This window comes from Triticum aestivum, chromosome 7D (assembly GCF_018294505.1).
Source record: "Triticum aestivum cultivar Chinese Spring chromosome 7D, IWGSC CS RefSeq v2.1, whole genome shotgun sequence".
Classification (NCBI taxonomy): domain Eukaryota; kingdom Viridiplantae; phylum Streptophyta; class Magnoliopsida; order Poales; family Poaceae; genus Triticum; species Triticum aestivum.
Genome location: NC_057814.1, coordinates 4,081,598 through 4,153,022, shown reverse-complemented (window position 1 = coordinate 4,153,022; position 71,425 = coordinate 4,081,598). Strand labels below are relative to the sequence as shown.

The 71,425-nt window shown below is 44.5% G+C and overlaps 4 protein-coding genes and 1 long non-coding RNA gene across 6 annotated transcripts in view; 1 reads left to right on the top strand and 4 right to left on the bottom strand.

Annotated features, from left to right (window-relative positions):
• The window catches only part of LOC123166708 (glycine--tRNA ligase, chloroplastic/mitochondrial 2), a 2,840-nt gene extending 2,200 nt beyond the window's left edge, over positions 1-640 (bottom strand). Inside the window, exon 1 of the mRNA XM_044584503.1 lies at positions 570-640. Within this exon, the coding sequence (XP_044440438.1) occupies positions 570-640 (71 nt within the window). The remainder of the gene's footprint in view (positions 1-569) is intronic.
• A 13,907-nt stretch (positions 641-14,547) lies between these two features.
• Positions 14,548-17,019, bottom strand: LOC123166702 (glycine--tRNA ligase, chloroplastic/mitochondrial 2-like). Its single transcript, XM_044584498.1, has 8 exons — positions 16,777-17,019; positions 16,055-16,162; positions 15,683-15,772; positions 15,518-15,604; positions 15,271-15,345; positions 15,132-15,190; positions 14,891-14,984; positions 14,548-14,817 (listed from the first exon to the last, which is right to left on the bottom strand). The coding sequence occupies exons 1-8, from the start codon at positions 17,017-17,019 to the stop codon at positions 14,563-14,565; spliced, it is 1,011 nt and encodes a 336-aa protein (XP_044440433.1). The 3' UTR covers positions 14,548-14,562.
• Positions 17,020-22,456: 5,437 nt separating this feature from the next.
• LOC123170156 (disease resistance protein PIK5-NP-like) lies at positions 22,457-39,221 on the bottom strand. Its single transcript, XM_044587993.1, has 2 exons — positions 38,276-39,221; positions 22,457-25,641 (listed from the first exon to the last, which is right to left on the bottom strand). Exons 1-2 carry the CDS (start codon positions 39,109-39,111, stop codon positions 23,091-23,093), a joined length of 3,387 nt encoding a protein of 1,128 aa, XP_044443928.1. The 5' UTR covers positions 39,112-39,221; the 3' UTR covers positions 22,457-23,090.
• Positions 39,222-39,776: 555 nt separating this feature from the next.
• Positions 39,777-52,299, top strand: LOC123170158 (disease resistance protein Pik-2). The gene is made up of 3 exons (XM_044587994.1): positions 39,777-40,269; positions 48,344-49,438; positions 49,939-52,299. The coding sequence occupies exons 2-3, from the start codon at positions 48,441-48,443 to the stop codon at positions 52,058-52,060; spliced, it is 3,120 nt and encodes a 1,039-aa protein (XP_044443929.1). The 5' UTR covers positions 39,777-40,269; positions 48,344-48,440; the 3' UTR covers positions 52,061-52,299.
• LOC123170160 (uncharacterized) lies at positions 43,841-53,605 on the bottom strand. Of its 2 annotated transcripts, none has more exons than XR_006485060.1 (3): positions 53,406-53,605; positions 52,909-52,957; positions 43,841-44,081 (listed from the first exon to the last, which is right to left on the bottom strand). It is a non-coding gene; the product is annotated as an uncharacterized lncRNA (long non-coding RNA). The 2 variants fall into 2 exon arrangements; XR_006485061.1 differs by lacking the exon at positions 43,841-44,081 and adding an exon at positions 44,753-44,885.
• Between the last annotated feature and the right edge of the window lie 17,820 nt (positions 53,606-71,425).

Sequence of the window (71,425 nt, the reverse complement as noted above, 5' to 3'; positions counted from 1 at the left end):
AAATGTACCTCTTCTGGAAGACCATCCCTTAAAGCATATTGGCGTGCCATAATTCCAGATCTGGCATAGCCAATGCAGCTGCATCTTTGACAACTGGGATCATCCCCTCCTTTATCCCGAGAACAAGGGTCAGCCTCTCCAACAACATTTTCAGCACGTGCCATTTGTCGAGCATCATACCAAGTTTTTTCTTTTCAATGGGATGCAGATAAACTAAGAATAAGCAGAACACAAGACTGTACTTAACAATATTCTACTACCTCTAGCATGCAGATCAGCACACCTTGATATATACTTATATCAATAGATGAAGAGTGTTTCACACAATCCAAATACTAAACATGTTTCCAAAAAGGACGCGCAGCCTGCCAAGCAAAGGCTCAGATTGGTTAACCAAATCTAAACAATCATCGGATAGAAGGAATCCTTGAGCAGAAAATTCAGACTTCCAGAGGAGGCCCAGGCTGAAAGTATGATAAGCCAAACCGAGTGTGTTTGTTTCGACCATGAACAGTCCACAACAGGAATGTCGACCGTGAACTGTCCGTCCGGCATCCTGGACGGCTTACCTGCGGGCGATCCCTTCATTATGTCTATCTGGGCCTGGATTGCAAACTCTGTTGAGCTCCAGCGACTTCATCTTCGTTCCGACCTCGACTCTGACTATAGTTATCAGCGAGATTTGTGGAGGCAGAAGTCAGCAGGCAAACATGGACAATCAGAACTGAATCAACTGATGCATATATAGATACAGACTGCAATTGTGCTTCCTCTGCTTTTTGAATCCTAAATACTTGCATGTGGCTTCCTCTGCTTTTGCTCTGCTTTCTTGAGTCTGAAACTTGAGGTTTCAGGTGTCAGGTCGACCTAGAGCCCGAGAATCTTCCTCCTTCCGACCACAGCACCGATTGAGATGCTGCCTTCTCACGTTAATGGCGGCTGATAACTCTCTGTTTGTTAGCAAGGAGAATACACACTAGACTGCGTGATATTAGATACTCGATCTACGAAGCCGAATCGACTACATCAGGAAACTTAACTAGCGACAGACCCAACACTTACAGACTAAGCCGCGACGACCCCACTCAAGCTCTGGATGATATACACAGACCCAACACTTACTCTGAGCTCTGGATAAGGGTCACGTAGTACATCAACGACACTTGCTCAATTTGTATATGTTTGCATAGAACACAGTCCATGTCTGAACAAACCGTACCTTAGAACAGAGACCTACGGATGGTCTTCTTTCAGTAAGTCGAGTGGCGTGTCTCGAAGAGTGATGGCTCATGGTTGGACTCGGAGCCGTCCCACTCGAGTCTGTCCCACCACGCAATCACTGGCTTGGGAACTTCACGTGACACGGCTGGTAGCCGTCTCAGCCCCAGCAGTCCATGAGGCCGACCGTCTCCAACGCTGACGCGAACAGTCTGACTTGTGGAGATGATACAACTGGATGTGCTTTAGCTTCCTAAATGTGACACCATATGCTATATTTGTAGCATCCTTGTTGTCGTCTAGTGGGAAAATAAATATATTGGATATTACTTCTTGAGTGTGACATTATTTGGTTGTCAAGTGTCCACATTATTTACTGTCCAAGAGCCACTGATACGCGTACCTACCGGTGGCCACTCATTTATTTGCGACTGTACGCCACTGCAACTTTAGTGGGGATGAAAGATGGAGTTAGGAAAATGAAAGATGGCTTGACAGACTTTTTGTGGGGATGAAGCCTGAGTTTTTGTGGGGATGAAGCCTGACTCGTATTGATCCTATTGTGCGCATGTGTGGTGGTGTGCCATTAGCACTACTTTGCATGTTTTCAGCAATGGCAATGGTCCGAGAGCAACAAGAAAAACTAGGGGTACATTTAAGGGAACCTGATGCGCAAGATATGCTTGAGAAGCAGCTTAAGCAAAGCGGAATTCAGAACACTCCAGGGTTTGAACCGTTGGTAGAGAGTTTGCAGCTTGGCTACGATGATCTTCCTCACCATATGTTGAAGACCTGCTTGTTGTACTGCAGTATATACCCTGAGAATCACCATTTTCACATGAATGGTTTGGTCATGCGATGGGTCGCTGAAGGATTTATTTTTAGAAAGGATACAGGAAAAGGTTATTTCGAAGAGCTTTGCAACAGGGGATTTATGCTGCGTCTAGAGGGTTTATCGGACATGCCCTACTACCAAATGAACCCGATGATGCGAAATTTCCTTAGATGGAAATCGCGTGAAGATAATTTCATTACTTGCAGTTCCGACATCACATCGGCATATGCATGTCCAGTCCATCGGCTATGCATAGATGATCATCGAGATGATGACGGGCCAATAGCTCCTGTGCGACGTTTTTGAGGTGAATTGGCAAGAGTGCGACGTTGTTCGAGCGAATGGCTGTGGTGCGACACATTTGAGCGTGTAAATAGCCCAGGGCCACATGGGGTTTTAAATGTGGTTAAATTGGTCGTCAACCAAGCCCGTCCGTTTATGTTAGGACATGTGGGTCCAACTTAATTGTTTCTCAAAACAGCTGACCGTGCCCTGCCGCCCGACCGTGCCGGGCCCGCCACTCTGCCCCCCTTCTTCTCCGGTGGCGGCGGATCTTCCGTTCTTGGTGGCGGCGGCGGAGCCCTCGTTCTCAACGGCAGCGGAGCCTTCATCATAAGAAAATGGTGAGTGAATTCAAACCCTAGTCGCCCTCCCGTTCCTCTCTTGGGCCCGTAGATCTCAGCTCGTTTCCTCTGTTTTCGCTTGCGGAATCGATAGGTTGTGAGGGGAGTCCGTGGGCATACTGAGATGGAGCCGCCAGATTCAATTTCGAATAGGTAATGCGCCTCTCTCCGATCCAATTTTGCATGCAATTAGGGGGTGGCCTCGTCTGCTCTTTCTCACGGGCTCACACTGTCCGCCACTGACAGAGGGGATGCTGCCGCTCGGACCTTCGAATTGATAGTCAATTTCTTTCCATCAAAGGCAAAATTAGTTGATGGTAGCATACAGAAGATTGAGAGAGACACAATTGTTAAATGGGAGGTTGAGTTTACAGAGATTGATCCACAAGTTCTACAGAACATGGGAGAGACGGCAGTGAAGAAATGGGTGGAAAAAATTGGGGAGAATATTGTTTGGGGTCCAGAGCAAGAAGTATCACTGTTGCGGTTTGATGATTGGAAAGGAGAGTATGTGAGAATAGAAGATGGTGAACAGATTGTTGAAGAAATCGATCGGCAAAACGGCTGGACAAGCAAACGGGCTAATTTTTTTGCTGAGCTCGTTGATCTGAACATTTTTTTGAAGGTTGGATATGTGCCATCACAATTGGCTGCGCAGATGGTAGATGATGATTGGGCTACACAGAGGCCATTGATTCCCATGTGTACTGAACTTACAGTCATAGCCGAAGAGGGACAGGTGACTGGAGCTGAAACTGAAACTGCAGCAACTGTTGATTGGAATGTAGTTGAATTAGATGACCCTACTGATTTGGTCATTGCACCAATGCCTGACATTGAGATGGCCAAACTTTTTGGCATTCCAGTCGATGACAGAGATAAGCAGGAGAGGGGCGAATCTAGTTTGCCTGCTAATGCTGATGAAGAAGTAGATGGACAGTTGATGGAACAAGCTGCGGATGAAGTAGATGATGCACATGATGATGAGCTGGTGCATGTGTATGACAAAAAAAAACCTGTCATTGAAGTAGGCAAGTTGTTCCCAAGCATGAAGGAGTTTAGAATGTGTTTCAAGACTTATGCAGTGAAACATGAGTTTGATGCCAAGACTGTTTGGACTGATAGAAAGAAGTTTTATGCGAGGTGCAGAGGATTTGATGGTAGTGTGAAGCCTTGCAAGTGGTACATATCTGCTAGACTGCAACCTGATGGAAGTACTGTCAGGGTTAACCAAATCCTCAATCAACATACTTGTATTACAAGTTCACAGAGAGTATCAACCATGACATCACAACTTTGGGTTGCAGAAAAGATCACCCCAATTTTTAGCCAAAACACCAAACACTACTGCCAAGAAACTCAAAGTAGACTTGGAAAAGATGTACCCAATTAAACTGAAATATACCACAGTGTGGAAGGCAAAACAAAGGGCAATGAAAAATTTATATGGTGATTGGGCAAATACATTTAGGATGCTTTACAACTCCAAAGCAGAGGTGGAAAAGAGGTCACCTGGCAGTGTTGTGGAGATAGATATAGAGGTATCAGCCGAAGGTGAAGTCAAATTCTCCAAGTTTTTTATGGCTTTGAAGCCTTGCATCGATGGGTTCAAAGCAGGGTGCCATCCATATTTGAGCATAGACTCATCATTTTTGACAGGCAAGTGGAATGGTCAGTTGGCAGCATGCAATGCTCTAGATGGACACAACTGGATGTTTCCTATTGTTGTTGGCTTGTTTCAGTCAGAAACAGAGGCTTCATGGACATGGTTCATGATCCAGTTAAAAAGATGCCTAGGGCCAGTGTCACCTTTGGCTATACACACAGATGCATGTAAGGGGCTTGAAAATTCAGTGAAAAATGTTTTCCCACATGCTGAGCAGAGGGAGTGCTTCGGTCATTTGTGGATGAATTTGATCAAAAAAATTAGAGGAGAAGAATTTGGGCGCATGTGGCCAGCAGCAAGATCTTACACTAGACAGACACACAAATATCATCTTGATAAGATAATGGCAGCATGTGATGAGTTTGGTCCATGGCTGAACACCTACCATTCTTTGTTATGGTACAGGTCAGCATTCAACACTGCCATCAAGTGTGACCACATCAACAACAATTTGGCAGAGAGTTTCAACAACAAGGTGAAGGAGTTAAAAGATTTGCCTGTGCATGACATGGTTGACCAAATCAAGATCATGCTCATGCGGTTGTGGGAATTGAGAAGAAGGATAGGTGATTGTCTGCAAGGTGATAAGCTTCTAGCAGTGGTACAACAGGTGGTCAATAGGAGCAGATGTCTTTCACATTTGTTTGTTGAAAAATCTTCACCTTGGGGTGCTGAAGTTAGAGATAACAAAACTGGAAGGAGACATGTTGTTAACACTGAATTGCATGATTGCACTTGCCTCGAGTGGCAACACACTGGTAAACCATGTGAGCATGCCATTCTCTTCTTAGCATCCCAACCCAAGATAAACATGCACCCATATTTGCATGTATATTATTCGGTAGCAAGATTCAAAGCTGCATATGCTACTCCAATTCCAGCACTTACAGATCAGTCTCAGTGGCCTGAAGTGGACATTGAATTTTCCATGTGTCCTCCCTTGACAAAAAGAAAGGCTGGCAGGCCTAAACAGAGTAGATTCAAGGCATGGTTTGAGAAAGGTGGGAGTAGTAAGAAGGGAAAGAAAGATGGAAAGCCAAAAAGGTAACAAAAACAGATGCAAGTTGTGCCAGGAACTTGGGCACAGAGTGGGATCTGTCAAATGCCGTTACACTCCTGATAAGCCAAAGTATGTTCTTGTGTATTTGTTTGTGTTTTGATTTGGTGCTTTTTTTCAATTACTATATCTATAACATTTTCCCAATGGCCAGGAGGAAGCGAGCAAGTCACCCCCTTGTTGTTGAACAGTGTTGGCCAACAAAAAAAGCAAGAGTCAATGGCGGTAGAAAGAAGAGAAGTGTGCCTGAGCCTGAGCAGACTGAAGAAAATCTTGCTGCAGTCAACATTCAGACTGAAGAAACTGCTCTCGAGGTTGAAACTGAACCTGAATATGTCGAGGTTCAGACTGAAGAAACCCATGTTGAGGTACACACCGAAGAAACTGAAACTGCTGTCAACATTGAGACTGAAGACACTGATCACGAGGGTGTTGGCGAGGTGTTGAAAAGACCAGTGAAGAAAACCAAGATGATCAGTGAACTTGTGTGTGTAGTAGAACCAAAAACAAGAAGTGCTAAGGCGAAGAAGGGCACGCGACGTGGTAGGAAGAGGTAGAACAGAGAACAGTTTGAAAATTTGGGGCATGTAATAATATTTGTAACTTGGTGCGTACTGGTAATCACTATGTATCCCCGTATTTCTATTCAAACATGTTTGTTGGTACCTTGTCTAAACCAGCCAAATAAAATTCAAATTTAAATTCAAATTTGGGCTCAAATTTGAATTAGGGATGGGGTATTGATGTTTTAATGCTATCTAAAGTACCTCAACTGAAATATGTTTGCTTGCTGATCATTCCGAGCCCTTTTGGTAAGTTGAACTCATAGTCATGAAAAGTGTGTCTCAAATGACCTCCAAAGGTAGGATAAACGGCCTCATATTTAAGCAAGTTTTTTTGGCACCTTGTCTAAACCAGCCAAATAATTTTTCTACACATCTATTCTACCTATATAGTGTAAATCTAAAGTCTCACTATTTATTGAATTAATTTTCTATTATTTTCTTTCTTTTGAAAAAACAAGGTTTAATAGCAAATTATATATAAAACAAGTTTAAAACATGAAAATGAGAAAAGTAAGTTAAGATCTTTCTTAGTCAATCCAAAATGAAGTTTTGGTGAGGTTTTCACACTTTTTATTTTCAAAACCCCACCTACTCTCAGGTGCCCACTACTCTCTCCCTTGAACTCCATACTACATTGTTCGAGGAATGACAATTTTGTGAAGGATTTTTCGTAAAAATGTATGTAAAACATATTTATATTTTTTTCTCGTTACTATACGACATAATAAGACTATGTGCGCAAGTTTTATATTTTTTTAATTTTTTTTGAATTAGTTATGCTCAACCCTAATCAGTCAAAACCCCTCTCATAACCCCTCAAAACCCCGCACACTACCGGGTCGTCAATCGTTGTGCTAGGACGGTTGAGATCAGGCGCTAGGGTTAGCTACAGTGTGCATCGATCCACATGAGACGCGATGATTGGTTGAATCAGTGTGCATCGATCCGCATGAGACGCGCTGATTGGTTGAATCAGTGGGGTTTGGATCAGCCTCTCTCGTTGGGGCATCAGGACCGTTCATTTGAATCCAACGGCAAGAGTTGACGCGGTGCATGCACCAAGCCTACGCAGTGCCCTTTCCATCGTTGCATGCGTGCCCGTGCCTACCCGCAGCATGCATGCCCACCTGCAGAACTGCGCCCGTGCGTTGCATGCATGCCCTCGACGTAGCCCTGCTCCGCCACCCCTATCGACGCAGTAACCTGTCGCATGCCTACCATTAGAATTGATGCATCGTCGCATGAAAGCATGCGCCCGGCCACAACGCAGCAGCCCGATGAAGACAACCAAAAAGCCAATGCTGCATTGCGTGCTGTACATGGCGTGCTCCTCTTTGAGGACGCAATACTGGCATGGGGTATCGATGCCCAGTTCAAACGGCGTGCTGCCCGTTACAAGATGGGCAAATGAAGGTGTCCATTATTGTCACGTCTCCCATCGACCAAACGTTGCCCTCTAGCCAGGCCCTAGCAAGATGTGCAAATTAATGGGCTACGGCATGAATGCACGGGCGGCACACACAGAGAACCCGGGGCAGGCGTGTCCCCTTGACCCATGACGGCACAGACGCGTGCGTGAGCCCGTCCCCCTTGACCCGCGACCGGTGGCACAGAAGGATCGCAGCCCGTTTCCCATGCTCGTGTACACACTTTCATGGGGCGCCACCAAACGTCGCCCGCCCATTAATTCTACGGGGTGAAACCACGTCGCACTTGGACTATTTAAGCCGGGCACTATCGTCTTCCTCTCCCTCCTCATCCACACCCCATCCTCTGCCTCCTCTGCCCTCCTTCTTCCTTCTTCTCCATCAAATCCGATCGAGCCCTCGAGCCACCCCGCCACCATGCAGTACAATGGCCCCACCTACCGCTTCCCCCCAACCGTACCGGAAAGGCTCTACCCGGCCGGAGTGTATGTAGAGAGAACCCTTAGGGTTTGGGCGATCTCGAGGTGGAGGGGCGCAAGGGAGTTAACGGAGTTCTTCCTTGCGGCCGGCTTCCGCCACCTCCCCCGCGGCTCTCCTCGGATGTACCATCTTGAGGAGGTCAACCACAACGGCGTTGTGGTTGGGCTCCTCGCCACGTTCACTAACCCTTTCGATGTTTTCCATCTCCTCGGGCGAGCGTATTCGGTTGGTTGTGAGTTCATAGCTTTCACAACCTACAATATCTTCACCGACTTCAACGGCATCTTCCCCAACAACGGCGTTATGCACACGCTCCCGTACCCCATCAAGAACGGGGAGGAGTGAAGGGCGGCACCCGGAGGAGCAAGGTGGCCTGGAGGAGGAGGAGAAGAAGAACCCGCGTTTGGTGCCCCCCGATCTATCTAGCTTGCTATAGATCTATCGTATTAGTTTTTTTAAGTTGTAATCGTTATGCTACTATTATTAAGTTTTATTAGTACTTTAAGTTGTAAGGCTATCATGGAGTTGTAAGGCTATCGTGGAACTATGGGTTGCAATCGTTATGCTTCTATATAATCGTTATGCTATTATATATATTGTGTGTTTCGTGCTATTATTTGTGGATTGCTATGGGTTGGTCTTGCTTATTATTCGTGTATTGCTATGGGTTGCTACGGGCCCGGGTTGCTACACCCCAATCACCACACACACCATCTTCAAAATATTGGCCAAACCATGGACATGCAACTAGGAGCCCCATGCAAATCCACTATGGACATGGGTGCAACTAGGAAATGCAAACTAATTTACTTCGGGCACTTCATGCAAGCATGCAACTCATTTAGTTCATGGAACCGTAGACATGCATAAAAACAATTAACATTTAGTTTTAGTGCATCAAAAAATGATCCATCACAAAATTTAGTGCAAGAAAAAGGCCAAAATAAAAACAAGTAACATTTTATTGGGCCCCATTTTATTTGCCGAAGTTAGAGGTGGGCTGGTGCCCCTACGCGGGTGGGCTGGTCTTGGGCATGGTTATTTTCTCAAGGCCCATTTTCTCACGGCCCAACATCTATTCGGCAGCCTAGTTTTGTTTTTTACTAGAAACTGAATTTGGGTGTGTACTTTGTTAACTGAAGAACAAAAACAGAGGAAATAGAGCATGAACACTGAATAGGGCCCCTGAGAATATCATTACAATAATTCAAGCAAGTTTTGCTTCACACTAATTCAAATTCATCTAACAAATGATCTCTGGCTAACTCAAACTACTGGGCACCCCTGAAACTAGTTGACACACTAACTGAAACTCTAACAAATTCTAGCGATTGATGAACATCAAGTAAAATAAACCCATAGCAATGACACAACCATAAAATGCTCCAGCCATCATATTTGCTTGCTGCTTCAAATCGATCAGATGCTTTAGTTGCTTGCCAATTTTCTTCAATTCACACTTCAGTTCTGCACTATGCATCATCGGATCGGCTCTGTCCGCCAAATTGGGGGCTTGTTCCACGGCAAGCCGCCCCCCAAAATTGAGCTCTTGGGTTCCAGTTGATCCCTCCAATTTCAACCTTTCAACATAGTCATCGAGCCACTCAAAATGCCCACATTTCTTCAGAACCTGAAAAACAGGGGGCCGGCGGCGCATGAATCCTAGATCCACCACCCAGATCCACCGCCCTAATTCCAGGAAAAAAAGAAAGAAATCGGGAGAAATTAGACCATAGGATTGGTCAAGAACACATATCTAACCTGCCCCGGCTGTGGCTTGCTCAAGCATTTCACAAACTCGCGCCCACGGTTGCCATTTTCTTCCCTCACCAAGTCAAACGCTTTAGAGGCTCCATGCGCGGGCAATCGGGGCATCTTGTCAACGGCAGTGGACCGTACTGCGTCCATGATTGGCGGGAGGCCAAAGTTGAGCTAGACATCACTCACCGGCGGCGCGCTTCGTTGCCGGAGCAGAGGAAGAAGAAGGTGGGAAAGGAAAGGGGCAGGGCAAGCAATGGAGGGGGGCGGGGGGGGGGGTGGGCTGGCTCGGGCTCGTGGCTGGCTTGGGTCGGGGCACGCTGATGAGCACGGGCATGCTTGCGTGGATAAGTTGTGGGTCCCACCCGCATGCGAGTAACTGCTAGGGCCCGCGTGTCATAACTCGAATCGCTAACCCCTCGTGTTTTTCATTTCATGGTTAAACAGAGGCATGTCGCATTGGAGCTATTGTTTGCTTCTAAAACATCGCATCACAGCCATTCATTCCAACAACGTCGCACTCCTTCCAATTCGCATGAAAAACGTCGCACAGGAGCTATTGACCCGATGATGACGGTGCAGTGGAGGAGGCGGATCCCTTCTCTAGATTGGATTGGTCCCAGATTCGATCTCTTGTTGTTTTTGAAGGTGCTAAGAGATATGTCCCTTTTGAGAAGTTGGAACGTGTGCGGGTGTTGGATCTTCAATATCATCATCATTATCATCATCTTGAATTCGAGGCCCATGGAAATCAGCATGTGAAGGATATATGTGGTATGCTCCGTGTGAGGCACCTATTCGGCCTAGAAGGGACAGGAATCAGTGAGATACCACCAGAAATAGCAAGGCTACAGTATTTGGAGACTTTGCGGGTAAGATTCACATCGATCACAGAGTTACCCAGTGAGATTAGGGACCTACATCAATTGAAGAATCTGATTGCGAGTCGCAACGCTAAGCTGGCAAAGCTGCCCAGGGAGATAGGGGATCTGCAACAATTAAAGACTCTGGACCTGAGCTGGACGAGGCTGACGGAGCTGCCATGTGAGGTACAGAACCTCCAGAATTTGGAGAATCTGTACCTGAGTACGACCATGCTGGAAGAGCTGCCTCCGGAGATTTGGAAGTTGCAGCAGTTGAAAGCACTGGAAGTGTGTGCGGCAAGCATCACAAGGCTAGGCAATGAAATTGGGGACCTGCATGATTTAGAGACCCTGGACCTGAGTCACAACTGGGGGCTCACACAGTTGCCTCGTGAGATGTGGAAACTGCAGAATTTAAAGCGGCTGCTCTTGAATGCTACAGGGGTGGTGAAGATACCAAGGGAAATCGGAGGGCTGAAGAAGCTGGAGATTTTGAAATTAGACGGTACCATCAGTGCACTGCCTTGGGAAGCTAGTCAGCTCTCGAAATTGGAGGGAGTGCCCGAGCGCGTCCGGCAAGCCTGGAAGAAGAGTGAACTTATGTCTTGTGAGTTAGCCGGGGAGATCCTGTCCATTCGACTTGTCCGTTGGGTAGGTGATAGGGGGGGCCTAATCGTTGGGACAAAACACATGCAGATTCCACGGTGGATCAAGGATCATTTCAACAACCTTGGCTCCTTGGATATCAGGATGTGCAAATTGGAGGAGCGGGATGTCAAGATTCTGCGGGAGATGCCTAGCCTGCGTCTCCTCACGCTAAGGTTCGACGCCATCCCAAGAAAGCCCATAGCCATCAGCGGTGAAGGGTTCCAAAGCCTCAAGGAACTGTCTGTCGACTGCCGCGTGCCACGAGTTGTCACCTTCCAGGAAGGAGCGATGCCGTGGCTGAATACCCTCTGCTTCCAGTTCCAATTTTACGGTGGGCCACCTGCACCTACAAATAAAGACCCTCCGGTTATGGGTATCAAACACCTCCAGCGCCTCTCCTGGTTCAAGTTTATCTGCAACCATGAATGGTATGGAGGAGCAGCAGAGAGCATGAATGGTAATACTCTTGGCTCTTAATTTCCTTGTTTTCCATTTATTACGGCCACTAGCTAACTAATACACGTACGTACTTGTACAGTCGTCCTAATTTGCAGGTTGGCTGGCTGGTTATTTCATCAGTCGTAATTAACGACTGCCTCAATCTCTCTGCAACCATCTTCAACTATATATCGATGCATGGCTCTTCTTCTTCCTCCTCCTCAGGCTTTCTCCATCTGATGCTTAATTTCCATTGTCATATATGCAACAAAAGCTTCCAAGTTGATTTGGCCCTTCAAAGGCACCTGTATCTGTATCTGTATGCCACTTCAAAGGTGCGTCTGCCTTGCAGCGTGGAACACTTTGAATTAGGGCCCAGCCCGGTATTGTCATGTAATTTAATTGTAATCCCTTCGAAGGGAGCCAACTATTTGCTCCTCTTATCTAGTATAGTAGGTTTTATCATGCACTTGATTGCTACCAAAACTCTCTTGTTATTATTATGTATGTATAATAAATGTAACGGTTTCCGTTTTTTGTTTGTCATCGAAAGCAGAGATTATTTATAGCTAGCTAACACTCAGGCAAAGATTATATTATATATTTGGTAGGTACTCAGTAATATAAGATCGTTTAGATCACTAAGTAGCTGAGGGTGTATGTACTGGTAAGCATAAGCAGATAGAATTAATCACTCCCTCTGTAAATAAATATAAGAGTGTTTAGATCACATAACTGATAGTATCTTTTACCAAAAGATTGACCAAAATGAACTGGAACCAACAGACAGAAGGAAGGCCAGCTGCAAATGTTTCAACGTCTTGAAAGAAAAATTATACACCGACAAACAAATATCAATATCAGGGAGCACCCGCCCTATCTGCTTGAAATTGGTAAGATCTAAATGAATGCCAAATAGGTTTTTCCTAGGTACCCATCCTCCAATCAAAGAGGATCCATAATAATTATCAGCAACACAACACACTAGAAGAAAATGCATTTAATCAACTACTGTAGAATAAACAACATACTAATACAGGACCTGTTTTTACATTCTCATTCTCATTCTTCACCCAGTAATTTTCTCCCAGATGAATGACCAGTAAAAAATGTAAAAAAACTGGCTCCAACTTGAGGACACCAGCTCAAAAATGGGACGTACCCTCTAACTCGACCGCCTGCTCGCTCCAAGGCTAACTAAAACCCTGGTAAAACCGAGAGGTCGGCGGTCCCCTTGGTCAAACTCGCAACCTTTTGTAGCAGCGCCAGCCGATTGTTGCGGATCCTCTCGTCTTCCTGTTCCATGGGCCATCACCATGCAAGTTTAATTAGCAAAGGTATAGATATGTGCATACATACACTGTCAAGTGGTAAAATGAAATGAATCGTGCTAGATCTTAAAACACATAGATTTGTGTTCACCGCCATGACAAAAACATTGTTGAAGAAATCCTCCAGGGGTTGTATCAGAAGCAGGGAGGCCTCGGCAAAGGTTTGATGTCGACTCCTGCAACGGCAGTGAACAGAATAGAGTACAGGTGAGCAGCATGAACTGCAGATCTGAAACATCTCGCTTTGAGAAATGAGAATAGTAGACTTGTGTACCAGGATGGATCTTATCGGCAGCCTCCAAGTAGGCGCTCCACAAGGCCTTTTCTTCTTCTTTCTCGAATGCGCTTGCGTCGACCTGCATATTGCATCAGCAAGCTTAGTTCATGACTCAAGCTGCACTTTGAGTATGTTAAAGAAATGCGTTCGTAGGTGTCTACGTAAAAGCAGCTCATACCTCCCAAGCAGACTCAATTTGCTTCCCAAGTATAATTCGAACTGGCCTTGAATAGGCCTCGACAATTTTTGGAAAATCTTCAGTTCTTGAAAAATCTTCCATCTGCAAGTGTCCACATAGCAAAACCATCACCCAAAAACTCAGGATGCTTCAATAAATTCCAGCAAGCTAGTAAGCACATAAAACTTAAACGCAGATATTTTACACCGCATAATATGGAGTTCCAGGTTACGAATACATAGTCTTTGAAATTAAATGTAGTTTCTAATCCATGGAGTATTAAAAAAATGATCTTAAGGTTTTAGCACTATATGATTTCTTACTTCAGCTGCCGTTTGTGATGCTAGATAAGGGCAGTTTGCACGCTCCATAAGCACTGACCGGACTATTTCATAGTTAATTCCTTCATCCACCTGATACAAAATGAGGAAACAACAAGTCAGTTAAAAAAGACATGGAATTTTACCCACATACAGGTTTTATAACAATGTTTATATGTCTATCCTCAGTACATTCTAAAAGGATAAAGTACAACTATATTGTCATGACAGGTCAAGAAGATACTTACCAAAAGTTGTTCCAGTCTCCGTGTTACAAATTGTACTACCTAAGAAGTATTTGATCAGAGTTCTCATAAACCATTTATTCATGAACATACTACATAGTGGTGAATCTGAAATATATACCGACCTCATTTATGATGTCACTGTCTATTCTGATAGGCTGCACCTCTGCCACCAAGGTCAAGGCCTTCGTGAGATCAAAGTTCTTCTTGTTCTCAACCAATATTTGGACCTATATAAAATATATTATGAGAACAGTTTACATGTAATAGTATTTTCAGTTTCAACTTCCCGTACCAGTCCATAGGAGATCCTTCTCAGTCCAAATGGATCGTTCGAAGAACTTGGCTGGCATCCAGCTCCAAACAAACCCACTAAGCTGTCCAATCTGTGTAAGTAAAAAGGTCATTATCAGAATCAAGGTGCTCCAGACTTTGTCAACATTTTGTGTATTTAATTTAGCTTCCGGTTAACAACGGCAATATGTGAGGGAAGTACCTATCAGCAACCGCAAGGACTATGCCAACATCTGTTTTTGGTAAAACATCGGCAGAGAACCTTGGAAGTGTTATCTCGAATAGTGCTTCTGCAATCTTTGACATGAAAATTTGCTCAGCCAAAGTTGAGGACCAGCTTAACTTTCCCTCTTAAGAGTTGGCAACAAATGTACCTCTCCCGGAAGACCATCCCTTAAAGCATAATGGCGTGCCATAATTCCAGCAAGTGAAGTAAATTCCATAACAATGGAAGTGGCAAGATCTGACATAGCCAATGCAGCTGCATCTTTGACAAGTGGGATCATCCCCTCGTTTATCCCGAGAACAAGGGTCAACTCCGCGACAACATTTTCAACACGCGCCATTTTGTCGAGCATTGTACCAAGTTTTTCCTATTCAATGTGGTGCAGATAAAATAAGAATAAGCAGAACACAAGAATCCAAGGAAAATTCAGCACAACTCACATGAAAGAGAATGCTCTTCAGCAGGCCTCGGAATTCAGACAAATTCTTTTGTGTATCCATCTTATAAAAGAACTTGGCATCCTCATACCTTGCCCTGTATTTGTATGCCAATTCAGAATGTATATTTGTCTAAAGTTCTCTTTGCAAACAAAAAAGGCAGAGGCCAAAACTTTGGCTCTAAAATGAATATTTGCACAGTAAAATAATGATTCAGAAAATCTTCATTGGGCCTTTGCATAACCTGAGTACAGCTTCATTGCCTTTACGGACCACTTCTTCACTAATAGAACCATTAGCAACCTAACAAAAAATGCTGAATTAGAACAAAGACTAATCACTAACCAATTGTAAAGTATATAGAAGTGCAGAAATCATCTCACGGTAATAAAATATGGTAGCAGATCGCCTGTAGACTTGGAGGTTACAGGAAAATACCTCTGGTGTTTCTGCATAACCTGCAGTTGTAATTTTCATTAGAAAACATGCATATTATGAGATAATTCCTTTCAGTTGAGTAATTCTTAAAGCACAAGACATGTCATTGGACTTATCATTTTGTGAATACATCATCAGAACCAACAAAATGTAGTGTAGTTTATAGGCATCGCCGTCCAAATCTGAGCATACCGTTGTTAACACATCTTTCGGAAGTTCTAGGAAGGAATCATCATATCGTCCAAGAATGGGCACAGGCGCCTCCACAAGATTGACAACCTGCATCGTGGTTTCAAATGTTTCAGGATAACTTCCAGTTTCAACCAAAAAAATATGCAAAAATATAAAAACATCTACCTCCTGCAGCAAGCTATCAGGTGCAATGAAATCCCCATCAACTCCTTTAGCCAATGTACTAGAGTCATCCAAGATTTTTGCTCTGCGCTCCTGCAATGGAGTGTTATATAAAAATTGAGGCACAATGAAACCTGGAATACTAATTAATTAAAAGTATTAATGGAATACTCCTTTAGCCAATTGCATGTTTTCCCTGTTTTCTGTAGGCTAAACAAGTTAGCCCCAGACAGCAATATTCTCAAGTGAAACAGATTGCGCGCAAAATTATAACATTATGCTATGAAACCTACCAAATGGGCATGTGTTAATGATCTACAAAAAGAACATGAGATCTTGGACTGCGTATGAAAACCTTATATTTGCTTATCTAACCTGCATATCAATCACGATCCCAGCTTTTTCCACAGTCTGCAAATATGATTCTGCAGTTTCCACCTGAACATTGGAGACAGCAAGCACAGCTGTTAGTCTGTCACACACCTAAGAGTGAAATCCCTCTACAGAAAATAAGATACTCCAAAGAGGACACAGTTGTTGGTTCATTGGACTAGCACTTTTTTTTTTCTCAACAAAGAGGGAGATTCTGTCAAGAACATTAACTGATTAGATTTTACTGTAATTAACATGGTTTTTGTCCGCAACAAGAGCCAGGGCAGATATTATTACCCTGAAAAGGGAAATGGAACTACAGCGTTTCAATATCGATCTTGGCAATACAGTGTGGGTAACTTGATATGGTACTTGACAGTTTACACCGCAATATTTATGTCAAAATAGAAGTCAGAAATGGTTTACTTATCTTCTTCTAAAAAAGCGTATCATGACGACATCTGTGACAGTTTTCGAGAACGTCATCAGAAATCCGTCATGAATTAACAGGTTTCTTGTAGTGATTACCGCGTCGAGCCTCTGCTGTCTCGGCCGAGTCTCAAGGGTCGCGAACCTACACCACTCAACCTCCACTTCAGAGTACCATCGGTCATCGCCGATCGACGACGAGTTTGACGTTTCCATCAGACCACTGGGCTCCAGTCCTAATTACATGTCCCTCGCTTTTGCCTGCAGAAATAGGCTTCGCTTCTCTGGATACTTACACCGTAGCCCCTCAATCCAGCTCTGAGTGAAGTCTTCCAGACTCTAGCTCCAGCTTCAACATGACTCCATGGTAGATGATCAGTCCACCCCCGCGCCACGTCGACTTCAAGCTTTGTGTGTATGCTGTCTTGAATCAAGCCCCCACAATAGTCTTGTGGCGACCGCACAAGCTTTGGGCCTGCACCAAATTTTTTCACTCCCAGAAGTCGGTCACCATCAGCATCACGCTCATATGTCCTCATCGCCAATACCACCACCGCCTTCTGTACCAACCGACTCACGTTGATCTGTCATACTGTCTAGTCCGACCCAGCCAAAGATTGTCTGGCTGTACGACACGCTCAAGGTTCTCAAATCGTCTTCTGTGAATTCCGAGTAAATAGCATAAAACTACTACTTTACAGGCCAGGGTTCCAAAAAACTATCGGTTTTTGATTTTCTCAGATAACTACCAAGTGGGTGGTTGACTGTTCAAAAAACCCCAAATGACCGTTGTTTAAAAATTAAACCTATTTATGACAGGTCGGGCCTGCACCTAAACGAAACGCCTATTTGACTGTTTGTTTGACCGTCAACTGACACGTGGGTCTCACATGTCCTTGTTTCTTCATCATAATCTAATAATTTTAAAAAGGCAATCAGGCCCCTGTAAATATTTTAGAAAAGCAATCAGGTCCTGCAAACAAATTAAAAAGGCAATCGGGTCCTTCCCATGGCTGTGCTCCAGATCGAGAGGAGTGGACGCCCGCAGCCGTGCTCGCCGGCCATCAGCTGTCGTGTGGAGCTCGCCGGCAAGCATCCATGGCGCCACCACGGAGCTCCCTTCCGTCACCCTTTGTCGTACAGCGTGCGCAGCCGCAGAGCTTCCTTCCAGCGCCGCCCCGAATCTTCGTTTTGTCGCTCGTCGTCGTGCAGTGCGGGCCACTGCGGAGCTCCTTCCATCGTGCATGCCGTCGTCGCCTCCTCTAGCCGGCGAGCCGCGTCCGTAACCGCCGTGAGCTCCCCGCCACGCGGCCTCTCTCCCTTCCCTCTTCCTCGCGCTGGCTCGAGGTGGGTGGAGCAGCTCGACCAGCTCGGTCCAATGGCCCCGACTGGAGGTGGTGGCGGCGTGGCCGGCCTCGGCGCGGAGGTGGGGCTCGACGTGCTCTATCCAGTGGCGCCGATTGGAGGTGGTGGCGGCATAGCCGGCCTCGGCACGGAGGCAGGGTCGAGCTGCTCTGGCTGGTGGTGGTGGCGGCATGGCCGGCCTCAGTGCGGAAGGAGGTGACAGACGTGGCTTTTGCGCGGTGGCATGGCCGGCATGTTGCCGGCGGCCATGGTCTCTGGTGTGCTTCGGCGTAGGGAGAGAGAGGAGAATAAGAGTGCTAGAGAGGAGAAGAAAATGGGGAGAGACACTGACATGTGGGCCCCACATGTTAGTTAACGGTCAAACACACGGTCAAACAGACAGATTGTTTAGGTGCGGGCCCGACATGTCATAAACAAGTTTAATTTTTAAACAACGGTCATTTGGGGTTTTTTGAAATAGCCGACCAATCATTTGGTAGTTATCTCAGAAAAATAAAAAATCGATAGTTTTTTGAAACCCTAGCCTGTAAAGTAGTAGTTTTATGCTATTTACTCGCGAATTTTCATCCATCACATGATAATTCCATCTTAGCTGACATGATTTCCCACAACGCCTTCAAGCATCCGTGTTGTGCCAACAAATTTTCATCCTTGTCTGCCATAACCCAAGGCTTCCAGTCACGTTGAACTTCTCCGCCTCAAATCTGGTACCCCTTGACGCCATGATTCTTTGTACAACTGACCTTGTGAAAAAATTAACCGGGCTCCACCGCAAGCCCCAAGTACACAAGAAAAACCTGATGAGGTACACCCCTATGTACTAATAGCAAAATCCAACCAAACTTGGTCTTTCACATGATGTGCTCCTGGCTCAATATTCGATGCTAGCGTTGGTTTGCCAAGTCTGTGCTTTCCAATGTATACATATCAATGGATTATTCTGCCGAATCGATCTGCTTTCGCGCCTCTCTCCGTGTCGAACCCGAGGACTCGGTCCTCTCTTTTTTTCCAAACAAATCCTCGCGATGTGTTGCATGCTCTAGCGACCAGCATCCATAGCCGCGTGAACCTTCGGTGTGTGCCAGCGTGCCCTTGCTGCTAGCTGCACGCGCTAGCCTGTAGGCCGCCGCAAGCACAAGCCTCCTGTTGGGCCCCGCGCCCAACGTGGCTGCTTCTGTCACCTCATACGCGCCTCGGATTCTGCTGCATCATCCTCATTGGTGCTCCTTCGATGATGCGTGAGTAGTTTACCTCAGACCTACGGGTCCATAGTTAGTAGCTAGATGACTTCTTTTTGATGTTCAATACAATGTTCTCCTCGGAGATCTATTCGATGTAAAAAAATTTTTGTGTGTTTATTGGGATCCGATGAATTGTGAGTTTATGATCTGATCTATATATACAAAATTATTATAGCCTCGTATTTCTTCTTCGATATTTTCGTTTTGTCTGGCCAACTTGATTGATTTATCTTGCCATGGAAAGAGGTGCTTTGTAATGGGTTCGATCTTGCGGTGCTCAATCTCAGTGACAGAAAGAGACATTACACGCATGTATCATTGCTACTAAGGATAGAAAGATGGGGTCTATTCCTACATGAATAGATCTTGTCTATATTATGTCATCGTTCTTATTGCATTACTCCGTTTCTTCATGAACTACACAAATCATGTAAGAAACAGAAAACAACCTGAATGTTCAGTGTGCACTTAGTGTACAAATATTTGGAAATAGAGTGCAAAAGGAATACGTGCTCAAGAGAGTTTCTGAATGAAGCACTAAAAAAAAGGTAGATTTGGGTCTACTTCTACAAGGGGAAGCATAATTAGATCTACTTACATAGGCTATACTTTACAGCTCAACTAAAGTCGGTTGTGTTCTCAGTTCACGAAAGTTTGCCTAAACCAAATCTGCAACCATATTTTGATTCCAAGTATATGCTCCGAGCTTCTCTGATTAGTTCCTTGACTTCCTTGACAACGTGTCCGAGATGAGACCGATCGTACATAGTGCCCTGCAACGCCTTGATTAGCTCACCATAGTCAGTTTGGAGGCTCCCAGGTTGAGCTGCGTACCGCAGAGGCATGGCGTCCTTCTCTGGTGGCAAGAAGCTCAGCTTCGACTGCATCAGGATATTTATGCCCTAAATCCGAATATTTGTAGTGCTAAAGAAACAAACCTATGGACCACTTATTCCTTTTGTGCCATGTTTCCAAATATTTGTGGAGTGTGGTTAAGTACTGTTGTCACACTCAAGAAGTAATCTCCAATTTGTTTTCCCACTAGTGTGTATTCTCCAAGATGTAGTCGATCCGGCGCTGTAGATCGAGTATCTAAATATCACAAAGTCTGGTGTGTATTCTCCTTGCTTTTTTTTTAGAAATGGAGGAGGACCCCCAGTCTCTGCATCTGGACGATGCATGCAGCCACTTTATTAATTATTCACACAAGACCTTACAAAGTCATACAACAATAAGACTAAAGCCACCGTGTATTCTCCTTGCTAACGGAAAGAGATTAATCAACCGCCATTAACGTGAGAAGGCAGCATCTCCTTCCGTGCTGTGGTCGGAAGGAGGAAGATTGTTGGGCCCTAGGTCGACGTGACGCTTGAAACCTCAAGCTACCGGCAAGTATTTAGAGTCCAGAAAGCAGAGCAAAAGCAGAGGAAGCCACATGCAAGTATTCAGGGTTCAGAAAGCAGAGCAAGATCACCTTTGAGAATCACATAGTGAGATCCCCTGCAAGTGTGGTTTTTCCGGTGTGTTCGTTTCTGATGTATTGGTCAGGTCTTTGAAAGATGCTGACAGGAAGATGATTCAGCAAGGAGTACAGGTCCTGATGCCCGAAGCTTCTTGGCTTGCTTCTTCGACTTCGCCCGTGCCTGAAGCTGGTGCATGATGAGTTCTCTTCTCCATCAAAATCCTGAAGACTGGAGTTTCTGGTGACATCCTTGCTGTGATGAGTTTCTCCTCTCCCAAAAATGCTGAAGACTGGAGCTTATGGTGGCATCTTCACGCGTCTTGGGATGATGCATGTTGCTGGATTATCTTCTTGCCGTATGTTAGTTCCCTGTTTTGTGTTTGTGCCCTGCGGATCAGGTCTTTTGTGCCTCATAACTTTAGATTGGGTGGTAACAGGTTTTCGCCCTGTAGCTTAGAGTGCCGATTTCGAGCTCTTAGCAGCAGGTTTCCTGTTAGTGCCCCCGACTCGCCTCGTCTCTCTGTCCCGTTAGTCTGTTTCTACTTCTTTTCTAGGTTTCTTGTTGGAAGAAAGACTCTGTATTTCCGTTAAGAAATTAATGGAAAGGAGCGAGGCCCGGTTGGAAAAAAGAAAGAACGCAGAGCAAAGCACAATCGCAGTCTGTATCTATATATGCATTAGTTCTCATTGCCTATCTTTCTCCACTACTTGTGAGTTCTGACTTCACAAAGCTCGCTGATAACCTGAGTCTTAGTAGAGGTCCTGACGAAGATGAAGTCCCTGGAGCTCAACAGAATTTGCAATCCAGGCCCTGGGCTCGAAAGACAGACAGAATGAATTAACAGCATCATCATCAAGGGATCTCCCGCAGGTATGAAGGCCGGGATGCCCGAGGGACAGTACACGGTCAACATTCCTGTTGTGGATTGTTCAGATCCTGAACACATACATTCAGAAACAGACACATTTGATTTGGCTTATCATACTTTCTGCCTGGGCATTCGCTGGAACTCTGAATTTTCTGCTAAAAGATTCCTTCTGCGCCTTTTTTGCTTGGTACATGCGGAGAACCATTAGAGTCTGCTAATGAGCTCTTTATTTTTACAGATTAGACAGCCTAGTGTGTCTGTTTGGAGCTGGATGTCAGCCAAGTTGTTCAAACGATCCATTTGGACTGAGAAGGATCCCTTATGGACTGGTAAGGGAAGATGAAACCGCACATACGTACCATTGCATGTAAACTATTCTCATAATATATTTTATATAGGCCCAAATATTGGTTGAGAACAAGAAGAACTTTGACGTCACGAAGGCATTGACCTTGGCGGCAGACCGTGCAGCTTATAATTATAGACAGTAACGTTATAAATGAGGTCAGTATATGTTTCAGATTCATCAGTATGAGGTATGTTGATGAATACGTGGTTTTTGACAACTGAGATCAATTTATTCGTAAGCAGTACAATTTGTAACGCGGTGCTTCAAAATGTTCAACGGTGCTTACTTAAATGAGAAATGAACAAGTAACACCGGCCAGCCATACAGATATACAGATACTGATGCAGGCTCCCTAAAAAGAGATACAAATACAGGTGCACGGCCGACAAATCAACTTGGAAGCTTGCATAAGTAATACTAGTAACTTGGACGGACAAAGAAGAAACTGCATGCGCGCGTGCGTGCAACGGGAGGAAAGCCCACCATAAGTAATACTAGTACCTTGGACGGAAAACCAGAGCATTTTCCTTACAGGGATAAATCTTATGCCCACCATTTTCCGGGATATAGGATTTTCAATCAAGGAAGGAAGCAAGCAAGCCTGAAGATAATCTTTGCTTGAGGATTTGTCAGCTGTAAATAATCTTTGATTTCGATTACAAACAAACAAAGAAAGAAACAAATGGCCACATTTATTTATTTATTATTACAACATAATAATAACAACAGGAGAAGAGTTCTGGTAACAACTAATATAAGTGCGTAATACTAAAACCTAGTACTAGATGGAGTAGCAAAGCGTTGGCTCCCTTGTTGGATTATTATTATTAAGTTACATGACCCCTTCAAAGTGTTGCACTGAAAAGAAGTAACAAGTAACACCGGCCTGCCATACAAACACAGATATAGATACACAGATATACGGGTGCTCGGCCACAAACCAGACGGAGGAGGAGGGTTGTTCCTTAGTGTGGTCAAATCTTGACGACGCCCAGCATTTCCTGGGCCGAGGATACAAGAAAGATTTTCAAGCAAGGAAGCAAGCAAGCAAGCCTGAAGAAGAATATATATATACATATACATATACATATATATATATATATATATATATATATATATATATATATATGGTTGAAGATGATTGGGATGATGAAATAGCCAATTAATCAACCTGCAAATGAAGACGACGGTCGGTACAAGCAAGTGTATAAGTGCTCCGTCTGTTGTTGGTCGAGACAGGCGGATTGATCACGAGTGCACGGACGGATTAATTACCTGACTCGCTCGATGGGTCGTGTACAGTACATTTGATTTGCCGGCCTCGTCAAGGAAGAAACCCAATCACGCTGCCGGCTGCTGCTTCCAGGATCTCCTCCTCTTCCTTGTTGATCTCGCCCGTCCCTGCACTGCTGCTGGAAGCCTCCGGTGTGCTCTTCTTCTCCTCACGCTTCATCGCATTCTCAGCGCCACTCCCACTGCTGGACACATCCCGTGCCAAGCTCTCCTTCACTGGGAAATACTCAAGTCCGCGGCCAGAGACACCAAAGATGATGCCGTTGGGATGCTCCTGGGCTTCTTTCCTCACGACGTCAATGATGGCGCTCATGCACGGGCTGCTCTCTGCTGCTCCTCCATACCATTCCTCATTGCATCTGAAGGAGACAACCTCGAGGCGCCGGAGGTGCTTGATACCCATAGCCAGAGGGTCTTTATTTGCAGGTGGAGGTGGGCCACCGTAGAACTGGAAATCGAAGCAGAGACTTAACAGCCCCGGCATCGCTCCTACCTGGAAGGTGATAACTGGTGGAACGCGGCAGTCAACAAAGAGTTTGTTGAGCCTTGGGAACCCTTCACTGCTAATGGCTATGAGCTTTCTTGGGACAATTTCCAGCCTTAGCGTGAGCCACTGCAGGCTAGGCATCTCCCGTAGAATCTTGAGATCCTGCTCCTCCAGTTTGCACATCCTGATATCCAAGGAGCCAAGGTCGTTGAAGTGATCCTTGATCCACCATGGAATTCCCATGTGTTTTGTGCCAACGACTAGGCCCCCGGTATCAGCTCTGACCCTATTAACCAGTCGGACGGACAAGATCTCCCTGGCTAACACACAAGACACAAGATCACTCTTGTTCCAGGCTCGGCGGACGCACTCGGGCACTCCCTCCAATTTCGAAAGTTGGCTAGCTTCCCAGGGCATGGCACCCATGGTCGCACCTAATCTCAAAATCTCCAGCTTCTTCAGCCCTCCGATTTCCCTTGGTATCTTCGCCACCCGTGTACCTTTCAAGAGCAGCCGCTTCAAATTATGCAGTTTCCACATCTCACGAGGCAGCTGTGTGAGCCCCAAGTTGTTACTCAGGTCCAAGGTCTCCAAGTGTCGCAGGTTCCCAATTTCACTGGGTAGCCTTTTGATGCTTGCCCAGCCCACCTCCAGTGCTTTCAAATGCTGCAACTTCCCGGTCTCCGCAGGGAGCTCTACCAGCTTGGTGCCATGCAGGTTCAGATTCTCCAAATTCTGGAGCTTCCCGATCTCACGTGGCAGCTCCCTGAGCCTGTCGTTATAGCTCAGGTCCAGAGTCTCTAATTGTTGCAGACCCCCCATATCCTTGGGCAGCTCTGCCAGCTTATCGTTGCGACTCACGGCCAGAGTCTTCAACTGTTGTAGGTCCCCAATCTCACAGGGTAACTCTGTGATCCATGTAAATCTTACCTGTAATGTCTCCAGATGCTGCAGCCTTCCTATTTCCGGTGGTATCTCACTGATTCCTGTCCCTTCTAGGCCAAATAGGTGCCTCACACGGAGCAGCCCACATATATGCTTCACATGCTGATTTCCAAGGGCCTCAAATCCAAAATCCCCAAAAGGATTCCAATGAGACTTTTGGAATTCAAGATGATGATGATAATATTGAAGATCCAACACCCGCACACGTTCCAACTTCTCAAAAGGGACATATCTCTTAGCACCTTCAAAAACAACAAGAGATCGAATCTGGGACCAATCCAGTTCCAACAAGGGATCCACCACCTCCACCGCACCGTCATCAACTAGATAATCATCGATACATAGCCGATGGATTCGGCATGCATATGCCAATGTGATGTCAGAACTGCAAGTAATGAAATTATCTTCACGGGATTTCCATCTAAGGAAATTTCGCATCATCGGATTCATTTGGTAGACCCCTTCAGGGGCCCGCAACATGAACCCCCTGTTGGCAAGCTCTTTGAGGTAATCTTTTGCTACATCCTCTTTATAAGTAAATCCTTCAGCTACCCATCGCATGACTAAATCGTTCATGTGAAAAGGGTAATTCTCAGGGTATACACTGCAGTACAACAAGCAGGTCTTCAACATATGGTGAGGAAGATCATAGTAGCCAAGCTCCAAGCTCTCTACCAACGGTTCGAACCCTGGAGTGTTCTGAATTCCACTTTGCTTAACTTGCTTCTCAATCATATCTTGCACATCATGTACCTTTACACGTACCCCTAGTTGTTCTTGTTGCTGTCGGACCATTGCCATTGCTGAAAACATGCAAAGTAGTGCTAACGGGACACCACCACACATGCGCACAATAGGATGGTCACAGTCAAAACCTTCTCCAACCATGTCAGGCTTCATCCGAGCAGCCACATCTTCCTCATCAGTTGTGTAGAGGAATCTATCATGCCCGTACAACCATTTTCCATTTGAAAAATCCCATCTAGGATTCATTTTGATGTACAACTTGTTATTATCCAAATCATCTCCTGGTATAGGATCAATACGACTTGTCATGACAATTCTACTGCCCAGAGTATTTTCTGGAAAAGACTTGCTGATGATCTCCCATTCTCCACGATGCCATATGTCATCAATTATTACTAGGTACCTATACAAGTTGATTACACAAGAATAAGATAGTTAGTAGACTGCATGAGGCTCGGATGTAAATTCATTCTTGAAATGTACATGTACTAACTCATATTCTACAGCGTGTATATATAGACGTACAGGGCCAATCAATTGACTGCACGCATGTGAACTCTGCACACGTTAACTCACCCTCAGCAGTCACACGTTACATGCCAGGGCCCTTTCTTTGTACTCCCTCTGATCCAAAATAAGTGTCGCGATTTTAGTTCAAATTTGAACTAAAACCACGACACTTTTGTTGGATTGGAGCGACTAGTTGTTAGTTGAGGCTTGACCAAGACTAACGTACACCGTATGTGCCATGCTACGGAAGGGTCATCTATTTAAAGGCAATTGCAATTGCACGGTTGTGTTGTTTCAAATATACTATTCACGATTAACATTGGCATCTGTTCTCACTTTCTATCTTGCGGTCCAACCATTATATGTCCCTTGTACTCTTGCTTCCTCTCGCACACGATCAGCACACATTTACTTGCTATTCTCGAACAAAAAAAAAGCATGAAATTTTGACATGACTATCTAATACTGAGAATGATTCTAGTCCAATGCCTCTGTGTCGTCCGGTTGGGTGACTCGGAAGGCGATCCCGAGCCGGTTTAATTTCCTTCGCTCTCTCCCCAATATTAATCCGCTCACCGATGCCGGCGACAACAACAATGGCGTTAATGGCAACTGTGCCAATGCCGGTCAAAGCCCGTGCGGGACGACGGTGACAACGGGATTCTAAGCGCAGGCTCGGTGACGGAGCAAGGCGCAACAGCGGCCGTGTAGTGTGTACCTTGCAAATGTTGGCAACCATGTCTGCCTTTTGGGAGCGCAGCAGCAGCTGGACAATAGGCGGCCACCCGGGTCTTGCATGGGGCTCCCCTTCCGATCCGGCACCTCGCTAGCAACGATCGTCTAATATCCTGTGGCGGATGTTAGCTGAGGCTTTAAAGAATTGGGGAGCGAGGCTTCCTCTGGTGGCCGGCGGCTCGGGCCGTCAAGAATGACGAGTGTAGCGGTGAACTGTGGCACACCGTGCTGATGTTGGCAGCCATGTCTGCCTTCTCGCACTACAGGTAAAACATTGTACACCGAGTATATTGACGTATGCCGAGTGTAAATTATCGGGGGTACAGCATACAGGCTGTGTGCCGAGTATTAAAAATGAATAAACTTGGCAACCACCATATGCTTGGCCTTGAAGCTCTGGAACTTCGTGGGGGATGTTCTGATTTGTAGAAGGAGGTGTCACTTAAAGTTGAGTATTGACCTTCCCTCACGACACCAACTTTGCGTTGGCATGGTAGGCCCCCATGCAAAAGCGGGGGCTGGTTGCGACACTTTCTCAGGTGATATCGCCCGCTCCCTCTCTAGCGTGCCCCATGTCAGATAGACATAGCATTTCTTCGGAAGGGGCCACCCCATGTGAGTTTTATTTGTTGTTTGTGTTTGGGTAGATCATAGGACCAAGAAAACCGAAAGAGAGGCCTTGCCAAGGCCGCCGGCTTGCTGTTTGCTACCTTTTAAATTCAGAGAAATTCACAAGAGGCTAGAAATTCATGGGACCTGGCAGAGCCTTTGTGGAAATGGGTGTGATAAAAATTCGAGAGCGTTCCACAGAAGCCTTCACGAAGGCTATGCGGAAATGCGACCAACTCCTAGGAAGGATGTATCTATCGAGAGGGACGTGTCCGGTTTGTGAAGGAAGTGCGGGGCCCATTCCTCTGTTGGCCTACAAACTTTTCAACAGTTAACAGAGGCCATTCCAAGGCACATGCAAGGCCTTCGTCTTTTTCGAAGCCAGACTGCCATATTTGGGACATTTATTACATTGGTATGGTTTAGTGCCGGAAATTTGAGATCAGACCTGCGTAAACTTGCTGTCATTGAAAGAAATGGGCAAAAAATCCCAATATTTGGTCTTTGGTCCACGACTATAGGTCTTGTGAAGCCAAAGCGGGGAGGGCTCGACACCGAGGGCCAAGGCCAGGCCGCTAGTGTGCGGTTGACTACCGTTTAAATCCATGGAAATTCATGAGTGGGAGAAATTCCCCGGACCTGGCACATCGTCATATACAGCCCCTGGAGGGTGGGTAAAAATTCGAGAACGTTTTGGAGAAGCCTTGATGACGGCTATGTTGAAACAAGACCATCTCCCAAGAAGGATCTAACTATCGAGAGGGAACACGTTTGGTTTGTGAAGAGAGTGGCGCATGTTCCTCAGTTGGCCTCGAAACTTTTTCTGGAGTCAACAGCGGCCATTCCGGGGCATATGTTGATTCATCACCCTTTTCAGGATCCACCTACCATATTCGGGGCATTTATTGCATTTCTAGGGTTTTAATGCCGGAAATTGAAGATCTGACCTACGGCCACATGAAATCATAACCAGAGATGGGTTGAAAGTCTGTGCAAAGTGAGGGGAGGGCCCGACACCGGGGGCTAGCTCTAGGCCGCTGACATGTGGTTTGCTGTCGTTTAAATCCACGGAAATTTATGGGTACTTGGGGTTTGTAAGGGAGTGTGGCAAAATAAGTGAGGACAAGAGGGGAAAGAAAGAAACTAAAAGAAAAATCACAAATGAAACTGAAAAGAAAAAAATATACTTTGTGCATTACCCAAGGTAATAATAAAAATTAATGCATTGTGTAAGTTGAGTGGATTGAACCAACAGGCACAGGCCTGCTGGCGCTACTGACGATGAGTGTGCCTCCTGGCTCGTGGCGCGTGGGCATCGCCGCTGAGCTCTCCATTTTGGTTTATGTCTGGGTTTTTCATGAGGACCTTCTCCAGGATGACGGCATGAGGGAGGTCGTCGTCTTTGAGCTCCTTGGTTGAGGAGTGGTCACTCTGCCTCTCCTCAGGCTCCGAGCAATTGCCATCTCATATGTAATCTTTGGCCGCATGGTCGTCCAACAACGGGTGATGGTGTCCCGGCTAGGGGGTCTCTCACCATCTCATCTCCCAGCCTCGTGGGCCGGGCCAAGGATCCCCATGGCGGCCTATGATGTAAGAAAAGACTCCTGAAGACTTGTCACATACACCAAGATGCTAGATTCGTCTAAAATTTGTTCTCTTCGTACGTGGATGATTAGGATGTTGTAACCTTAGACCTCAGGGATATCTATATAAATCGAGGGGTCGTGCTCCTACAGGATAGACAAGAATCTCAAGGTAGATCATCTGTACTTTGTACTCCAATCCAAAGCAATAAATACAAACTAAATGTTAGGTGCTATCTCTTCGGAGATCCCGAACCTTGGTAAACCTCGTGTGCTTGTTACTATAGCGTCTAAAGGCCGTGTTTGGGACTCTCTACCTGAGATTTTCCGAATTTAGCTCCATAATTTGTAGCCCATACACACCCTCCTAAGCAGTCACCGCGATACGATGTGGATCAAGATCATCGAGCAGATCAGTGTCGGCACAACCTTCGTGCCAGGATAGATCTTCATCTTCGATAGCATCACCCTCTTCATCCACTCGACCGGCCACCTAGGCTAGGTCGAAACCTTCGCTCCATCCCGAATCTTTAGATTCGACAACATGCAGTACACCGAAGATTCCCGCGGTGAGTTGGTCTTCACAAGCTAGGTATCAAACCAGATCGAGGATCAGCATGAGACGCTTCCCCCAACCCCGATGTTGAGTCTGGCTCGGGACGAGTGTGAGAGACCCTTATTGTACCAGGCCTTGAGTCCAGACCGATGACGCCTTCCATGGCCCAGATGTCAAATCAGTCCAAAGAACGAAAACCAAAATCCATGTCAGATCAGATATTGGAGAAGTTTCCTCTGGTCCTGATGTTAGATCGGGCCTAAGAAGAGTGCGAGAAGTATCTCTTGAACGACATATTAGATCAGGTTCAGAGGTTCACAATCCGGGAATCACCAGGGAAGGTTGAATTTTTTTACCCGCCGACACCCATCTTGTTGCCAATGTTGAGGACCTAACAGAAGTGTAACGCTCCGGATTCGATGCGCCACGTGTCTTCCGTTTATTCGTCGTCATTGCCATGTCTTTTGCTTGCGTGTTGCATTTTGCCATATCATCATGTGCATTTCATCTGCATGTTTTTCAAAACTTGCATCCGTTCGGGTCCTCCCGGTTCTCTCCATTGTCCGTTCTGAGCCCAAACCACACCCGCACGCGCCCGCGGCACCTCCGAAATATTATTTTATAAGTGGCATAAAAAGGTTCTCGGATGGGTTGAAACTTGGCGTGTGGTCTTATTATAGTGTAGACAGACCGCCTGTCAAATTTCGTCGCATTCGGAGTCCGTTTGATAGCCCAACCGTTATATATACAGCCGCAATATAGTCGGTTTAAACGTCGGACGTTTTCGGTCTCCGAAAACCGTTGCTGGGCTGCACTTCCCCTCTCTTCTCTCAGTCCATGGCCTTTTATACAACCCACCTTCCAGCTCTCAGCCCACCTAGCACAACCCTATCGCCGGAGCCGTCCGATCGAGATCGAACGGCCCCGAATCAGCCTCAAAAACTTAATCCTAGCCCCTCCTTCCTATTTATAGACCCCGTCATTGCCATTTTGGGAACCCTCTAGACCTATCCCTAGCCCCTGCCTCGTTTTCCGCGCCAGACCAACCACCAGCCACCTTCCAGCCGCCGCCCCCTCCTTGGATCCGCCGCCGGCCACCTCTCCCCGCCACTTGGCGCCGTCCGAGTGCCTGCGCCGCCTCCCAGTGCCGCTCCTGCCCAACCCGCGCTCGCCACCTGTTCCCCCGCCTCCCCGCGCCGTCAGGCCCGTGCCAGGCCCGCCCGAGCGCCCCGCTCCCTCCACCGCCGCCCGGCTCCCGTCGCCTCTGCTCAACCCCGCCGCCGACCCTCGCCGGGTCGCCGGACCTTTCCGCCTCGCCGTCGACCCCCGCAGGCCAGATCCCCGCCGCCTGCGCCCGAGGCGCCCGCCTCCCTCCGCGCCGCCTGGGAGCACGGCCCCGCTCCCAGCCGCTGGAACCCTAGCGCGCGCGAGCCCGCGCCTCCGCGCGGCTTTTTCCCCGCGCGACCCCGTCGCCGTCCGGGTGCCCGGCGCCGCCACCTCGCCTCGTCGGCGACCTGCGCCGCACCTCATCCCCGCCGCCTCGTCAACCGCACCACCATCGGCGTTGACCTCGACGCCGGATCTGCACCACGTCGTCCCGCTGGACGCCATTGTCCCTCCATCCAAACGTCGCCCCGCGCGTCCCGTGAACCCCTCCGTCCTGTTTTCCTCGGGGTGAGAAAACTGCCAAGTCTTGAAAATCTTGCATTCTAGTGCTACGTTTGACCTGCTGTAACTCGATGTGTACTGCTCCGTTGTGTGCGTGTAATATGTCAAAATGTTCATCATGAGATGCTCTTAATTTTGTTCTATTGTGCCATGCTTGTTTGAGTCCATCTGGATGCACTAATCATTGTTGCAAGAGTGCTATATGATGTTAACTGCTGTCTGTTTACAGACCTTGGTGATTTGTCTTTTTCATTGCATTTTGTGTGTGCATCCTATGAGCATGAGCTCTACATGTGTTTTGAACTACATCATGCCATATTTACATAGGTGCTTGCCTTGTATTTTTGTGATATTTGTGGTGACTAGCACAAGCATGCAAAGTAGCCTCCATGATGTTGCTGATTTCTGTGACCTAGTTATTTCTGCTAAGTCTGTAGCTGTAACATTGTGATGCCATGTAAACCTGCTGCCATCATGAGTTCTATGCATAATCTGGAGATGTTCATTAAAGCTGTTTTGTTATACATGTTATGGTGTATCCATCCATGCCCTTGTTTGCATTTATAGCCTGCTGTAGCTTGTTGCAAACTTGCTCTCAAATTGCTAAATAATATTGCTGTCAGCCTGTTAACATTAAGTTCAGTTTTGCCATGTGTTTTTCTAGTGATCCATGCATCCTATGAACTTGCTATTTTCATGCTTAGCTTCATAAATATGCCATCTTACTGTTGGTTGACCTCACATGCTCTGTGGTGAGTGGTTCAAGCTCACCAACATACCTACTTATCGCGTTTTCTGCCATGTACTGTTATTTTCACTAAGCCTGTATCTGTCATATCATTTGCCATGTTTGCATGGGTGCCATCGTATCTTCTGTGACCTTTTGGCTCGTGATCAGTAAGGGACTTTTGTTCTATGCAATTAGTAGAGTCATTACATGCCTTTTTTTGCTACAATATGTTTCTGTAGCATGTTGTTTGATAGCTCCAAACTTTGCAACCTGATGTTATTTCTGCCATGTCCAGTGATTTCTGCTAAGTCTGTGAAACTGTTATTATTTGCAATCTTGCCATGTCCTTTTGAGCATGTTCTAGTGGTTTTTGGAAATAGCTCAGTGTTCATTATTTGTCATTCTTTACCTATAAATCATGTCCATGCCTTTTGTTTTCATGTTGAGGTGCTGTAGCATATTTTCATGATGCTTGCAAGATGCCTAGCTGCTGTTTTGGACAGGTTGTTGCTATATCTTGTTTGGAGTGTATGTGTTGCACCGTTGCTCCGTTTTGAGCATGCTTTATATGTAACTTGCTTAGAATTGCATGTAGTTTCACATTACCTTGTTGCATCCTTGTTTTGAGAGTGTTTGCTTGATGTTTGAATGCATTTTGCATCAATGTCATGCTTAACTTGTTTTGCTCATATCTTCTAGGTTGTAGCTCCGAATCTAATGAACTTTATATGTAACTTGACTAGAATTTCGTGTAGATCATCTTGGTGCATCTTAACTTGCTGTTTAATAACTTGAACATAAGGTTTATTCAGATCTGGACCAATTTCGAAATTTGCATATGAGGACTTACCGGAATTGTTATATATTAGTTCCGGCCTCATTTAAACTTGCTTTGATGGGTTGCTCTTGTATGCATCATCTCTTGCCATGAGTAGCTTCATGTAGCCTTGTCATGAATCATACTTGATTGAGCATCATGCCTTGTTCACGTGTGGTGTGTTTACCATGTTGTGCTCCTTCTCGATAGTTCCCGTTTCGTTGCGATCGTGAGGATTCGTTCGTCTACGCTTGGTTCGTCTTCGTGGCTTCATCTTCTTCTTGGACTCGTTCTTCTTCCTAGTGGGATTTCAGGCAAGATGACCGTCACCTTGGATCTCATTACTATAATTGCTATGCTAGATTCTTCGTTCTATCGCTATGCTGCGCTACCTACCACTTGCTTATCAAGCCTCCCAGATTGCCATGAACCTCTAACCTTTGTCACCCTTCCTAGCAAACCGTTGTTTGGCTATGTTACCGCTTTTCGCAGCCCCTCTTATAGCGTTGCTAGTTGCAGGTGAAGATGAAGTTTGTTTCATGTTGAGACATGGATTTTGTTGGGATATCATAATATCTCTTATTTAATTAATGCATCTATATACTTGGCAAAGGGTGGAAGGCTCGGCCGTATGCCTGGTGTTTTGTTCCACTCTTGCCGCCCTAGTTTCCGTCATACCGGTGTTATGTTCCTTGATTTTGCGTCCCTTACGCGGTTCGGTGATTTATGGGACACCCTTGACAGTTCGCTTTGAATAAAACTCTTCCAGCAAGGCCCAACCTTGGTTTTGCATTGGTCCTGGCGGCGGAGCCCTTCGGCCGGCGGCGTTCCGGTGCGGATCTGGACGGCGGCGGTGCGGTGGCGTTGCCCCTTGGCGGCGGTGACGGCCCATGGCGGCGGCGGTCCGCGGCGCCCGGCTGGCCTAGATCTAGGCCCTACGGGCCCGATCTGGGTCGGGGCGGGCCTGCTGGGGGGCTGCGGTGGGTTGTTCTCCGGTGGTTCTGGCGAGCTCCTCGTGACAGGGACGGTGGCTGCTGTGCCGCGACTGCTGCAGGATGGCGGCGGAGCTTCACGGGCCCGTTCAAGGCTCGGCCGGACATTTGATCTGGTGTGCCTCTACTGCTATGCCCGGTCTGCTATCGCCTAAGCCGGTGGAGGTTGTTCCCTCCCTCGTGGCTGCGGTGCTGCCGGTCCTTGTCCTTGTCTACGGGTGTCTCGTTTGGGATCCGGCTGGCCTCGCTTCGTTGGCCGTGGTGAGACGACGGCGGTGTCCTCGTGACTGTGTTGGCGCATGTTGGTGGGCGGCGGGTGCGGTGGAGCCGAAGGCTGGTCCTGGGTGGTGGGCACGAGGGGTCGGGAGAAATCCATCTCGGGTCTTGCCGGCACCGACGCGGTGACGCTTGCGGGCGCCGCCATCCTTCTTGAAGGGCGTCGGCTGACCCTCTCCTCCCACTACCCTCCGTGTACCGGGAGAAATCCTAGGATTCGTCCGGGCAGCAGCATCGTCATCGTCGCATCCCTCCGTGAAGGTGGTGCTTGGTACACGGCAACTCGGTGGCTTTGGAGCGTGGTGGTTATCTTCGGTGGGCGCAGCGGTCGCGGGGTGCCGTAGCTTTCGTTGATCCGGCATTGTTGGCATTTTTTCTCTTATTTTCTCTTGTATTTTCTTTTGGGCGTGCTTGTGTTGTTAGCCCCAGCGTTGATCGGAATGTTGTATCGGGTGGTTGCTATATCTATATAGCGGGCCGAAAGCCTATTTCTTCAACGAGGCATGAAAAAAAATGCTTAGATTACTCTCTCTTCTTCTCAATTACTTAGTCGATGTCTCATGTTTTGAGATTAGATTAACTTGTGCCTTTAGAAGTAGAACCGAAGTACAAGATTTGATCTGTATAAACTACAACAAAAAATACTAACCGTGAGACATGGTTTTGCATTGGTTATCCGTTCCTGTAGTTGAATGATTTAGTTGCATCCAAATTGCTTTCAGAATTTGCTTTATGAAAACTTCTGATTGGAATTGGATTTATTCATAGCTCGCGGCAATTTTCTTTGCTTGATTAGGATATATAGTTTATTGTGTCTCAGCATGATCTTCTTATAAGTTTACACACTGAAGGCGAACTCTCGCCCCCCCCCCCCCTCCCCCACCCACTATGTTAAAATCCTGGCTCCGTCCCTGTTTGGAAACCCAGTTTCTGTGTCAAAAGCTATGCTGGAAAATAATTTTTTATGTCAAGTTATCAATTGTGTGAGGGCCGATTTTCTGAATCACTTATTTTTACAGGGATCTTGAAAACTATAATTCAAGATCAAAGCACCCCAGGTCAGGTTACATACTTTGTTTTATGTGATGTGACTGTTGGTTATTCTGCTGTTGCTCACAACTTTCTGAATCATTTATTTTTATAGGGATCTTTGCAAAAGCTAGAAGTCCAATGCGACTTCCTGATTCAGGTATTATGCAAGTATCTGGGAACTAGTATTTGTCTTGTAGAAAAATTGGAGAAAGCTATGAATATTCCATGTTTAGCTGCTACTAGAAAAATGGGTTCTGTCCATACATCTTTTGGGTCTCTGATTATTGTGGTGTAAAATGCAGATATCTAGGTGGTTCTTGTGTAGCTTCGTGTGTTCATGAATGGATAAACACGATAGACAAATATCACTTATATGCTGGCTGTTGTCATCCTACTAGTTAAACACAGGGATGCGATGATGATGTCCTCGACATGGGGATGCGATGATGATGTCCTCGACATGGGGATGCGACGGTGATGACATTGACACGGGGCTGCGGTGGTGACGCTGCCGCCGCCGACATCAACACGGGACTATGACGATGATGATGATGACATCAACACGAGGCTATGGCGGCGGCGGTGACGGCCACATTGTTGAACTGATATATATATATATATATATATATATATATATATATATATATATATATATATATATATATATATATATATATATATATATGTATGTATGTATGGATGAATGTATGAATTGTATAACTGATTTGAATATATGGATGAATGTATAATTTTTTGGATGCATGGGGCAATTGTATAACTGATTTTTTTTTAATCTATAAATACTTAGTGGTGGCCTTGGTGGTTTTTGCTCATGCTAGTAGTGAATAGTGGTGGCGTGGGTAAATGTCCACGTCATAGCTATCTCAAATAGTGGTGACGTGGGTGAACAGTGTCACACCATTAGTATGTAAAATACCGATGGCATGACGGCCTGAATGCCATCAGTATTTTGTTAGCAATGGCGCCATATTGGTGGCGTCGACCTTCCACGCCAAGAATGTGGATTTTAAAATGCCAGCACTAGCGTTTTCTACACTAGTGCAATGTTGCACATTGTATATATGTAACTTGTGTGGACCAATATGTGTGTGTGTGTGTGTGTGTGTGTGTGTGTGTGTGTGTGTGTGTGTGTGTGTGTGTGTGTGTGTGTGTGTGTGTGTGTGTGTGTGCCCCCGCGCTTGTTGCATTAATTACATCATGCAAACTCATGCTTGTGCTAATGAACATATGTGGCTGTGTTGAATTGCAGGGTTGTCTCAGTAGGCAGACAAGAAATTTAGCACTAATATATTTTATTCCATTCATCACTCAATTAGCACTAATACATAGTTCAAAACATACATATAAAAAGATGGTAGGAATAATATTCAGTTTGAGAAATATGATGCTATTTCAGTGAAGACCTTTCGGTTGAGTGTATTAGACTATTCCTAAGGACATTTTATTGTGACAACAGAGTACCAATGGTATACTTAAACGATATGTCTGCAATGCAAAAAGCATTGACAGACATATTAAATATCTAGCTTTCTCTCTCCCATTCCCCATCTCTGTTGTGTATTCTTTCACCAATAATGTTATAAAGAATTGTGCACCAGTAATAAATTCATTATGGCTTGTACCTAAACATTGTGTTCTCTACTTCTACTCGTATTGTCAATGGTTGTATCGCAGTTGCATTTCCTTTTACTACAATATTATTCCTCATCATGCTTATGCTCATCTTAATCTATTTACCCATGTCACTTGTGATCCTAAGTTCAGTTTACAATATAAATGTTACTATTGATATTTATATAGAATATATTTTAAATTTGACTATCTATGGTTAACATATATATGGAGTTTTAAAATTATCATTCCAAATTTAATGTATAAAATATAGCTGTATACATTCTTTATCAACCTAATAAGAGTCATATAAACGTTCTCAATGTTTAATTAGTATTCTATTGATGAAATAAAAACAAAAGATTGTGTGAAAATATGATGGGCATAATAAAATATAATTAGTACTCTATCTCTACTTTTAGTGTACTTTCGGGAGGGTGGTGGGTATTTGCACGGCTAAATGCGTGACGTATTTGGTATAGCCACATTTTCATGTGCTTATACATTATCTTGTAGGTAGAATACACCAAGCTAGCAGAAGTTATTTTTAAGAAGGTCAAAATAAAATATCTAGTTATGTTGAGGGGTTGTTCTTCTTCCAATTCATGTTCATGTTCTGCTGTAATTTGCATCGAATGCATACAGACCATCATAATCCAATAAAGTATTATTTTATTTGCTTTAGAACTCTAAATTTAGCGCAATATATATGTAGAAAAAGACTCTACGTGCCCATGCATTTCCGTCTTCATCGAGTCCTTCTCCTGAAGGATATCGATTGCGTACTATCTGTCCTGCTTTCTCCTTCTAAATTGGGATTATTTTTCTTCCAATGCTTATGTATACTGAATCTGAAGCCTTTTCTTTGCAGCTTCATCTAAGCCGTTATTTTCCTGTTGTTTTAATAATATAATAGAAATAACGATTTTAAATTATTTTATCAAATTAACTTGAATATTCTAACTTTTTTGTAAATGTATTCGTCGATATTAAAAATTGAGTTTTGAAATCTATACTAAATATAAGTGGATGAAAATGAGATTTGGTTATCTGATTAATCTCAAACAGAAAATGTGTGAAAAAGTTAAACTAGTTACTGCCGCATTGTATTTACTTTTTGTCTATTAGTATTAGGTCTGATTGAGTCTAGAGTTCGGATCTTTGCATCAGATTGATAACTACCTGGAGTGAAAATTTGAAGGAAATAGGAAAAGGTGTGACAGCTCCCGGGTGCCTAGGCACCCTCCATGAACAGTAAAATAAAAAAATAGGAAAAAAATCAAAAAATCTGAAACTTTGCAATGCTAAAATATCATGTAGATGGTCAAAAAAATATGAACAGTTAATGAACTTTGCAGTGCAAGTTTTCAATCAAAGATGGTCAAACTTTGTAGGTTCTTGCAAGTTTTCATGCCAAAACATCATGTAGAGGATGGTGTACAAACGAGTTTCAGATTTCAGTGCTAAAAGTGCTCAAAACTTCAAGCACTAAAATCTTTTTTGTGTGTAGAACTCCTCGAATGGTTTTTTGTTATGAAAACTTGCAAGCACCTACAAAGTTTGATCATCTTTGATGTTGCAAAGTTTCAGTTTTTACTGCTCATAGAGGGTGCCTAGGCACCCGGGACCTGAAAATCCACTCTCTTATGAACTTTGAACAAAGTCTAATAAAAAATATATGGATTTGGGCAAAAAGAAGTTGAATTCTATATGAAGCCGGCCTCGAAACAATACAAATTTGAGAATAAAATAAATTCTGTTCCATCTATATGCAAAAACTTGACCGAATTAGTTTCTCAAATCACCTTTTCTTAATCTAAATTTGAAATCCTGGCTCTCATAGTGCACATTTCAAAAAACATTAACTAAATCAAAGTTTTTTTATAAATTTGCGCACCTTTTGTCCTCTAGGAAATTCGATATGGTGTGGATGATATCTTCCTCTGTCCTTGCTTCGGCACCAGCAAGTGGTTCAGCTCCTACTTGTCGGAGAATACTCGTGAGAACCTCCTTCATGTTGGGAGTTGGAGTGAGAGACACAAAAGCCCGGGACTGGAACTTATTTCCAATCTCCTCGTAAACAAGGCTGGCAAGGGTTGTTTTCCCCACACCGGCCATTCCAACAATGGATGCCATTTTGAGTTGCGGCTGCACCGTTGTGGTCTCTTCATCTCCTACCAGGTATCTGATGAGATCATTCCTCCATGTGTCCAGACCGACGAGCTTTGATGCATCCTTCCGGACAAATGGAGCTCGAGGAGGAGGCGGTTTGCTGGAGGCGCTGGAATTGGCGTTTCTTCTTGAAAATAAGCTGGAGATGGGTTCAGCACACTTGTTCTTCTCCCACTTCCACTTGCCGCGGCACCGGGCTGACACATCATCTACTCTTGTCCTGAAATCTTGGAAGGGGCTTGCTTGCATCTTGATCTGTATCTTCATGTGCTTGTTTCTACGACTGGGCTCCACGGTGAGGATGAAGTCGTCGATGGCATCGTGCATATCATCGGTGAGATCCAGCGCTTCCTTCTTCAACTCCTTGGATTGCGCATCAAGAGTCTCCTTCCCCCATATCGCCCAAAGGATAGAGTGCACAGACTTGAGCTTGGATTTGATGAACTTGACGTCCTTGCGAGTCCGGCGCCGAAGCTTGTACTGGCTGCCCAGCAGAGCACCCAACTTGGCTACGACGGGGCCCAAGGCCCCTGTGGCTGCGGTCACGGGAGCTCCCTCCATGGCTCAGCTAGGCAGTATGCCCTGGAGCTGAAGGAGCTGGCCTAGCTACGGCTCCTTCCTGGCCTTCTGTGTGTGTATAAGATCGGGAGCCGGCGCTGGTCCGGCGGCCGCCCTTGCAAGAACTGTGTCTTGAAAGCGGGAGGGTATATATAGTGCCACGTGCTATCTTAAACATTTAGGATTTAGCACCAAACTGACAAACCAACACAGACGATGGTTGCTTATTAACTTCTTCTTCTTGTTGTTGTTTTCCTTTTCCTTTCGAAAAAGCAAAGACAAGGAACAGGATGCTTTCATTTCCGTGAGTAAAAAGAACAAGACTATTCTTTTCTCTTTGGCAGGAGCGTACTCCAAGAATAGAGTGCCGGCGGGTGGGTGGATGCTCGATCTTACTTGGAAAACCGGCAAAGCTACTCCTACTCGGTTCTTTTCCAAAAGAATCACCCTTCCTTTTTCTTCTTTTTCTTTTGATTTCAAAGAGCCCTCTCCCTCTCTTGTAATTTTATCTCTTTATTATTATTGTCCAATAGGAGAATACTATCCTTCTGAGCTTTCTCATTTTGCTCTGCACGCCAAGGAGTAGTGCACTGATGCAATATGATGTGTGTGATTCTTAATTTGGTACAGACTCACAGAGGTGAGGAGATATGTGGCTTCCATCATCTAGAAAAATTTGTTGCCTGATAAATAATGACGAGATGATGCTATTGAAATATGTTAGTTGTACCTTGCACAACTTTCCTCGAATAACTCAATACCACGCCGTCGCTTCTTTTTCTTTTGTCTTTGGAGCGACATATATACTCCAGGAAGGCTACCAGATGCTTTCCTTCTCAGGCGACCAAAGTTCAACTTCATATGCATGCAGCAAGCAAAGCAGCATCTTGCAAACTTTACTTGTGTCCACCACCATCCTCAGTTCCCCGCCCTCTGCCCGGCATGCACATACGTATTGGAGCAGCTCTCGGTGTCTTGTTGCCACCACCAGCCCTTCCATCCCGTCTGCTGTATCCTCTGCCCCGGAGCCACCGCGTCGTCCATAGACCTCCGCCTCTGACGCCATCGACGGCGGCCATCCTGACCATGGGCTGCTAAATCGCACTCTGCAGCCATCCAGGCCACTGACTGCTAAAGCCTACTCCGCGACCAGCATCGCAGGTGCCCATCTCTGCTCCTCTCCCTTCCTGTTTCTCTCTCTATTTTAATTTTTTGAGGGGAGATAGATCGAATTAATCAGGAGCATATGTAGCCTTTTGTTTGCTTGCCAAGTTGCCAAGAAAACTAGAAACTGTGTAATTTCTAGAACTAGCAAAGTGGCCCGCTCTTCGTGCGCGGGCTAGTATTTAATAAAGTTAGTTTGAAAGAAGTAATTATTTGCTGGTCCTTTGGGCTAGTCATGAACTAGTTGTTTTTAGGATATATATATAAGAGGCATCCCTTTCATGTTTCGGGGTAATATCTGAAAGCTATGTTGGTGTTGATCTTTTTTAGTGGTACACATGCTTCAATCCATTGATTTGCCTGATGCGGACGCATTGTTGTGTTTGTGGTGTGGGGCCAGCTTGACTGGCCCATTGTGCCATATTAAAGGCTTTTAGTTTTAGTATATATATTTTTTACTATATAAGTTTCATATGCATCACACTTAAATCTAAGCATCGGTATTTGTAGCGGTAAGATAATTTTCTGTTCATACTCCCATGTACTATACATCAGCATTGATTTTGTTTTGTAGCACCAAAATTTGTACTCCCTCTGTTTTATAATATGATGCATATATATTTTTTCAAATGTCAAACTTTGCAAACTCTGACCCTGATTATTGATAAAAAATATTTACATCTATAATACCAAATTCATATAACTGGATATGTTCTGAGCTAAATTTTCATGTTGTATAGTTTTTTTATTGTACATATAGATAGTTTTCTCTATAAACTTGGTCAAACTTTGTTAAGTTTGACTTCTAAAAAATTCCACATACACTAAATTATGGAGGCGAGGGATTATAGTTCTTTCTAAACACACCTATACGTACATGCACTGTACTTTTTTTCCCATATGATGTACACGGTGACGTAATCATAGATGTCTTTTTGAAAAATTTGTAGCTGATTATTTTTCCAGGAAATCTGTAGCTGATTATTTATGTTCCTCCTATCCATAATAATTGATGTACATTTAGTATAACTTTGTACTACAGTTATACTAAGAGTGTGAATTAAGTTCAATTAGAGGGAGTATGTTTTATTATATTTGTGTTGTTTGTAGTAAAATTAATTTTCCGTGCCTGAGCTTTTAGCCCAACAGGCTGACGCATATGCACTTATGCACACAGCGTTCACACATCTCTCACCCAGTTAAAAAAATCTCTCACTCAACACTTCACAGAGAGGCTGGTCTTGCCCGATCCCCTTTGTCCCCTTTCTCTCTTTCCTTCTTTTATCATTTGATGACTCCTGAATGGAACGACACCCTGCTTTCCTTGTTTTCTCCATTGACTCTCGGATTTGTACCGCCGGCTGATGTTCAGCTACGCAAAGAGCAACGTTTGTGCTTTTGCTGATCCATCGTGGGCATGGATATTGTCTCCCATTGCCAGCTTTAATCCAGATTGAGTTCATCCTCCATATCACGCATTCATATTAGTGAAAATCGACGCCGGTCGACATGTCGTCTTCGTCCTTCATAGCGGCAGCCATCTTCCAAATGGATGTCCAACTTTTCCCCCTTTCCTGTTCATGTCAATATTTCTCTGTTTTTCTTCTTCTTTTCCTGTGTTTGTGCTGTTGAAGCTATGTAATTAAGGTAGTGAAAAATATTACGCGATCCATATTAGTTGTCACTCAAATGGATCTATCTAAAATAATTTGTTTATGCATGTTTAGCACTTTTAATATGTAATAGAAGATTAATGCAGATTTAGTACAACTAATTGAATGATGTGGCATGATATATCTCAGGTTGGAAGACAAATCAAACAATTTTATCTATAAATTAAAATGTATGTTTCTGTGGATTTTGTATTACATAAAAAAATAGCTTATACTTTGACTTTTACAAAATAATAATAAATACTATTATGCTAGAGTTATTTGCTGGAATTTTAAATTTGCATGTGACATGTTTCTACTGGAATCGGCATACACATAGCCATGATAGATATCCACATCTATTTTACATTGCCTATGCTGATCCTATTGCTGAAAAATCTAAAGATTGTACGATGTACATGCATAATTAATAGAGATGCATATGCACTCATGTGTGCATGGGGCAGCAAGAATGGTACGTGAGATGCTCATGTGCATGCATCAGGATTCAGGAGACTGTATGTCGTACATGTGCAACAGATACAGTAGTAGTACGTACCTAGCTGGGTTGTTTGTGTTAGGATAGTCAGCTAGCTAGATGTACTATTGCATCGATGAGACTGACCTGGCCCTTCAAGTGGAGAGGTGTCCTGCGCCAGGAATCTTTGGTACACAGTGCCGCCACTTCCCTGCCAGCCGGTATATAAACAGTGGCGCTGACTCGCTAAGATCCTCCTGATTGATGCTTCGTTGGTATACCTCGTCATATTTTTCTGCTGGGCGCCGCTGGCCTCATACCCTAATTTATCTCCCGTAATTGCTAGGGTGAGAGCGGCGGGTATATAAGCAGCGATGCTGACTCGCTATGCTCCTCCTGCTTGATGCTTCATTACTAGACCTCGTTGTATTTTTCTGCTGGGCGCCGCTCGCCTCATACCCTAATTGATCTCCCGTGATTGCTAGGGTCAGAGAACCAAATCTGTAGGGAAGGATGAAAATACGCAAAGGAATATAATATTTTCTTTTTAAACAATAGAGAAGGAAGATGCTAGAAAAAGGAAATTAACCTTTCGTGGGGTATGTAATGACTCGCTAAGATCCTCCTGATTGATGCTCCGTTGGTAGACCTCGTCGTATTTTTCTGCTGGCCGCCGCTGGCCTCGATCGTACCCTAATTTATCTCACGTGATTGCTAGCTAAGGCCGGTATATAAACAACGACGCTAACTTGCTATGCTCCTCCTGCTTGATGCTTGGTTGCTAGACCTCGTTGTATTTTTCTGGTGGGCGCCACTGGCATCATACCCTAATTGATGTCCCGTGATTGCTAGGGTAAGAGAACCAAATCTAAAGGGAAGGATGAAGACACGCAAAGGAATATAATATTTTCTTTTTTAACAAATAATAAGGAATATAATCTTTAGAGAAGGAAGACGCTAGAAAAAAGAAAATAACCTTTCGTGGGCTATGTAATGGCAAAGATGGGTAATTTTACTTTACTTAAATCGAACGGCTATTAATTTTATGTGTATTAAATAAATGGTTAGATTTTTGTGAGAATTTCTAGATTGTTTTCTTTTTTCTGGTTAACCCATAAACTACTTTTTATATATAATAGAATAGAATAGATTTCCTTGACATTAATTTCAATACTTTTTTGAAATGCATTAATTTCAAAACTTAGAAGATGTACTGGATGCCTAAAAAAGGACATGTTATCTAGCATCTATCATCTATCAGTGAGTAAATTTCCACCTCAAGGAGAGTACCAATTGCGATATTTCCATCTCTCTATTTCTTATTTCCCTGCAACCATCCCCATATCAGAAGTCAGAACCACCACTCCACAACAATAGGAGGAACACGTTTTAACACATCTTATTAGCGTTGATCAATAGTCACCAAGAGCCATTTCATTCTACACATTTCTTAATAACCAATTAGTGTGGATGTGCCGAGTTTAAAAAAGATTGATATAGCAAAGAATTCCATGATATAACACTGTTAGCCTCATCTGAGATGTCAAGATTTTTGTATTTTTGCCCACAGCCTCGATACATTTTAGTAATCGTAAAAAGCAGTTAAATGGGACAAATACATCATATCGAAGTCACTGGAAAGTCCATCTTTGCCACCTCCCCCAAGTCTTAACAGATCTCTGAAAATAGTGGTATATGCAACACACTGTTAAAGTCAGAGGTATATGTGCAGGTACATTAACGGACATATAACTGAAGTACTTATCTAAGATAGCACATAGATAGCATGTAATGGGGCATACTATCTCACTGGGATTAGAAACTTACGTCATTCATCAGCATCACCTACTAATTTTAATATGATTTATTACACAAGTTGTTAATTTAATTGCACAAAGGGAAGGGTATGAGAAAACAACATAATACAGAAGGGCAACGGTTCATAAAGCATTACTGTAATTGCTAGATTATAGCTATAAGATAGGAACCATCCCTTTGGAACCATGATAATCTTTTTCAAAATTCATCTAAGAATAGATGCTATTTCTATAAAAAAAATATTCTCTTACTCTGGTATACCTACAGAATACATATGCACGTTAGCCAGGTAAGAATCTGCACGAGTCTCTACGACAAAATCCATGTCAATGCATCAGTGCACGACCTCAATTTGAAAAGAAATGGAAACATACATACAAAAGAAAGAGATATAAACAACATAACTGATACTAAAAGTAAATCTGACACTGGTAATGGGCAATGGTCAAATTCTATTTGAGAGTTGGGATGCCTATTTTCTTGTCCTCCTTGATGAGACCCTCATTACAAAGTATAACCGATGGTGTATGTATGTTGAAATTATACACCGTAACTCTCTATGATCAAGAGTATGATATATATTAACAAATCTGCAGTACATCCTCTTTTATTTCTTAGGAAACAATTGTCAAGGAATAACAGCCAGTCCACAATCTCATCAATACCTAAAAAATACCCAGAAGTAAGGAAACAATCTGTCAGGTGTCTCGGTTAAGATGGAGTTAAATTAAGCATAGATATAGAGATTATGTAGGGAGTTTATTATTAATCACTGTATACCAATCTAAATGGGCAGTACAAAATTAGAATTAAAAAATCGAGGGAAAAGGACATCCCTGAAATCACACATTTCATACCAAGCAAATGTAATAATGAAGACACGCAATGGACGGGAAATCAAGGATACCATTCTGGAATTTTCCTCCTTACAGATTTATTTTATGGACATGCAAAAGGATTTTTATTCGCATCCATTTAACAAAACAAATCTTCGTGTTTCTTATAAAGTTGTCGTTCTTGTATGCTACAGGCTGAGTAAACAAAGTAGAAACCAAAATGTAATTCGACAAATTTATCATTGCGCATCTAACATTAACTGAATGAACATAGCTAACTTTGTTGGTAACGGCATTATGACGTTACTATCATCTTCAACTAATAGGAAACAGCAAACTGCAAAGTTTTACTGGGCATGAACGCATATAACAAATAGAGCGTAGTGGGAACAATCGCATATGTTGAAATTAGAGGCCCTCCTCCAACCCTAGGTGCCCCCGCGTCGCCCCGCGGGCGACTCGGGCGGCGACCCCGCCGCCGCTCGGCTAGCCCCCCTTCTCCACCCTCCTCACCCCCGCTGCCGCCGGACGGCGCCGCCAGGGCAAAGTCCCTGGTGGTTATCAGCGGCGGCGGGTGCTCGCGCCTCGCCTGGGCCCGGCGCCCGCTCCCTTTCCCCTCGATCGCGGCTCGCGTCCCGGCGTCCATCCTACACCGCCGCCGGTGGGATCCGGCTTGCCTGCATCCTCGCCGCACCTCATCCCGGTTCGCGGGGTGCTGCTGCCGGCGTGCGGCGTCGCCTGCCAAATCCCCTGCTCTGGGTACACCCCCGGCGGTTGCCCTCCCGGATGCTGCTCCTCCGGTGGCTGGCGGCCAGGTCGGGTAGCCCTCGTACCGGATCTGGTGCGTGCTGGCGCTCTGCTGCCTTTCGATGCAGATCCGTTGCTCAGCCATGGTTGCTCCTGCCTTTCTGCAGAGCACCCAAGGTGGCTGTCCGGAGCGGCCGGTGGTGTCAGTGCCCCGCTGCGTGGGCTGGCTGGTGGCTGGCCCTTGGCTCTGGCAAGTTCGATTTGGGGGCTTGGCGTGGCATGGTGGGGTGAACGGTGGCCCTCTTGATGTGAAAGTCTTTCCATCACCGTCTGGTGGTTGATTCCCTTGCCGGCGTGCTGCTGATGGTGGTGCAAGGATGCGAGCACTTGGATGCCAGAGTGGCGGCCCTGGAAGGTGGACTGCACCTTTGTCTTTGCGGCAGGCGGCGTTGCAGTGATGGTGGCTTCTCTCTATGGCTGTGTGGATGGCGTGGAGTGGGGCGGCAGGGGATCCTGATGATGGCGGTGCTTCGGCAGTGACATCTGATCGCAATGTGGAGGCTTGATTTGGTGTTGGCGGGCTTGTTGACTAGGACACCTCGATGTGGCGTGGGTGAGGCTTCAGGCGAAAGCTCAGTGCTTCGGCGCCGGCGACACGATGCCTGTGGGTGTCGTGTCCCTCTTGGGGGCGTCGTCGAGATCCCTTTTTCCTGCGCTTGGGCTCAGGGTGAAAAATTTAGACCGTTCCTTCGGTCTCGACGGCAGCGGCGCATTGCGTCGTCACCCTCCTGGGGGTGTCGTCGTGGAGCTCAGGTTCTATCCTGTCGTGACACGTCGTCATCGGTGGCAAGCTCGGATCCCGGCTGGAAGTTCCTTCGCCTCTGGTGTGGGGTGGTCTCGCTGCATCCTATGTTTTATACGTGACTTCATTGGCATCGTTCTCGGTCCTTGGTGTCTGCTGGCAGGATCGGCACTCCACGGCCCGGAGTGAGAGGGCAGGGGGCTCTCTCTAGCGACAACTTGGTGTGTGCGTTGCAATGGATGTCCGGTGGTTTCTTCTGGAGGTGTGCGGTTCCTCGTCTAGTCAGCAGTCTGGAGTGCTTCTTGTTGTGGTGTGGCTACTCCTATTTGTATGTTTATCTTTGATGATCTGCTTTGTAAGACGGTTCCCTCGTCACTTTGAATCGGTTCGGTCGTATTGCTTTATATATAAAGCGGGGCGAAAGCTTTTTCCGGTATAACAGATAGAAAATGCAGTAGTTGTATATTAGCACCTTTAATGCATGTGGGTATCAAACAAATATTGATAGTAAGAGATCCCTTAGAATTCATGGCATAGGCATCATGGGTGTAAACAACCTTTATAGGTGATAGAATTGCACTGCAGTTGGGACAACCTGGTTGATCAGTATACAAACAAGGCAATTAACAGAATAAATTCAATGATAACAACTACTAAGCAAAAAAAAGAGATTATTATCTCCTCAACTCATATTTACAAAGTAATATTGGGTAAGGTTCATTCAGTCATGTGTACATTATGAAGAACTGCAAACTGAATATATTGGTTGGAAGATGAAGACCTTTCTTGCTTTCACATACATGGAAACTATCTCAATTTTCATTATATTCAGCCTGTAGATTGCACTATGGTACTTCCCACTTCCCAGACCATTGCAGCCAAGTGACGACTGCAGGGCCTCTTCTCAACGCCCTTGCTGTCAGTTATCGCCCTTCCCACCTACGCAGGGCGGACAACGATGCCAATGGATGGCAAGGTGAGACGCCAGGAGTAGTGGGGATGGCCTAGAGAGAGGCGAGAGTAGGACGACTAGACAGATTCAGGTTCAGCAAAGTTTTGCACGCGACTAAGGGGCGCTGGATCATGAGCTGCACGGGACTGAGCTTTGGCAAATAGAGCATTGGCTCAGTGGTTGGGCATGCAGTTGTGCAGCCTGACCACCCGGGTTCAGTTCCCATTAGTGACAGGTGATGCACGGGGGGTTTTCTCCCATTTTATTGAGGACCAAGATTGGTGCATGCTGAGACCACCCATTAAGATAAAAAAATTGATACTCATCAAAAATATTCTTGAGGATCAGGCTCGATGAGTGGTGAGACTACACATCAAGATAATCCAAGTGCTCATAATAAAATGGCTGTATGCATCTCTAGTTGGTTCAAAGGCCGGGAGAAGTGACATTCTCTCCCAATTTTATGGTTGTGGTGCACCATATGATGCAGAGGCCGGGGTCATCCCCTTTCCGAAGAGAAAACCGGACTGAGCTTCATGTGATGTCCGCAGTGTGGCTATCTCTGATTATGAACATCTGACGGTCATCTTTCCTTAGTTTGACAGCCTGATGTGTTTGCTTTATTGTAGAATTTTCTTTATTTACCTTCGTATTGTTCTTTTAATATATAATAGATAGATAGGTACATTGTTTCATGTTCTGCCTATATATCTAGGTCTAGCCTTTTTCAAGATTATTTTGCCACCACCACTGATGACGTCCTTTACGATATTTTTCCTTTAATAGATCAACAACTGCTGAGATAGCAGTGGAGGTGAACTGTCTTTGGACTTGCAACAGGAGGCGACAGATTGTGGTAGTGAAGAGCACACAAAAGGAGGAGATGGAGTTTGTAGTGAGTGCTTCGGAAGCCACCATGAGGTCTCTCCTAGGCAAGTTGGGCAGCCTCCTTGCCCAAGAGTACACTCTGATCCGTGGCGTCCGCGGTGACATCCAATACATCAGTGATGAGCTCGCCAGCATGCAGGCTTTTCTTGGCGACCTCGGCTCTGCCCTGGACAACCACGATCGCCGGCTCAAGAACTGGATGAGGCAGATCCGTGACATGGCATACGACATGGAAGACTGCATCGATGACTTTGCTCATCGCCTCCCTCGGGACTCCCTCAGCGACGTAAGATGTTCCTTCCTGGTGATGGCAGTCTACGAGGTGTGGACATTCAGGCCTCGCCGCGACATTGCTTCCAAGATTGCCGAGCTCAAGGTCCGAGCACAATACATTGCTGAGAGGCGCAACAGATATGGAGTGGACAACCCAAACACAAGAACAAGCTCCCAAGACGGAGCAACCCATGCTATTACGTATGGCATTGCTGAGCATTTGGCAGCGAGCCGTCAGCTCATCCGCACAGAGGACCCCGTGGGAGTGAAGATGGACATGGAGAAGCTCCGAGGTTGGCTAACCAAACATGATAAAGGCTCTCATCGAGCTGTTGTGTCCTTGCTTGGATTTGGTGGTGTGGGAAAGACAACCATTGCCATGGCACTGTACCGAGATTTCAGGAATGAATTTGATTGCCGGGCGTCAGTCACGGTGTCTCAGAACTTCGATGAAGATGAAATCCTCCGGGATGTTCTTGGGCAAATCAAACCAGCAAACAGTCAAATCAAGCCAAAGGAGGAGGGGCAGGAGGGCAACAACATAGGGAAGTTAAAGAAGAAAAACCTACTGGTAGACCTGAAAAGCTCAGTGAAGCAAGTTGTGCCACTGCTCTCTGGTGACAGGCCGCAAAGCAATGATGGCAGCATGCAGAGTAAGATAGAAACAATGAATCGTGACCAACTTATCGAAGAACTCAAAAAACGCCTTCTTGGAAGGAGGTACCTCAAAATCATTTATTTTGTTTTTTTTTCTAAATTACGTGTACCAACGACTGTGCATATATGCATCAAGTGTCTGAATTGTAGTAAACCGGTGATAAAATTGTGTTGTTTACCACAACAATTTCATTCTGAAGTTTGTAGAATGGTGACTGAAAAATGTAGCTAGTGGAGCCTTGATAATTAAAGACCAAAATATTAATAGTTAAAGTTGCACATGGAAGTTTCATCAAAGAAGTTGCACAAGGAATATTTGTGCAAATTTAATAACTGACCTCCAACTAGTTACAAATAGAAAATTTCGTACGACTATAAATATATATAAGTAAAATTTTCTAAAACGTACTAAAAATGGACCAACAATCTAGAAGCAAAAAATATGAATACTTATGGGGTTACTCTTCGACTGTTCAGAGGATTACTTTTTTTCTCAGTGGCATGAATTTAAGTAAGCTAGCACATTTCATCTCACTTGTACTTTGTTACCTTTTTCTTGGCAGGTATCTCCTGTTGATTGATGATATATGGTCCGTAGAAACATGGGAGACCATTAGAAATTGGTTACCACATGATAATACAAATGGTAGTAGAGTAATAGTAACTACAAGATTTCAAGCTGTTGGCGCAGCGTGCTCAGAAAGAGATGGAACTGATTATGTCCATACAGTTAATGTTCTCAATGATGCCGACTCCAAAAGCCTATTTCGTCAGAGTATTTCTGAATCCCCAAGCGGGAAAGAAGGTAAAGGAATGGATAAAATATCTCAAGTTGTTGGTACTGAGTCCTCCAAAGGAGATGGAACTGATCATTTGCCTTCAGCGGATGTTCCTAGTTTTTCTAATCCACAAAGCAGGAAGGTTGGGGAGAAAGAAGAGGTCCATGAGGAGATATGGAAATACTGTGGGGGGCTGCCATTGGCCATAGTCACCATGGCTGGCCTTGTTGCCTGCAACCCTAAAAAAAAGAGTGATCATTGGAGTAAAGTTTGCAAGTCATTATTTCCAGAGCAAGTGGCTCCCCTTACATTGGAGGGGGTCACAAGGATACTTGATTATTGCTACAATGATTTGCCAGCAGATCTCAAGACCTGCTCATTGTACTTGAGCATATTCCCCAAGGGCTCAAAAATTAGTAAGAAGCGTCTGACCCGGAGGTGGATATCAGAATGTTTTGTTTCTGAGAAGGAAGGGCTGAGTGCAGAGGAAGTTTCAGAAACATACTTCAATCAGCTTGTAAGAAGGAAGATAATACGTCCTGTGGATCACAGCAGCAATGGAAAGGTCAAATCATTTAAAGTTCATGACATGATCCTTGAATATATCGTGTCCAAGTCAAGTGAAGAGAATTTTATTACTGTTGTTGGTGGACATTGGTTGATGCCAACTCCTAGCAACAAAGTTCGTCGACTTTCCATGCAAAGCAGTGGTTCCAAGCATGGGAATTCAACAAAAGGCATGAACTTGTCTCAAGTGCGGTCACTGACGGCATTTGGAAGCCAAAACCGACGACTCCCATTCCATTCATTCATTAATGGAATAATACAAGTGCTTGATCTTGAGGGCTGGAAGGGTTTGACAGATAAGCATTTGAATGACATATGTAAAATGCTTGTGCTGAAGTATTTGAGCCTCAGACGGACAGAGGTTTCTGAGATCCCATCAAAGATCGAGAAGCTCCAGTATCTAGAAACTCTTGACATAAGGGAGACAGATGTTGGGGTGCTGCCCAAAGCTTTTGGTCAGCTCAAACAGCTCCGTAGCGTGCTTGGAGGGAACAAAAACACAAAGAAGGCTTTGAAGTTGTCACATGAGAAGAACAAGGAGCCGATGAAAGCACTTCGGATCTTGTCAGGGATTGAGATCGGTGAGGACTCATCAGCTGTAGCAAGCCTTCATCAGCTGACAGGGCTAAGGAAGCTTGCCATTTACAAGCTCAATATAAGGGAGGGCGGTCAGACCTTCAAACAATTACGCTCCTCCATTGAGTACCTCTGTAGCTGCGGTCTGCAGACATTGGCAATCAATGATGAGAGCTCTAATTTTATCAACTCACTAGACACCATGACCACTCCTCCAAGATACATCATCGGCCTAGAGTTGTCTGGCAAGATGGAAAGGCCCCCACAGTGGATCAAAGAACTCAATAACCTCTATAAGCTGACCCTTTCTGTAACAGTTCTTCGGACTGAAACTTTCAAGCTCATCCAGGGCCTGCCCAAATTGTTTACCCTCACCTTCACACTCAGCGCAGACAAGGATGATAGGGACATAGTGGACATTCTTGAGGAAAATAAACAGCTTACGGACAGGGAGATCATTATTCCACCTGGAGGATTCAAGAGTCTAAAGCTGCTTCGCTTCTTTGCTACTCTGGTGCCGAGGCTGAGCTTTGCAGTCACAAGAGAAGAGGTAATGCCGGCACTGGAGAGGATCGATATGCGGTTTGAGGCCTTTGAAGGGATTTACGGCATCGAGACCCTTAAAAGCCTCCAGGAGGTGCATCTCAGCGTTGGTAATCAAGCAGATGAAATAACCAACTTCTTGGTAGAAGATTTGAAGGACACCCCTAGGTATTTGGACAAGAAGTATGCCAGAAAGTGGCCAAAGATAATCACCGAGTGAAGAGATTCGAAAATGTCACATTGTCTATCGATGGACCTACAAATCGTCTGGTATTGTACAATTAAGTGGAGACTGTTTCAGCAGATCCGTGTCGCCTTCTCAAGGGCGAAATAAAACAACTGCATCCATTACTGATTCTTATAATGTGTACGTATATGGTACTGCTAAATCTGTTAACGATTCTTATAGTATTTACTTCTATTGTAATGTTACTTCCATTATTGATCTTTCTGAACTTACCTCAGTGTTTGGTTGTGGTACGTATATCCCACAGTACAATGCTTGATTGAGATTTGTGTACCCTGTATTTAAATAAATAGCAATCACATGGTTCAGTTGGTGTATGGAGGTCTCCTGCCCAAAGTGCTTGTGTTTTTGGAAGGTAGATTGCCTAGCGTTGTCCCCCCTATGTAGAGTTTGTGTTAACCTGTTTTAGGTAGGAATTGGAAGCAAAGAAAAACCTTCAAGCTCGTTTGTTCCAAAGGAAAGGAACATTTTCTTTGGGAACGACAAACCCCCAATGTATATCAATGCTCAAAGATTTCTTCTTTGCGACCATACTGTAGCCAACTGCGGCATGTTTTGTGTTTGGAAAAAGGCCAAAAAAAATGAGATCCGATGGTTTAAAAAATTTATGAATGAAAGCTCAACCAGAAAAGAGGTTGGAGAAAAGAAACTTTGAACAATGACAAAAGAGTCATTCTATTCTATCACAGAAAGTTCAATGCTACCAGTGAAAGTTTTTGAAATTTAGGCTATGTATACATCCAAAATGTAAGGTTTCAGAGAGCATAGAATGGATATTAAACTGAAGAACAAAACAGGGGAAGGGGGAGAGAACAGGGTACCTCGTCTCGGCTAATAAAGCGAAAGAATGATGCAAAGTGTCGATATAATCTGCTGCCAAGAAACAGAGAATAGTTACTATCGCCTGCATAGCATGTCAATATGATTAGCTTGAATTGAAACACATAAAGTGCATGAGCAATCTATTGATCTGCATACACATTGATCGCTTTGGAAATTTAGCATAGGGCAAATAGTTGGAAATACCAAAAGTGAAAGCATGCCATTTACACTGCCGTGCAAAAAGAAAAGGAAAAATGTACTAGTATCAGGTAACGTGCTAGGGACAGGGGGTTCATAGTTCAGAAGCAAGCATCCACACAAACACCAATTATGGCAAGCATTCCCCATCCCACAACAATGGAGTTAGATATGCAGTCAGAAGCAGCAATGCAGCACGACCCAGTGGAACAGTGAACTAGAACTAGCCAAACACCCAAGGAAGGAAGCTCAGTCAGGAATAAAGACAAGCACTTGGCGGGCAAGCAGGCAGGCTGACCCCGTGGAGATTCCTTGGGAGGACAGCGGAGAATGAATCGGTGCTGACGGCGCTCCCCCGGCGACGCGCCGGGCAAGGGACGACCATGCCGTGACTGCATCTGCATGCTGCTCGGCTGCTGCCACCCGCTATACACCTCGCCGTCCGCCGGCCGTCGGGATCTCTTTTTTTTTACCGTCGGGATCTTTTTCTTTTTGAGAGGTGGGTGATGGGTGATGACCGTCGGGGTCTAAGGCAGTGGGAAGCCCATGTAGGGTCGGTGCCCCTGTTTTTTTAGTTCTTCTTTTTCTGTTCGTGTTTTTCTATTCATTAATTAACAAATTCCGGATTTCAAATGACAACCGAATTTCAAAATGTCCACGAGTTCAGAACATGTTATTGAGATCAAAAGACATCTTATTGAATTTGAAAAATGTTTGCATTTTTAAAAAATGTTCGTGAATTTAAAAATGTTGGTGAATCCCAATAATGTTTGTCATTTTTGAAGTTGTTCGTGTATTCAAAGAAACGTTGCCAAATTTTAAAAAAAAGTTGGGAAATTAAAAAAATCATGGGTTTATAAAAAAATGTTCGTGAATTCAAAAAATGTTTTCAATTTTCAGAAGATGTTCGTGACTTATAAAATGTTTGTGAATTAAAAAATTCATGATTTCCAAAATTGTTCAAAATTTCAAAAGAAATGTCCATGAATTCAAAAAAATGCTCAGTACATTCGCAATTTTTTCTGAAATGCTCAAGGTTTTAAATTTTTAATTGGATGAATAAATTATGAACTTGATGAATTTTATGAACATTTTTTGAACTTCAATGATGAATTTTTAATTTGATGATTAATTTTAGAATTCAATGAAGTAAAAATGATCCTGATTTTCAAAAAAAAATGTTCACGAAAGAAAAAAATAAAAAAATAAACAGAAAATAAAAACCAAACACGAAAAAAAACAGAATGAAAAAAAAAAGTCTGGGAAGGTGGGATCTACGCTACTTGGGCCGGCACGAAACAGGTAGCGACCGGGGAGGGGGTGCGTTTGGCCGACATTTGTCATCCTACGCAGGGAATAGGGTTCCCGGTTGTGGGGGGGTAGCCGTTGAGCTAGCAGTTGCCCAGTAGCATTTGGACTAAGTGAGAAGTTGATTAAACATGAGCATCCCTTAAAAATTTGAGTTTTCTAGTTTTTTTAACTGCGCAATCGGTAGCGCCCCGGTAGCTGTCCGATGTGCGAACCCGCGTCCCCTAGAGATGAATGGGATATTAGGAAGTTTCATTAGTTACATCATTGCTTTTTATGTTCTTATATTATTGCCGGTCCGCCGGTCGTCCTTGATTGTTGGATATTCGGTTTAACATCAGTTTTCGTTGCTAAATGACTAGGTGTCCTTAGCATCTACTCTTGTGAGCTATCTAAAAGCTTATAATTTGGATGTATACATAGCCAAAATCTCATACAACTTACATTGGTAATATTGAACTTTACGCGTTCAAGACTTTCTAAGTAAAAAAAAAATTGTAGTCACTGTCTAAAGTTGTATCTGGCAATGGCGATGTTTTTTATGTCATTACCTTGTTGAAGGCATTGCTCGGATTTACTCGGACCTGATCTTTAGGATGAAAACTCAAGATCTTGCATTCGGTGGTTGGATTTGCAGATGGCGGCACTTGAGTGTCATTCCCTTCTTGAAGAGTTAAGAACGTGTCTCGTTGTACATGCGATCTCGTTGCATGGTTAGATAATATTACAGGGAACTGGTATTGGGACAATGCGATAATTTTCGGTGTATCGGTTCCTTTCATTTTTATCGTGCTTTTCTTCGTGTGTGCATACAGCTGTATATTGCTCTCAGATATTTCAAAAGGTTAGAAGGCCCTTCAAAGAAACTTTGGTTCGGAAGGTGGTACTACTTTAACTGTGGATCACTTATTGTTTTCATGCCATGTTTCTAGAAATTCAAGCTGCTCCTGTTTCTTTTAATGATCAATGTAGATGGTTCTGAACTTTACTGTAGATGTTAGAAATTTGATGGCTGACATAGTTGTAGTTGCTGCTTTAGGTTGGAGTATGGATAGCTAGAAATGTTGTCTTCAAAAACATGCTTCCTACTTGTACCACGGTTTTTCCATTGTCACGTTGATTATCATCTGGACAGGTTTGCAGAAATGAGGCGCCTGAGCACGAGATTGCTGTCGCTGGTGGCCAGCAGAACCATCCGCCTCTCCCGCCCGCACCATTTGGCGGTCCCTGCTCTGCTTTCTCTCAAGTCTTGCTCCCCTGCTCCTCCTATGCTGCTGCTGCTCTGTTCCGCCGCCCAGCCCAGCTAGTCTATGTTGCCACCAATCGCCCCGCAGATCTGACGGCCAACAAATTTGACTGCATTTTATATTTTCTTTCAGATACACTTTCCTCTTTTTTCTGTTTTCTTGTTTCTATTTTTTTTTCTTTGACTCTCAGAAATTTCTCTAAATAAATCTAAACGGCTTTCAATCAAATTCCAAGCAAAGTTTCGAGAGAAAATCCCAGCTCTTAAAATGGTATTCATATCACGCACGGTGGGCAGATGTCAGTGTACACTGTCACCTGCTAGAGCGAAATCAATCTATAAGTATTTTGAATTGGTATATACAGTACATTTTTTTTAGAAGAAAAGGGCTCGAAAGCCCCGGTTCCATTGCATGCAACGAAACCACCGAACAAAGTTTTGTTTTGGAGCTACAAGACGCGCGGGGAAAACACAGCAGAGACGCTGCCCCAGCAAAATGAAAAACACCACACAGTCTACTCTCTCTTAAGGAGCAAAAGAGACAAAGAGCAGAAAGACCACATCCAGAACAGGCTACAACCAGCAAACATATTTTAGAGTTTAAAGATCACGCCCATGTCTTCAGAGCGAAAAGCCACCCCCGAAGCAAGAAGTCCTTCCACTGCACTGGTTCAGTCCTAGCCAGGGTCTGGCCAAAGGAGAAGAGGCGGTGCTCGCGCCAAATGCTCCATCCTTTGAACCAGGAGACGACATCTCCTCTGGACTGCATCCGCACCCTTGATCTCCCACAAGGTTAAAAAGGAAGCTGTCTTTTGCCACATAACCTGCATACCAAGCCAAGGTACAGCATTAAAGTAAATATCGTTGCAATATCTCCAAAGAGCCCATAATGCAGCTGCATGAAGCATGATATCTGCAGTTTTGCTGTCATTACTAGTCCACCACTCAAGGAGCCCATGCGAGTTAAACTCAACGTTGCATCCCATGGGGCTAAAGATCTCTCTCCAGAGTTCTCTCGCAACAACGCAATTAAAAAAAAGATGATTAACCGATTCTGCTTCATTACAGAATAGGCAGGTAGGATCAGCTACATGCTGCCTCTTCAGAAGATTGTCTCTGGTGAGTAGCTTGTTCCTCACAAGCAACCAGAGAAAGATCTGGATCCTCTGAGGAACATTAGCTTTCCAGATCAACATAATGTTGTCTGGAACCACTCCTCTAAAATTCACAAAATTATAATAAGATTTAACAGTGTATATACCCTTAGGCTCTAGATCCCAAATATAGTGTCCTCACAATCATTTAAGCTCAGATCCTTGACTATACAAAAAAGCTCATTCCAAGCAGTAAGCATGTCCGACGAAAAACACCTCCTAAAGTTAATTTTCAGAGTCACGCCATCCCACACCTCACTGATGGAGACATTGGTAGTATTGGCAATATTATACAACCCCCAATAACTAGTTGCAAGTGTAGCATTGCCAGTCCACCTATCTTCCCAAAACCTAATACTCTTGCCATTACCCACCTTCCAGGAAAAGCCAATTTTTGCAGCTTTAATAGCCCAAAGAATGCCTTTCCAAAGGGGGGAAGCTCCAATATCAGGGCAAGCAAAAATGTTAGGTTTGCAAGTTTTATATTTGGCGTCAATGATTTGTTTCCAAATTTTACCATCATCATTGAAATATCTCTTAGCCCACGAAGCTAACAAGCTGAGATTCATATCAGCAATGTCAGGGATGCCCAAACCACCATACTGTTTTTTCAAGGCAATATTACCCCAAGCAGCTAGGTGGTATTTATGATGGCCTTCATAATCATCCCAAAAGCAGTGAGCCAGTTGAGAGTTGATCATGTTAGTAGCCCACTTAGGGAATTTAATAATTCCCATAAGATAGCAGAGGATTCTAACCGGAAGAAAGTAATCTCCCTCTCCAACCGGCTCCTTTCTTAATAATTTTATCTACAGTGGGTTGTAAATCCTCTTTCCTAAGCTTATTATAGTGAAGAGGGGCCCCTAAATATTTGATAGGAAAATCTCCAAGCTTACACCCCAGGACCTGAGCAAATAAATTTGCTTCCTCACGGTCAATATTAATAGGGACTAGATCACACTTGTGAAAATTGATCCTCATCCCTGATAACTGTTCAAAACATGACAGTAACCACTTAAGGTTTTTAGCAAAAGAAAGGTTTTTGCCCAAAAAGAGCAAAGTGTCGTCTGCATGTTGCATGCTAATGATGCCCGCAGGATTTGTGACAGGGAAAAGGCCTTCAACTTTGTTATTGGTAGAAGCTTTAATTAAAATCCTAGTAAAGACATCAGCAACTAGATTGAAAAGGAGAGGGGAAAAGGGATCTCCTTGTCTGGCACCTTTGCCAGGAACAAAGAACTCACTGTTGCTGTCATTCACCCTGACACCAACAGAGCCTTTGAAAATGAGAGATTCCACTTTATCCATCAACTTATGGCTAAAACCCCTCCTCTTCATCATATCCATAAGGAATTCTCTATTAATCATGTCATAAGCTTTCTCATAGTCTAGCTTAAAAACGAAGCCAGACTGCTTGCTAGAGTGCACAGAATGTATAATTTCATGTGCAGCAATAATACTTTCAGCAATGAAACGCCCTTTAATAAAGGCTGTCTGGTTAGGAGCTATTAGATCATTGCAAATGGGGCCAAATTTGGTTGTGGCACACTTTGCAAAGATTTTAAAACTACAATTAATCATGGCAAGAGGCCTAAATTTCTCCATTCTAACTGCCTCAGCCTCTTTAGGAACCAGGGTTAGGAGGGAGAAATTAAGCCTATACAGGTCTAATTCTCCTATCTCCCAATCCTGGAATAAAGCAAATAGGTTGCCTTTAATAAGGTCCCAGAATTGCTGATAAAATAAGAAAGGGAACCCATCTGGGCCAGGTGCTCCTTCAGCATATGAGCTGAAAACAGCAGCCTTAATTTCCTTCTCAGTAAAAGCAGTGTCTAAAATATTGTTATGAGCTTCTGAGACTAATTCATCCTCACTCCAAAAGTCATCTTTCAGAGTGATGTCTATTTTATCTACAAAGCCAAATAGCTTTTTATAGTAACTAACAGCAGTATTCATAATACCTTCTGGGTCAGTGACAATACCTTCATCATTTTCCAGCATCAGGATCTGCTTCTTCCTCCTTTTTAGGCTTGCCACAGCTTTAAAGTAGCCAGTGTTGAGATCACCTTCCAGGATCTCCCTCTCCCTGGACCTCTGTCTAGCTTTTATCTCTTCTCTTTTCCAGATATCATTCAGTTCACCTGCAATGTTTTTAATCCTCAGCTTAGAGTTGGGAGAGAGAGGTTGAGACTCAGCAATAATATCAAGGCAGTTATAGTCAGCCACCAAGGCTTGTTTCTGCCTTTTTTGCTCTGCCTCAAAATTAGCACACCAGCCTTTAATAGCTTTCCTGGTATTTCTAATATTAAACTGCCAAACATCAATAGCTTTGGTAAAGCAACATTTAGTACTCCAGGCTTTATGAACTACTTCTCTAAAGCCATCTACTTCAAGAAACCATTTCTCAAATCTAAAAGCTTTCTCTTTAGGGGGGGGGGAGAAAGCACAAGTGTTCAATACCAGAGGGGTGTGATCACTACCAACCTTAGGAAGAACTCTGAGCTGAACATTAGGGAAAGATGTTGCCCAATTAGTGGACATGAAAACCCTATCTAAAGGGTCCATAACCAAAGAGTCTTGATTATTGCCCCAGGTGTATTTCCTACCATTAATCTTCAGCTCAAGAAGACCAAATCTATTAATCCAGTCATTGAACAAGTATGCCCAGTGCTGGTTAATTAGACCAGTGTTTTTCTCACTGGCTTCCCTAATCAGATTAAAATCTCCACCTACCAGAGTTGGACCAGTCCACCCAGTAAGCAAGTTGTGCAATTCATTGATGAAGTCTAGTTTGTACTGTTCATAAGCAGTACCATAAATGGAGATCAGTTTCCAGGAAGATCCATCTTGCTTGTTTTGGAGTAAGCAAGAAACACTGTAAGTGTGTATATCACAGCAAACAATGTCAAAGAGACCCCCCCTAATTCCTACTAGGATGCCTCCAGCAGTGTTATTAGCAGGAAGCCATTTCCAAGTATAACAAGATCTAATGTCAAAAGCTTCTAATTGAAGAGGGGTAAAGTCTTCTTTCTTAGACTCAGAAATACTAATAAAATCAGGCTTATGAGCTATAATGAGCTCTTTCAGTCTATTACTTTCGATGGACCCATTCAGGCCTCTAATGTTCCAAAATAGACCAATCATTTAACAATAAAATCAAGTTTTCTCCTACTACTAGTATTTAAATGTTTGACCTCAATCTAGGGGGAATCTAGTTCTGTGTCCACATTCATATGTGGGCCAGCACCAGTTTCAGACTGGGTCCCTGGATTTGTGGATTTCAAATTAAATTCTTCTCCAGAGACATCTATGTTTGCTGGAAGAAAAACTTCAGGATTATCTTGATTAAACTTATCAAGTCTCTGAAGTTCAATGTTCTTGATCACAGCAATATTATTAATAATATTGCACCCACTAGAGCTCAAATTAATACCTGAGCATTCAGCAGTGGAAATAAGAACATCATCATCCAGACAAGCAAAAGAGTTATGAGAGCTTTTTTTACCTTTGTTTGGTACCTCCAGATTTCTGATCCGTTTCAGGTCCTGAGCTTTTTGCATAGTAGACCTCCCATCCTTCCTGTTTCGAGTGCTGACCCTAGTAGCAACCACAGGGCCCCACTGATTGTTTTTGTCAACTATGTTCTGAGGAAGAGTGTGAGCTTGAGTGATAGCAGCCTCAAATTTCTCCAGAAGGGCACCTCCCAAATTTTCAAGCGGCTTCTTTTTGACAACCTCCAGATAGCTCTTGGTCATGGGGGCCCCTTGAACTTTGGAGAAGACAGTATCTTCCATATTTTTCTCAGGGACAGGGGTGCAGCATTGTTGACCAGAATTAGCACCTCTGGAACCAGCAGCACCTTTGGAACCAGCAGCAAAATTGGGGATGGTGTTACTAGTACCAGTATCCATCTCCTCCCCCAAAAGGTCATCATTACTAGAGTCAAATTCCTCTTCTGTCTGCTTCTTTTTGTTAGGATCTTCAGGATTATCATCAGGTCCAGATGGCTTGTCAGAGGGGTTCCCAACATCAGCATCCCTCTCCACAGAAAATTTCAGCAAATACAACTCATGATTGATTTCTACAATCCTGTCTCTGGGGATGTTGACAGGGTCTCTGACAGCTACCAGGATCCTGACTTTCTCATAAAAGCTTCTGAAAATAGTGTGCCAGTCAATGTTGACTAGCACTTCAGAAAGAAACAAGTATTTTAAAATGGAGCGAGTAACCATGCATGAGCAAGTTGTGAAGCTTACCTACCGCCACCGGAGGACTTCATCTTGGTCAGGATCTCCACACGACGGCATTATCATCAGCGAGCCGTGAAGGCAGTGTGACAAGAATGGACTGCAAGCCATCGAAAAAGAAAAGAATGGACTGTAAGAACTGATACGTATAGAATGGATACAGGTTGCAACTTTGCTTGCCTGTAGCTAGCTTCCTCTACTTTGCTCTGTTTTCTTAACTCCGAATACTACTTGCCCGTCGCTTCCTCTGCTTCTGGTCTGTTTTCTCAACTCTAAATAGGAGTACTTGCCTGTAGCTTGAGGTTTCAGGCAGACAATCTTCATCCCTCCCACCACAGGGCGGACGGGGATGCTCCCTAATCATCACGCTAATGGCGGCTGCTACCCAACACTCACATATCAGACTCCACTTGAGCTCTGTGACAGGATGGTGCCTGCGGCGGAACCGTTCGCTCGCCGCTTCTCCGACATCTCTTTCTCTCTCGACTCCTCTGCACTAGAGCCCAGAGAGACGCCCGCGTGTCAGCGGTAGGTGTGCTCAGCATGGATCGGACGGCCACGGATACTCGGTTGCTGCTCTGCCATGCCTACGCTCTTCTATTTTCAAGGAACTAGATAAGTGGCGCGCCTTGCCGCGCGTTGCCCACCTCACGGCGAGCAACTCACATGGAAAAACCATTTGCACCAGAACATAACCAAAACAAAACAATCACAAGGAAACATGTTTGTACACTTGGTTCTATAGCCAACATATCCACAAGGTAGCTATGTAGTCATAAGCTATACTACACTACCTCCGATTCTCAGAACCTTCGTCATTTTGCTCCACCAAAAAAGCCTACATGGTGAATCACATTGGGTTTGGTTCATCTTTTTGCTGCCAAGCAGGTCCAAGGTGTCATCATGATAATATGAACGCTCTATAAATAATATTAGCATTAGCTCATGATATTAGGCACTGCACTACAAAATTCGGATAGATGGCATATTGAGATTGAAAATAAATCTGTAATATTGTGCCTGCAGAGTATAAGTAGAAAATATGGCACTTCACAACCGAGAGATCCAAATAAATATTGCAGCTGAAAGAAGAAGGTGCCTGCAAGAAAAGATGATGTAGGTGAGAGCAACATATCATCCACTTGATACTTGAGCAGGAAAAGGATGGATACCTATGTACAACTGGAGTAAATTATCTCAGACGGTGATGCAACAACAGTATTAAGAGAGAACATTTTCACCATGAATGAAATTTCATAAAAGGAATAGAGAAAAGCGAGGATTGCAGCTCAGGTCCATTCTCGCTCACTGACTGAAGATAACTGCCATAGTATGAACATACATGATTCACCCGGTATTTCTGTTTATTTTTACGATTATCTCTCACATTGTCGCTGTTGTAAGAGGTTTCATGGTCTGAGCAAGAAAATGCACATTGGAACTATTATCAGTTGGACATTTGCAGGTTGCTTTTTTAGGGCAGAAGTGAAATTCCTACCAAAAAGTTAGCACCAGACCCCCCACTAAACAGCACTTTGATTAACAGAACTGCAACCACAATAGGTGTACAACCTCCATTTACTTCCTAACAAACCATGTGAGCGATCCAATCCCTAAGATAAATGAATAGGCAAGGATTAACCAAACCAGACCAACAATGGCACCATCGGGAGACCGAATCCAACAAAAGAACCCAATAAACATCCTATCCTTTCCACACTCTTTCACAAGCATCAATCCAACACAAAAAAAATCCAACCATCTATTTATCATGTGTGAATGGACAAACAACTCTCTGTCTCTCGGCAAACAAACCTGAAAGTGCCAACCAAAAACAAAAGAATACATGGACACGGACTAATAGACTAATTCAAATGTACCAGAAAAAAAACGAGACTAAACTAAAGGGCACATGTCTTATTGCATCCACACCTTCCTGACAACACACTATGACGAGCATGTTCTATCAAACAATCCTCACAAACTGACGCCACTGGCATGACACAGGACACGCAGGACCAGCGCACACATCAGTAGGCCATGCCAATTGAACTAAAAGAAAAAACCCACCAAGCACTTTCTACCTATGTGCAAAAGAACAGATACCCCATGATAAAGAACACAAACCATGTGTGCATCCACAATTTCAAATTAACCTCAATTGGGGACAATAACCAAAATAGTCGCAAATTCACTTGCAAACTACCATACACACACAATCCAGAACTGTTTCCCACGACTTGCTGCTGTTCTGAGAAGGGGACCTTGCAAAGCTTTCTAACACCTCAAAAAACAAAAAAGGTAGAAGGAGATGAAAATGCAAGTGTTGAGATTGTATTCTCACCATGTCCTCAGGATAGTCACTGATGAAATTCTTGGTTGAAAGATGTGCCTCTCACGAGGTGAAGAAAAATATACAGAATTCTAACCAGCTGATCCGCTGTGTCGACGTGATATAAATGTAAGTGAGCCATAATAACTTCTAGTATATATACCTGAACACACATGAAATGAATGAAACTTCAGAGAAACATATCAAATCTATTTGAAAGTAGCAATCATTGTTTAAACATCTCAAATAAATCAGCCTAAAAAAAGATGTTCTCCTTATCACCATGTTCTAAGCATGAAGGAGCTTAACATCTCCACTCTATCATTCAGCCTAAAGATAAAAAAGATCTGATGCAGGAAGGAACTAAAATAAAGATTCTGGGAACAGGTTGGCAAACAAGTGAAGCGTGCCTAAGTTGTGCTATCCATTGTAAAAAAAATACTAAGCTTTTGAAATAAAAATAGGACTACCCTGCATACTATCGCATCTCACAAGCCAATCTGGTCGAACCACAATATGTAATCAAGTCACAAAGCCAATCAAGCCACATAACTGTAGTGGTCAGATAGATCAGCTAAGGAACAATATGCATCAGCCAAATTGTTCATCAGCGTACAGATCAATACATCATATATTTAGATCAAGCAAACTAACACCAGAATAAAAATGCTCCCAAGTTCATTGCTCATATGCATTTACCAAAAAAATGTGACTGTGCACAGCTTACATCCATGATCCAGAATGTTGAGGGTTGGAAGGGAGGAATGAGAGAAATATGACCTTCGCCCCAAGCATCATAGAGCCAGTCTTTGAATGATAATTTGCCTGATTAACATGCCCTGTTGCATGCACTGCCAGCCTCTGATCTCCCCGCAGGGCCCGGGATGTCTGAATAACACGGTATATAATATAGTGAGTAGATACCAACAAACATACCCACATATACACACATGAATGATTACACAGAAAGAAATATTGCATAGAAGGTCATGATTCACACGAACTATGTCTTTCATCCAAGATAGCCTGACTGTAATATTAGGACGATATGAAATATTAAGATGCCTGAAATAAAGCTTTCTCTATTCGTAATAATATTTCTCCCAGAAATATTACAGTCAGGCTATCTTGGAATAATTACATGACAGGGGGCATCAACACATCATCATACCAAAATAAAGGAGAAAAAAAGAAGAACGGGAAAAGTTTATGTTCGAGTAATTACTACCTGAAATATCATCATAGTAATTTCGGTTGTCCCTTGATGCTCAACTATTGCCATTCTACAATGGATGCATGACCAAAGATCCCTTGCCAACAGAACCGAGAGCAAACCTGAAAAATGACAAAAGCATTGGCAGTACTTCCAGCAACATAAATCACACTATTATTGCATACCCTATTATAACTTTCAGACTGCTCTCCCATACGTGACTAATTCAGTCAATTAGATGGGAACTTAAGTAAATAAAAAACATGACCTAGCAGACTGTAGAACCTGAATTAATATTATGACAAAACTAAATGCAAAATGACTGGCTACTTAGCATGGAAGAATGCTTTCACCAGGCAGAGCTAGCTATAGCCAAGTTGCATTGGATACAGACGCTACATCATACTTCTTAATACAATGAACATTTGACAAGCAACTAAATTCTAACAACCAGTATGAATCAGTGACATGGTACAAATAACAGGTTGATCCATATATACGGACCTGAAATTGTACTGGTGTAGACGTAGGAGGTAGCGACATAAGCACAATCTGATTCATCAACTACCATTACTGTGGGGAATGGGGCCAAAACACCTTTCTGGGACTACCCTTGGCTACATGGAACCAAGCCAAAGGATGTTGCTCCACTAATCTTTGAGGCTTTCATGAGAAAAAATTGGAAGGTGCGGGAGGCCCTAAAAAACAGGATGGCGCCCTGGCGCGAGGGTGCCGGTCCAAGTGTTTTGCCGAAGCAAGTAACACTATGTCAGTAGCAACCGAGGTATAGCATTTGCATTTATACAGGATAATAATAAAGTAAAGAAACATTCAATTGTGATAAAAGTAAAACACAATGGAGTACAAGATAAACATCAGTTTATAAGGCAGGATCAAGCTCGGTGCATTCATAAGACCACAAAAGATAGACATTCGACATAAAGTTCGATACCAAAAGCAAAAACACATAAGAGGTAATAAGAACAGGAATATATTAAAAAGAGCCAACTACGGAGCCATTATCACTAAGCAAACTAATAAGTCGCGTAATCCATCTGCCTTGTCGATGTACTTCATAGGGACCACCTCACACAAATCTGATACAAACAAACTGTGAGATATATGGAATTCAATGATTTCTATACTCAAGCATCAGCCCTAGTATCTCGAACTTTAACAATAGGCTAATCAGAGACATTTTTAATAGTTACTCCTTTTAGTTTAAAACTATGAGAAATAACACGAATGGGAAAAAAATGAGGCAGAATTTCAGAACTACTCCAATAAAATGGCATTCAAATCTTCCAATGTATAGCTATTTTTTCCTGTTTGGCACATCAATTTAGTTGTATATACCAGAGGTCAATACATTTAAGAAATGAGGAGAAATGAAAGAGATGGTGAGTACTGATGAACATGCATGGCCAATGTCTAAAGATACTAATCACAATCAAAATTCCCTCTGGAGGTTAACTGATTATCACAAACATGTGGGAAAGAAGGTCGCAGCTCACCTACGTCATAGAGCTGGCATAAAAAGTAGGAGCTCGTCATTTCCCATTACTTCTGAAAAATTGTAAAGCAAACAAAAATTAGTGTTTTGCGACTGGCCAGCAAGAATTAGAAAACAAATTCTTATAACCGAAGGTGCTCTGAACCCAAATCTAAGAAATGCTCAATTCAGTTTACTTAATAGTTACGAAATTAATTATTCTCGGTCAGGTGGTTCTGGTATACTTAAGAAAACACTTGTAGACTTCAAGTACAGATAAATACTCAAGCTACATGGAACTACAATCAACAACATAGTTCTATAATAACAAGTGATTCCAATTAAACACAAGTGCTCAAAACCATGGAACTGGAGCTTTATAAAATCATGCTACTAATTATCTTAGACACCAATTAAACTCATATGCGGACCATGGTCAACTGCGGGTTTATACACTCGTCAGAAATATTGACCACTAAAAACATAACAGCATTAATACAGTCAACACATACCTCAAGTACTGAAGGACTGAGGCACTGATCATCTGTTTGACTCGTTTTCACTTCTGCATACGCTATTTTTATAAAGTGATCGAGCAGGGGTGCAGCATCGTCGAGCAATTATTTCGTGTTTCATCTGCCAAACACAAAGTTAAGCTTTAAATTTTGATTTACAAAATATTCCTGCAATTAAATTTAAGCAGGGTGGTTTGTAATTAAATTGTTGTTTGTGCCTAACTGTACATCGACCAATATTTGTAAACTTTGCGTGGTGTGCCGTGTGCGTGATTGATGAACCATGTATAAACTGAGCTTGATTCGTGTGTGTGTGATGAAACAAGAAGTGTTATACTGTCATGAACGCTTTGTTAAATAAAATAAGTGTCTCAACATTAGTGCAACTTTGTACTAAGGTTAGTACAAAGTTGAGACAGTTATTTTGGGACGGAGGGAGTAATATGGTTATTTGCAGTTGTACCGAAGAGTTTGAGTGGATAATCTCTGTTGTGGTGCTGCCATCATATAGTAGTACTGATATTTCTTCTTCACTAGAAGAACGCTCGTGCGTTGCAACGGGGCCACATTAACTTTAAAAGTTCAATATTAATTATGTTAATATTACATTTAATATTCTCATACATATTAAGTGACATTGACGACCTTTTTTACCATCAAATTCTCACACACACACACACCCTCTTCCTCCCTCTTCCTCACTCTCTCTCCCCCTCTCCCTCACTCGGGAGGTGGGACGAAAATAAACCCGGAACGGAGACTATCAACTGAAACATTAGGAGTAGAGATCATTTAATTGATAAGAATAAATAAAAAACGGTGTTAAAAAGGAGAAACAGATTATAATACATTGAAAAACCAAAAGGACGATGTAAAGGGGATTCGCCCTGCCCCCGGGCCTTGCCACCGAACCGGCTCAGCGGTCCAGTCCCCGCGCGGTTGTCTTCTCCTGTCCCCGAGCCGCGTCGCTACAGAGCCGGGCTTCCGCCCGACCGCCCTTCCTTCCCTGCCCCCATGGCCTCACTCCTCCTCGACGCCCCCTCCCAAATCCACTTCTCCTCCTCGCTCGCTCGATCCAGTCGATCTGGACGAAGTCAGACGCCACGGCCACCATTACCGACCCCGTCCACATGGCCACTGCCCTCCCTGCGGGCTAGGAGCTTGTCGAGGAGCTCCGAACGCCTTCGCTACTTCGTCTGCGCCAACAAGATCAAGTCCAGCATCCCCGCATCGACGTCGCTGCCGTCTTCCTCAACCTTGGGCCACCGCGACATTGCCGTTCGATCCACGTCGCCCCGAGCTCCCATGTCTTCCCCTAGGGCGCCATTGACACCAGCATGATCTCCTCTTGCCTTTCCCCTATTTCCCCTCTCGTTTGCTCTCGTTATGTATTTCGCCGTGGCCGAGAACCGTCGTCCGCCATGGCCATTGCAGGGGTAGCCACCGAGCTCCTCGGATTGACCCCGTGGCATATGCCCGCTCCTATGCACGCCCATGCATGAGCCTGCCGCTCTTCTTCCGCGCCCGCGGGGCCACTCCCTCTCCATGCCCACGCCCGTGCTACACCGCGTCGATCGCGCCCGCCGCTGCCGTCGCGCTCGCCGCTGCCACCGCACCACTGTGCCCCGCGCGACACACACCCTGGCCGCGCGCCACACTCTCGCTGGCTGCGCTCGCCCCGTGTGCTGCCGCCTATCCCTTCGCTCGCCCCGCTGTCGCGCCCCTGCCTCTCGCCGCCTCCAGTCGTGGCCATCTTCTGCCGGCCGCCTGCTCAGCCACGCCGGCCGCATCTCTGCCCTCCATCGTCAGCCGCTCGCCTCGCCTGCTGTGTGTTGATTCCTGCTGCTATGTGCTGCTCTACCGCTGGAATGCTGCTGCGCCATGCCCTCGACACCGCCGTGGACAAATGTGGCGGAGGGATTGTTAATGGAGTACGAGAAGGAGGTGGCGGAGAAGGTGTGGAGAGGCAGGAGGTCTGGGGCGGTGTCACCTGGCTGTGGTGGAGGTGTTTATGCGAGAAGGAGCCGGAGTGGAAGGAGATGTCACAATTGGAAAGAAATCGCAAAAAAAAAATCATAACCTGGAGATCTCAGTTCAAAAAAATGCTAATATCGATGGAGGGGTGATTTCCTTCAATAGGTGGAAAACATAGGAAATATTGGTTGTTATCAAGGAAAGGTAAAAATTTAGGAAAGTTATGATTTTTGAACTAATTTCTATGCAAATGGGGTTTTATTGTTTGGTAACGTGATATCAGTACCTGCCCGTTTGTGACGTGTCTGATTAGGAAAGTTTGCAAATGTTAAAAAACTATTTATTGGGAGGAAAGTTGTGACGTGTCTGTTATTTGTTTCCTAAAACAAATTTCACTAATAAGAGAAATCGATTGATTTAGATAAGTTAGGAAAGTTAGATTAAAATGTATTATTTGTTTCCTGAAAATCTGTTATTTGTTTCCTAAGACAAATTGAGCCAATAAAATGAATCGATTGATTTGCATAATTTAAGGAAGTTAGATTAAAATATATTATTTGTTTCCTGAAAATCTGTTATTTATTTCCTAAGACAAATTGAACCAATAAAAGGAATCGATTGATTTGCATAATTTAAGGAAGTTAGATCCGTGATTTGTTATACGTTAGGAAAGTTTTGGTTGTAATAAAGAGTGGAGAGAAAAATAAACCGATGGACCAGGGTGGGAGGGGTGGTGGGAGGAGAGACGAAAAAAAAACAGCGAAAATAAACCGCGGGCCAGGGTGGGAGGGGGTGGTGGGAGGAGAGACGGAAGAAAACCAGCGAAATAAACCGCGGAGACGATTCACCAACTCGTCGTAAAGATGATGCTAGCTTCCTGTCATTTCGGCAGATCCGTTAGTTGAACTTACTCTAGTAGATTTCATTCAGACGATGATTTGTAAGTTAAGTCACTTCCCAACAACAAGTTCAGTCTTGTAGTCTTTCCTGTTGAAGATTGTTCAGATTCCGAAGAAGAAATCATTCGGAAACCAGCACATTCAGGTTGGCTTATCATACATTCTGCGGGCCTCATCTTGAATTCCGAATTTCTGCAAAGAAAAAAAGAACCATTCAGTCGAAGGTTGTTCAGATTTGGTTCATGAATCGAGCCTTTCTTTTGGCAGGCTGCGTGTCAATTTTTAAATTCCATGCCAATGGTGCATTAACAATTCCATTAACAAAGCACTCATGAGTCCCCACGGCGGTTCGGTCCATTAAAAAAGTACGTACTCTTCAGTCAGTGTGCAGGCTGTTGAGTTATGAGAAACTGAAACTTGCCACATCAAAATTTACCGGGTAATTTCCTCTTCATTACTTTCGTATATATGTTCCCTTTTTTCAGCAAAAGTGAAAGCTAATCTTGTTTCTTCAATCTCAGATATGGTGACTGGGAAGGGAGCATTGCAAGGCACAATTTCGATGGCACCTGATATACCCTGCAGAAAGATTCTGAAACCTTGACCTAATGCACAACAAGCGTTCATCAGGGACATTGCGTAATTCAATAGGCTCTAAATTTTTGCGTGAGATTCACTCCAAGACTTGCATGCATGTAACATCCAACATTTAGCACAGACAACAAAAGCAGGCCAAGAATTAAATGTCAGTGTTCAACTTTCAGTACACAAAACATTAAGTTCAGTAGAGATGTCTATGCCGGTCATATAGAGAGGCACACGGTCAGAGTAGAGAGACGGCGACGGAATGGCCGCGACCCAAAAGCAGTCGAGGAGGTCTCCAAAAGGACTACAAGTGGGCACAATGACGACGTGTATAATTTAGGCCAATTCCACCGCACGATCCCAAACGGACGTCCTTTTATGCGGATTTTGTCCGTTTGGGGTGGCAATGGGTGCGAAAACGGACATAGGTATCCGGCTTCGGATGGAGGCGCCCAACACGGCAAACAACCCCAAATTGTCCGTCCCAGCCCCCGGCCACGCGCCTGCCGCCCACGAGTCTGCGCCGGCTCGCCGCCTCGCCGGCAACAGCAGCAGTCAGCTCCGCCTGTGTCGCGGCCTCGCCATCCCCGCCTCGCCCACGCCATCCCCGCCCCACCGCGCCGCGCTCGGCCGCACCCGCGCCCTCCGCCTCGCACCGCCGCGCCCCGGCCCCGCCCGCGCGTGCGCCCTACCGCCCCGCCCGCAGCGCCGCTGTCGCGCCCTGCCGCCCCCCGCAGCAGCTCGCGTCGCGCCCTGCTCCGCGCCCTCCACCTCGCACCGCCGCACCCCGGCACCGGTGGCTGCGAGCTCGGCCGCCCGCACGCGCTGCGCCCCCGCCCCGCGCGCCCGCGCCCTCCACTGTGCTGCGCGCTACGCCTCGCACTGCCCGCCGCGCCGCGCCAGTGCCCTGCCGCCGCCACTCGCGCTCGCCTGCGGCCGCGCGCGGCCGCTCGCCGCTGCTCGCGCACCCCACGCCCCCGCCTGCGCCAGCTCGCCGGCGGGGCCTCAACGACGGCGAGGCGAGGCCGGCTGGCGGGAGCGCCACCGTGCCGCATGCTCCTCGGCGCCGGCTGTTCTGCCTCGTGGTGGTGTGTGTGCGTGGTGGGCCAGGGAGAGAAAAGAAGGAGAGAGAGAGGGGGTGGGTGGGTGGTTGTGTGGGCCAATGACAGGCGGGCCAAGGTCACATGCAAAAGGACACGCCCCGGACGAGGACGACGCAGAGAGCGTCCGCTCGTGTCTGTTTCAGACACAAAACCAGCCCAACTTTGATCTCAGGATGGGGCGAAGCGGACAAAAAACAGACTTTTTTTTAGGATGGGGTCGCGTGCTGGGTCGTTCGGTATGTCCGTTTTA

Excerpts from the sequence above, each read along its gene's own strand:
- LOC123166702 (XM_044584498.1), bottom strand. The coding sequence starts at position 17,019 with ATGAGGACATATGAGCGTGATGCTGATGGTGACCGACTTCTGGGAGTG. Across the intron at positions 15,605-15,682 it reads CTGATAGCTTGCTGCAGGAG|GTTGTCAATCTTGTGGAGGC; the intron begins GTAGATGTTTTT and ends ACCACGATGCAG. Across the intron at positions 15,346-15,517 it reads CGAAAGATGTGTTAACAACG|GTTATGCAGAAACACCAGAG; the intron begins GTATGCTCAGAT and ends TTACAACTGCAG.
- LOC123170158 (XM_044587994.1), top strand. The coding sequence starts at position 48,441 with ATGGAGTTTGTAGTGAGTGCTTCGGAAGCCACCATGAGGTCTCTCCTA. Across the intron at positions 49,439-49,938 it reads AAACGCCTTCTTGGAAGGAG|GTATCTCCTGTTGATTGATG; the intron begins GTACCTCAAAAT and ends TTTTCTTGGCAG.
- LOC123170156 (XM_044587993.1), bottom strand. The coding sequence starts at position 39,111 with ATGGAGGGAGCTCCCGTGACCGCAGCCACAGGGGCCTTGGGCCCCGTC. Across the intron at positions 25,642-38,275 it reads AATTTCCTAGAGGACAAAAG|GTACCTAGTAATAATTGATG; the intron begins GTGCGCAAATTT and ends CAACTTGTATAG.